We start from the raw sequence: 72,089 nt of genomic DNA on the forward strand, positions 1-72,089 counted from the left end.
CTTTATACTAATGATTGACAAACTTTATAAACTAAAACACGCATTTTTACAGTAAGTTCCCGGCGTTGGATAAAATCCGTCGCGATGCGCGCGAGGGTGTGTGAGGCCGACGCACGGGTGCAGGGTGAGTGTGTGGTCTCCGAATAACCAGAGAGGGGAAAGCTGACACCTCGGTTCACACATGTTGGCGGGTCGACAATTAGTTTTGAACACCGCCAGTTCTGATGTATCCTCGTTAGCAATTATATTCGCCTTGCTGTGCCGTCTCATTACCACCGTGGCAATCCAGGGAGTAGGGCTCATTGGGCGAAGCGACCCCGCTCAGATTGATATATTAGTAGTGCCCCATCCCTAGTTACCGTATATCAACTCAACGACTATGATAGGCACGCTATTGGCCAGTGATGAAAAACAGAAACTATGGCAAGGATGTAAACCGTGTATAACCTTCAGTCCAATGTGTTCCATGTGTAAAACAACACAGATTTCAACAACTTAGAACTCCCACACAAACTCATACCGGCGTGTACACACTGTAATCTGAACAGTTTCATCAAGTCTCCAAGTTTTCAAAGGTAAGTGACATTCCAAAAAAAAAGAATATTTAGAAGCAAAACTTTATTTATTTTTATCAGTTTTCGTATTTGTTTGTTGTGTGCCATCGTTCATTCCTTCGCTGGCCCCACTATCCCGTACCTATACTTCTGTGTGGGGCCTCTTACTTGATGGCATGTATCGTTCCCATGGGTATGAAAAGTACAGCGAAGTGTCCCTCTCCCCTCATTAGTTCAGGCCTCTTTGTAGTAAGTCTACTTTAGTGAAGCTCTACTCATTGCAACTGGAAACTCTCGGTTTATCCGTCGGCAATAAAGAACGCGTGGTTGTTTGCCCAAGTAATGTTATCACCGTCCTTATCTGGATCTTGATCAGCAGGGTGAAACTGACACCGTCGTAAATAACGCTTCGCTGTTGTGCCATATTAGCGCCTTATAAAATTTTCACACTTCTGTCTTAGCGGGGGACGACCAGCCAGGCACCGACCGGCCGACCGATCTTGCTGCTTGCCTGTTGTCCGCTTGCCTGATGTCAATCGAGTCGCTGAAGCGCGCCACCAAATGACGCACGCTCCTGTTTGAAATCTAGCTGGCATAGCCAGTGACTATGGCCATTCATCGTACAACAATCGCGCCAAGTATCTTTTCAGAAACATTACAATTATAGTTCCTTATATTTGCGCACAAAAACAAAATAATGTTAATGTAAACCCACTATATAGGTGTTTATGTGTGTTTTTCTTCGACCGCTAGTCACGTGGACGAGAAGTAACATATAAACATAAAGAGATTGTTGGTTTCAGCCAACTTGTCTATGTACACTTCATTTTTAATTATATTAAAAAATCACAGGAAGTAGAACAATTGTGGCATCCTTACACCAGACACGCTGGGGGGAAATTATCAAACGGGATCGGCAATAAACATAGCCTACATCTTTAACGCCGAATATAAGTCGATTTGTAGTTAATCTGTAAGCCATTGGAATCTCCACACCTATGCAAACATGGCTCTCGTAAAACTCAACCTTTGCTGTTGGCAACTTCAAAAGCGGCGGTAGGATATGTCAACATTATTACATGCTTTATTTACCGTGGTTGCAATTTGAGAAAATCTCGATGTGTTTGATATTTTTCGCCGATAAGATAGCAATTCTATTTTTGAACAGTATGTTGTATAAACATACAATCCCAGCTTCGTATCCGCTGTCGCATCTGTTAACAACGGTCGCACCTTTTTTATTCGTTCCATATTTTTTGTTATAACGAATTCTTCGACACTGCAAAGTTTGTGGTCTTGCATCCATATTCTGCGATTCCGCCAGTGCACACCAAAAGTGTAATTAATTAAATCACAGAAGAACGCACCATATAGTTGTCGACGGAAAGTTTGCACGTGTTTGCTTCGAGAACTGAGACGGGTATATGACTCAGCGTACATGTAGAGAGAGTGTTTGTCTATTGACAAGAGTTCTGATTTGGTAAAGCGTTTTTTTACTTAGTCATTACTCGCGTATTCCCCCGGGCTACCACGCGGCAAACGGTCCATGAAGTGGAATGTCATTTCCCAATTTGTCATAGGTTACAAACAATGCTTAATTAAACAAAATTATACACGTATTACCACCTACTTAACCCATTCAACGTCGCACGGTTATCGTGTCAACTGTAATTCCAAAAAAGAGAGAAATCAAATTTAAGTTATTTTTCTCTCTCCGCGATGCTTAGTTCGTTAGCGTAAGGCTAATATAAATTGGCACTCTCATCTACTCTTTAACAAGAGTGAGTTCGCTGTTCTCGAGTTTGGGAGAGACAACACGACTATGCGGTCATTAAGTGTGCACAGTAACTGTAAATTTAGTTTTGCTGACTGATTTCTACGCGATTATAATTGGTCATTAGCAGTGCAGTTGAAAATAAAATATTTTTTTTTAAATAACAACGTAGTTTAGGTAACTTAATTGTCCGCCCTCTCGAGAACTGTAAGATATTTTATTTACATGGCGAACCAAGACAATCTCCTACGCTATACAAAGAGCAGTATACATACTGCTCTATATGCGTATCTGTTACGTAACACGCAATTAACGGTTTAGTGTACCATGAAATGGAAACAATAATCTACAAATAAAAAAAAAACACTACAACACATGCCACGACGTCATGTCACTGTTAGACAAGCCGTGTAACACCATCTGACATTCCCGCGTGTTTTTGCTTTAAAGAATACCATTGCCATGGTAATTCGTATCTTCACTCGTCGTAATTCCATCGAAACGCTCGAACAAGATTATTGATTCATTCTCGCGTGTTTTGTGTCATTGATTCGATCGCTCAGAAAATTGAGGAGATTCACAGTATTTTGGGATAGATGTCTCAGGAAAGCAACCGCCAACTGAAATATCTAAATTTCATAATTGGTTACAACTAATTAATCAATTAGTAATGTAGTTTTAGTTTGCATGCAACAGAACGTGGGTGCGTATTTGTTTTTTTGGTGCCATTCGTCGCTTTCCGTGCGATAGCCTATTGAAATACAGTCCGTGCCATGATATACACAACCGTTTGTAACATCTGAAGATTTTGGTGAATTCCTTCTTGTCATAATACGTCCAAATAGTCTTTAAAGGCACTATAAATGTCCTTGTGTATCCTCGTACAGAAGGCGACAAAAGACGAGCTGAAGTACTGAGAATGGCCCTTCAGGATATGGCTTCTTTCACTCCATTCACGTACTAAGCGTGTAGTTAGAATCGCGCTCTTTTTAGTCACACTGTTTCAGCCTTTACAACGTCCGATACGAAGGTTAAATTATCATGCATTGCCGGCATCAGGCTCAATTCCAATCTGTCGGATCGCTAAGTGTGATTCCGTTCTCAACCAAAGCAATTCAAACTGTAACTGTTTATACCACCGAGTCAGAATTCCCACGACTGCCCAGGTCGATCCTCGATTTTTTTTACGCAGAATGCGTTTTAATTAACCACCCGACAACAATTGATATGATTATACGCTAATTATCGCACCATATAAAAAACATCACATTCGTATATTCCATATTTTAAGATCGAGACATGCTGTAAGTCTATGAACTAAGTTAATGTAGTGGGTGTGTAAACAACATGACCTTACTCCTCAAAAATTGTATTGATCCAAACATGAACAATGCTATATATACCAGTATCATTGTCAGAGGCCGCCCCTTGTTTCCATCCGCAACTCCGAGTGACACCACGATCGCTTCAACCATTCATGTCAGCGTTATTCATAGCTAGACATCTCCGAGAGTACGGAATCCAATCACTCTCTCCTACAATTGATATGTTTTTAATCATTATCTGCGAAAAAAAACCTAAGACTACTTCACTATTATGTACTTTTAATGTCTCCTTTAACCACCTCTTAACTAATTTGTTTCGACCGAATCTATCTTAGATTTTCGTTGGATGAATTTTGAGACGGTCTTATTTTGCGGCTTCGTGTACTATTCTGGCTTCTATGTTACGAACAAAATATGGCGGCGCATTGCCAGCAATGATCTAGGCAAGATAGAACGGGGAAATCAGAATACAAGGATGTCCGATGTTCATAAACTTGTGTAAAAGGCCAAACTTGATCTGTCGTTTGACCGTATTTAATAATAGTAATCTACAGTAGCGAATTGTAATCGGGGGAATCTCCCGGGGGACACAATTTCATAATATTTCCGAGTTCACGTAAGTTCTAGTTGACTGTTATAAGCTTGTACAGAACGGCACTGGTTTTAATGTTGGGTCGGCGAATTGGTCCGAATCTGCGATGGTGGCCGTAACAGTCAAAGTGTTAAAATGGCGGAGCACTCAATCACTGCATCATGTGTTTTCCAAACATCACAACCAAGCACGCCCGATAGTGGGTTCATCCAACGATTGGATCAATACGTACATCAACTGCAAGCTTCAACAGTATTTAAAGTCGTAATAGTTATAAAATATATTTTATTACCAATGCTATTTGTAATATAATGTTTTGGTATTCTGCCCACATTAGTTTATAAAAGTACTTCTCAGAATGTATGTGTATGTGTTGGTGAAGGGGGCATGTACTTCCTTGGCACTCCCGCATTGAGGTCTTCATATCGATGACCACCTTCTGTATTCATCTACATGCTATCACACTGAAATTAACTTTTGAGAGAAAAAAATGTTTGTATTATTGTTCTTTAATAATAACTGAAAGAAAGTTATTTTTCACGTGACTGGAATGCTTGATACGGTTTACCAAAAAATAATGATGAAAGTGACGCGTAAATTTTGACCCGGATGGTTCACGGTCACTATCGTCGTAATTTTGGTACAGATGGACATCTGTGAAGATGATGCACGGAGATAACGATGAGCTATTCTCTGTGACCGTAATAGGATGAACATCAACGTTGACAACCATTCACTCTGACATATTCCCCTCCTCCCTCTTGCATCGCCCACAACAGCACATAAGTGTATATGGCTATTCGGCAACGTCTGCTGATTGCAATTGTAATTTATTAAATGCAAAATAATTACTGACTTTTAAAAGAATCGACACTTAAAACACGCCATCCGTAGAATAGATTGTATTTGGGTTGTGGCGCCCAAGGTCAGTACTCTTGTGCACGTGTCGAAAATGTCATTTCTCTGAAAGCAAATTTAAAGCACGATCTCGCGAGGATTAAAACCGACAGATTTTGGACCAAAATATAAATGGTATTAGTTTTTAACTGTTTGCGGACTGAATTGTTGCGAAGCAGCCCCCGCGTTCTCTTCATCGCGGACGCGTGCAACGATGCCACGAAGCGGTATCGTAATTAAACTGTTATTATCATCATTATCGTTATCATCATCGATTTGCGCTCGTTTTACCTGGCTATTTGACTGAAACTATATCATTTTTATTTGTCGAGGCGCCTCGGCATAAAGACAGAAGTTTGCAAATTATTTTTCCGCTGGAGTTGTTCCAATTTAGTAACTCTTTTTTCACAGACCTCTTTGCCAGCAGATCAACTACACTGTCCACAATTTGCATTGGACATTATTATTTTTTTTTCGAAATCCAAATCCCAACATTTTCTTGAGTCATGCATCTCCCACAAGGACTCCATGTTTTTCTGAAAGCTAAACCGGGAATGACCTTTGACTGGACATCCCATAATAGTCAGTCACGACGAAGCAGATGGAAAACACAATACGCCCCTCTCCGTCCCATCTTTCCAACGCCCATTTGAGTTTAGTACTGTGCAATTTCATCCAATCAGACGGCGTTGCCATGTCTGATGCGTTTGCCAGAAGCGACGCTCCTCGCACTTATCTCACCGTACGCACGCTTTCCAAAGTGTGGACAAACATTTAAGCGACAATTTTCTGATTTCGGCAAAACGTGGGCTGTTTAATCCCTTCAGGTTATATCGTGCATCAATTTGTTACAACGAGTGCGTATGACGTCACTCAAGCTTCTCACGTTGTGCCCCTAATTGCCCCCTCGCCAATCGTTTGCTTATTTTTTAAGTGTTATGGTAATACTGTTTCGTTTAACGCGGATATGTGCATTGCGGCCAACGTTGGCACTTAGCACGTCGCATCGTACCGCGGCGCACATAACACAAATAACTTTTATCTCGTCCAGCAGTATTCATAATTCTGTGCCCCATTGTCCTAACTCAGTCGGGCTTCTGGTTTCAGTCAAGGAAGACTGTATAGTTGTATAACTGTACGATTGTTGCCGCTGATAAACATGTCATTTTTTTGGTGATGGATGTATCCATGAAAGATACTAAAAATAGACAAGTACGGCTAAATGTGAATAAAAACAATGAGAAAAAACGGGTATAATAATTATTGAATGCGGAGAGCGACCATTTTGTTTCAATATTACATAGGGTTGAACGAGTGTATTATAGCTCGTCACCGTCTTATCGTCCTCAGAGAACGGACACGTGCCGGAGAAATGATGTTTGAGATATATGGCAACAAAAAGACAAGTGTCTTTCGATTATGACGCACTTCGTCCACAATTTAGTTAATTTATTTACCTGAACACCGGCTGCCACGCCGTTTCTCTGTCTCCGCATTTAAATCCTCGCTTTCCCTGTGTCCCTACCTCTCAACGCTACGTCAAACTTTAAGTCCACCTCCCTTCACCACCACCCTACCCATGCACTTACCATGTGCAGTCGTCTGTGTTCCGACTACTTATCTCGAGTACACCAAGTTTCTCAGAAAAGTGAACTGGCGGAAATTGATCTGACACGGAGAGTAAAAAAAAAGGCATATAATAAGCGAAACGGTGAAGACTCACCCTATGTAGTTCCATGCGGGAGTTATTCCAAACGACATCGATAATCGTTTGGTATCTCGCCCCTTACCTGCATCGCTGCGGACATGAGAATACGCATTAAATTGTATTTTAAATTGCATCTCTCCTTTCATCGCCAATGACTTCATTTTAACGTAACGTCTGTTTTTATCACAGCATGCCGTTAATAAAAAAACTAGGGGCGGGGTGGGAGGAGATAAGAGGGGGCTCTAAATAGTCGGATGGATGTCTGTTGTCTTTATTTATGCAATCAATTTTACAACTAAGTATAGAGAATGAAGAGAGTTTAGTAAAAGTATGATTTTGTTGAAATACTTTACCGATAAGTATATAATTAAGAATCTCTTCATGACGTCATCGTTATTATAGTCATAATGTCTGTAATGATATGGTGTTTTGCTCCAACTACGAAAATTGGGGTATATTAGTGGTTTTCATAAACTGAGCCGGATAACGTGATGAAGCCGTATATTAGTCGATACCTAAGAATGGATACGTACATTGTGTGTATTAATCGCATTGGTGATATATACATCATAATTGTTTTACGTAACATATGGCCTCATCTTTTTGAACTTCCACACAATTCAATGTGGCTGTAAAAGAACACATTTTCTGTCCGTTACAGTGAAGCAATTAACGCCGTTTTGCATGCCGGGTATGCCGACTGTATATAGCATATGTCAAACAGTATACGTAAACTAAAGCGAATAAGACGAACGATCTCACCGACAGAATCTTTTATTATACGTGAACTAGCGAACACAACCGCGATCGCGTCGAAACTGCGATGAATGCAATGTGCAAAATGAAGATATTAATATTTATTAATCAATTGAGTGACTAATAGGTTAATTAATTCTGCAAACGATTACATTGGCAAAAATGATGTCACCAACGCTGTCGCGAACCTGACAGACGGTAAACTAGTGCATATCTGGCAAGTCGGATCCCACGCTCACCCAAACACAACGTCTGATTTTCTCACGTGTTGGGTTGTTTTTGTGTGTGTGACACTAACGTCCCAGTGGAACGAAGTATAGGTCCAATATTAGCCATATCAGGGGCTCTGCCTTAATAAGTCTTCTATAATGAACCCCATGGGATCTAGATAACATGGATTCTATATATTGTATAAGTAAAAATGTCGTTCTCTTATTATTATCATAACTTTATTATGTCCATGTCATTTTACAAAACGTTTTATACTTGCATTTCAAGAAAGAAAATGTTGTCATTAATTTAATCGAATAACTGGCAACGTTTTTTCTCGGGGATTGATGCATCGACAACAGAGTACTTGAAATAAAGAAATAGAAAAAGCTTTTCATTTTATTGTTTGCAAATAAATCGTTTTGTTATTTTAAATCGCTAGTTCGCGCTGTTGCTGAAATATAACATGCTAAATTCGGTTTATTGATTGGTGTTTTGTATCCACGTCACTATAACGACAGACATAGTACACGATCGACGATTCGAGTCGTTTCTTGCCAAAACATCTGCAAGTAGCTGACAAGATATTTTGTAAGTGATTCTTCTTCTTTGTGCCTGCAGAATAAAAATATTTCGATTCGGTAAAAAAAATATATTTTGGCCTGATCGATGCCCATTTCGAATGTCTTCGATCAACCGCGGACATCTGCACGGGTCGGCCCTGCGTTTATTATCGACTTGTTCGAAATAACGTAGATGAGGAGCCCACACGTCAATGAATTCGCCCAGTGATAGTTGTATTTCTTTATTGCTGCGTGGAAATCTTTGTTATTCTATGCTCGTTGTACTGCTGTCAAAGTAAAAGGGCATCGCCGTGAGCGTGGGCAGTATCGACTGGCGTTCAATACTAGCTGTACTTGTTTTACTGGATCTATATATAACGGCATGGCTAGCACCGGTGAACGAATATTTCATTCACTGAGAATTAGCGCCTTCTTGTCCGCCTTTTCCTTATTCTACAGCTTTCATTTACCCATGAAAACCTTCCCCAGGCTCCAATGTGTTTAATTTCTTTTCATACGGTGCTTGTTTTTTTCGCGAATCTTTGTACGTTTCAGTCGCCCCAAGCGTGTCTTTCTTGCTCCTCCCGCCTAATAATATTAACACGGAATAGAACTCGCAAAGCTGGTTTGCAAAGAGAAATTTGAGCATGGGGGATAAAGGGGATTTGGGAACCCTTTCTCTGTATCATACCTCAAATTAAATCGCTTGCGCTGACGTAAATCTGCGCCGGCGGCTCTATGTAGTTCCTACTTTGATGATGTGTACGCCCCATTTTGCGCGGAAACATTCCCTATAATGCGAAGCGTATTGTGACAGCAAAACCGCTTTGGGTACTTAGCGTTTAAAACATAAAAGAACAAGATTGGGGCATTTCGCTTTTTTTTCTCTGAACAGAAACAAACATCAAGCCGAAGCACTTTGAATTTATTCAAAATATCTGGAGAATCTTGTACTTTTGAGTGTTGTATTGTTGCTGTTACCCGATTCCACGCACTGTTTGGTTGGTTGGCTGGTGGGTAGCATTGACAGTAACGGCAGAAATGCCCAACACGAACCCTGCGGAAATCATTTTGTTTTGCTGGAATTAGTTCTCAACTCGAGAGAATTATACTGTCACTGTTTGTGTGTAGGTTTGTCTAGTTTTTATAATACGGAAATAACCAAGGATTCTTCCGAGGCACTCGCTGAAAAATTGACATATTTTCTAAGCCAATTTTAACAACTTCCGTAACCAACGTGCCATCACTAGGCAAAAGTTCAGTTATAATGCAAAGTGTCATAACTGTACAGACTCGTATAAAACTATTAAAAGCGGTCGTATTCCTAAAAACAATCACATCTACGAGTATTTCGTTAAAAAAACCCACTACTATAGTCCCCGATTGGAGATAAAAGACAATTTAACAATTTCCTAACATTGTAGACACACAGACACTCATGATACTACATGTAAATGAAACCGATCTCCAACCACGTGTATGGCTTCTTTTTGTATCATAAGAAAGCCTAGTAGACCCTCATCTCAGTCAGGCAACGGATAAACATTTCCGCAATCGGCTTTCGAGGATCTCCTAACCTTATTGTAAAACAAAAAAAACCCGCTAATAATATGGGTAATACACCCCCCTGGTTATAGTTCAGAGGAAACCGCGACATCCGAAGTAGGTTCCATTCAGTTTTGGAAAAAAATCAACGGATTCGTTTGAGAGAAGCCGGAATAATGTTGTATAACGTGCATTGAAGACCCGGATGGAGCGAACAGTGTTCGTATAAATGATACCATACAGTTTATTAATGTTCTCATTTTCCAAAAATTAATTCTGCGTTTAATAGCAGCTTTCCATATCCACCCACCCTACTCATCTTGTCGATTGCCAGTCTCGTTTATCCGTTACTGGTTGGTATTTAATTATGTTTCAATATTTCCTTGAGGTGCTATATTCACGGATACAAGAACAAAACCGTTGAAGTATAATGAAACCAGGCGTCGATAATGTTAATAGCTACGTGTGTGTGTATGTATAGGAGTGGGATATGTCATGTTTCCGCCCTGTGCCACCATGACCATAGCATTGGCGTTCTCTCCAACAATGTTTAGCAATGTAATGAGGGGGATGGCGGAGAATCATATTGTTCGTGATCTTCTTTTTTATTTTATATATAAACAAACAAGTAAATAATCAATAAATAGTTCGTCCCCGGCTGAATGTTCTCCTCACACAATGAGAAGAATTGGATACTTTAATTGCATAATTTAATTTTCTTTTGTTAAAATAATGGTTCCGATGTCCGGGGCTGCTCGTTGTGGGATAACTAAGGATGCAATTTTCTTCACAATGACTTGGTGACACACTTCCACGAGAGGGGCTATTAACTCATAGACCCGAAGTACATACGTACATATGATGTTTCCCGTAACTACTGGAAACACGCCCGGACCCCCGATTCAAATTTATAACTCAACACTTTGTTGTTGTGGGGGGATTGTCAAATTTCATCAACTATTTTTCACGAATTACACAGCACACGATAGCTAGATATTATAGATGCGAAAGTCAAATATTATGGAGCTCGGCAGAGAATCATTCTGATAATTGGCACCTGTGTCTTTTACATCCCAGTAGTTATTACTTTATTGTGTAGCCTGGTCGTTATAGTCGAGTCGTTATTGAGTGTTCGTTTATGACAATTATGTGTTTGAAAAAAAACTAAACTTTGTTTATGCCAATTGAAGAAGTTTACCCCAATTACGAATTGCGGTATTTTACGTTTCTCCGCAAAACACTTGGATGCGAGTCAGTTGCATTCTAGATCTACCACGTTTGTGGTCGTTGTTTCCATCGTTATGGTATTAACATTCGTAGCATTTCTGAACCCGCAGATATCTTTAAAAGTCGGATCGCTTTCCCCAAGCATCTCCCTGGGAATCTTAGTAAAAATACGTGGAATTTAACAACGTATCATCTAATTTGAGGCAAGTAAACAAAATTAATATAAATTGCAAGTTGACTTATGAAAAATACAGAGAATATCTTTCGAATTAATGAATGTTGTGCATGAGGTCGGGCAAAATATCATCCGCAATTTGGACCACAGCCGCAAGCAGCATGGATCACTTTGCAAATGTTTGAAGCAAGTTTATAAAAAAAAACCTAAGTAGGTTATTGAGTTGTTTGAATTTATTACCGGTACTCGGAGTCCCAATGAATTAAATATTTTAACATTGTGGACTATTGTAGCGAAAAAAAGGAGTAGCATGCCACACATAAAGACTCCGTTTGACTCCAAAGGTATTTATTTACTTTTTATTAATTGCAGATGTACAATTTAAAAATAAGAACCAACTTACAATGTTTCAGAATAAACAGAACTAGGTATACTGATTGGCGAACCGTCATATCAAAGTAGACGCACGTAGTCTTAATACTTGCGTATTCCTGATTTGAATGACACTTTTCTTCGTTATTCAACAATACTTTGCAACTTTTATTTCACTATGATAAATAATATATATATATATTAACATTATAACTTTTACTTGTGTTTATGTGTGTTGCACTTACTTATACGACGAAATGAAATAAAATGTTATTCCATTAATTGCTGTCGCATTTGTGGTTGTCTGAATGAATGTGTACACAATGTCAACCATACATTATGTAATGAAAAAATAGAATAATGTTTTGTAGCACGCGTGAAGCAGCGAATGTACACTAGCATACAATTTTGATTTTAATTATATTTATATTTTTGTATTATTTTATTACATTGTAAAATTGGTGTACGCCATTTTCCCATCCTGAATTGAAATATACTCGTCGCATCTGTTTCTCGTTTGAATGACTGCTAATATAAACATATATAATGAAAAAAAACACAAGTCACCGTTATGCCTCGCATATATTGAGATCGTCTATTTATTGTATTTCCAAGTTATGTTTTTTTTAATATCTTTTTAAAGGCCCGTGTAAGGATTTTAATGGATCATAACAATGGTACATTACAGTACGGAATCGTAAATTGTAAACAGCTCTCATCAACCTCTGGTCAAATCAACATCGCACCATATTGGATGTTGTGACTATGACAATTACATCAATGAGCTTGTGTCAGAATTATGATAATAAATTGTGTGGAGATTTCGTCCACGATAGTTCTAAATACGCAAACAGGCACTATCGACCATAGACCCCGGTCAGCTGACTTGGGCCGTTAATTCATCACTGGCTAATTGTATCATTAATTCGGACAACACGTAAACAAATGGGAAATCCGTTTTATCATATGTTTCATGATGTTATGTTTGTTTTGATTATACCTATTACGATCTATAACAGAAATATTTCCATTTTTTTTCATTGACCTGACTATGACACCGTGACGAGCCTCAAGTTGTGTCCGTGCGCTCAAGAATAATATCACAATTTGTTTACAAGTTTAATAATTAATTGCTAACCTTATTACTAATTGATAGGAACGAGAACAATATCATACATACCATGAATTTGACGAAATGATCAAGAGAGCTTATGATGATTATGAGACACTATTACTGAACAAACAAAAAACAGTTTTTATGACATTTATTTTTAGACGATAAATACTGTTAAAACCAGTTATATAGCTATTTTAAGTTAGTGACGTCAATTTTATTAATAAGCATATGTTGTCATTGTCAGTAAATAAACAACCATGATTTATAAGGAGCAACAAAAATAAATAAATAAACAAACAAACAAACAAACAAACAAATAAATAAATAAATAAATAAATAAATAAATAAATAAATAAATAAATAAATAAATAAATAAATAAATAAATAAATAAATAAATAAATAAATAAATAAATAAATAAATTGGTTATAGTCATTCTGAGGGTCTTATTTTTAAAGTTTAATTTAGCGTTGAGCCACGAAGTGACCTAAGTGTTCAGAAATGTATGGGAAACGACAAGACACAATCTAGATAGGCCGGCGAAGCAGATAGTCACTGAAGTTTTTTTTTTCTTCAATAAAAGTATAGGCTTTCAAAAATTAGTGAAGAGTTAATTTAGTGCAAATAGATAAAGGAGAATAGCGATGTCATTGGTCGATTGAGTCGTCGTATACACTGAGCTGATTTCAATACCAATCGCCATTCATAGAAAACAAAAAGTTTAGAAAAGATGGCATTATTCCTTAAAAGTATTCCGTTCACAGACTGCTGAAAAGCCGGGACGGATTAGCAAAACTGTAGCAGTGTCGTTTGCTAGCTTATTGATTAGTCAATGGCTGACATCGATAACCCTACTGCTATTAACAGTTGAAGTCCACTTAATTCCCACACAATCATATAGTTGGCGTCTTTCAACGGATTCCTATCGCCGCTAAATTCACTCCATGTAAACTGGTGGGTACTGCCTATTGGAAAGCTAGTTTACACTTTTAGTAAGTCCCGGATTGACGCCAAACGCACCAGTTCATCACTATCAACTTAAATTCGCCTGCAATATTTACGACCTTTTGCATCTGCGTTTGACGTATTCTTATCCATAGGTGTGATAAATGGTTAGAGGTCTGCATTTGATTGATTGAGGGGAGCTGCTTCAAATGGATATAACTGGAAACGAAGGTTTTTTGCTCTCAGTGCTTGGCGCAGGTGAACCTTTCCTCTGTCGCATCTATCTGGTGCGTTTAAAATAGAAATGTTATTTCATATGGCTCTTCCGAGTCAGTCACAGATTTGTTCTCAATTCATTCAACGATGGCGACAGATCTAGTATGCTTACTGTTAGTCGAATTAAAATGAAAACATCAACTATTTATAAATAAATAAATGTATGTACATGAATACATGTAGTGAGATTTTGTGCGTTTATTATCAACAGGCGAAATAAGCTTCCGAGATGTATGGAAATTATGAAAAAACAAAACAAATCGGTAGTGCGTGCATTAAACAAATAGATAGTATATCGATGTTGTTATTATTGATGTCGCGGTTGCTGGTGGCGGCGTTGTATTCAGCAACAACAATAGTTTTACACATTTAAACTAGTTTACTCGAGCGAAATATTTATTTACGAATACAAGTCATAAATAAAATGATTGAAAAAAATTGTCGTAGTGAACGTGCTGAGAATTCGTACCTATTAACATCAATAATTAATACATCTGGTGATACCCAGGGCACATCGTCGAAAAACCACACAATTCCAGTCCAGAAAAGAACATAATTCGAGTGACTCCTCCACAATGAAGTGAAAGCCCACATTTTCCCGAGGTGATGAAGACAAGTTGTTTTTAATCAAAGCAAGACATCTAGCGAAATGAGTGGATGTCGTCGAATCAGGGGGCTGCAAAATGAAGCGAAAATCGTCGAAAGAGATATTTAACTTTATATCGATGATTTTTTTTTCTGCGGGTAGAGGAGTAGACGTTGAAGGTTTTTTACTATGCCAGCATATTTATTTGTCCCCACTCGACTGGCTTTTGTGACACGCAGCAAACGTCTCGCCCTCCGGGGCGTTTTCAGTGTTGGCATACAGACGTGCAATTGCCGTACGAGATATCGAGAGCGAGAATTGAAACGACAGTTAGTTACATTTCTTAAGATAACCGTGAAATGAAACAGCAAATTTCCACAGGCTACCGGGGCAATGTTATCACCTCAAATGGCGAGCCGTTCAATGATTGCTATGACTGTAACCGACAAACTGGAAAGCTAACTTATTTATGTACGCAAATTGAACAACGTCGAGGACCGCTGCCTCGCTGTGTTGAAATATATCGATTGAAAATTCATGAAATTCAACTGTTTCGAAACAGGCTTTGTGATTATAATGGTTGATGTCCTAACCTCTTCTGTGGCTTTTTCTATACAGCCTACGTTGTCGAAATATCCGGTAAAGGAAGACTCTCTCTGTCTATTGTATAAATAAAAACACCTTCAGTCAATGGCTATCCGATATCAATGTAAATTAGCTCTGAGAAAACTGTTTTCCGTTCACAATTCAGTTTGCGAAAATAACGTTTTTCGTTTTCTTTATTGAAAAAGCACACACGTTTTCGCAGAGTTTAATGGGTTCTTTTTAAAGGAGAAATACGGCGATATTATATGCTAGGCTAAGTATGGAATTTGAGTCCATTAAACCCTCAGGTACTCACAGATGCAACATTTGTATTGTAATACACTACCCACCTGGACATGTTGATAGGAACGCACTGTGCTGAGAACAATACGAACAGTTGACCTAGGTCACTCTACTAGAAGGCCATTTCGTATTAACTGCTCTTACATATTAAAAGCACGCTAGAAAAACATTTACTCAGATTAAGCGTTATATGTCGGTGTCAAAAAGACACAGCGATTTATTATACCCCTACCTGGTCCATTTTGTCGCCTGACACTGTATATTTAGTGGCGGTCAATATTGTTTCGCAGTAAAACTACAATTTGCTTAATCCAGGTCGTAAAACCTAGTTGTCGTCATTTAGATAAAAACGTCTTGTAAAGTAGGACGGTAACTATAATAAAAAACCTTGCATTAAACATTTTAATAGTCGGAATTATTAGTTGCTGTAGTTTATGGGGTGGTTTGGGCTTGTTTTCGTTTGTTCAAGGCGCTGCTTGTTGGCAAACTTTATGCATTTTTCATTTCGAGGGCTGGTAATGTTTGCGGAGCGTTGTAAAAGTTGTCGTTGGTTTTGATTGGCAGTTTCATTGCCTACTCTCAAGTCGCTCACTTGACATTTGTCAACGCTCTCTACGGTTCTACCCGAAACCCCATCAAACCGTGTTTCTCAACTCTTTAAAAACTGTTGTGTTTTTTCCCTTCTATTAATTACCAAGGGAGAAAGAGTGGACTGTCTCAGTTCACCACGCAATCGCCATACTCTTAGCTCAAGCGACGTCGTTGTGCGGCGAAGTATCAAAGCCGGATTGAATTGGGCGAATGTGGCTTATGTAAAATGGAGAGTTTTAACTGTGTCGGAACTCTTTGTCACCCTCGCTGCTCTTCCACGAGGTGGATTCGTTGTTAAGTGCCATTGTTAGAATATCGGAATAGAATCTCTTACTTGAAACTATAGCATGTTTGATGTACAGGCGGCAACTCGTTTGAATTATATCAAAAGGTCGCACCACTTTTTTTGACAAATATACACGACTAGAAAAAAAACACCGACACCGAGAGCCATTTTCATTACACGGATCGACTGTGACTAATTTTAACACTACATATCGGTGATGCGAACATCCGCTTGTCAATCTATGTATGTTTTAAGATAACAAACTCGGCCAGTGAAATTCCAATCATCTATTCCACTGACCATGTTGATATTCTTAGCTTTTTTTTAGGAACATCGCATAACCCGGAATAAATCAGCCAACATTTTTTTTTTGAAGAGCGAGCCAGTGGGTCAGTTTGTGGAGCGCGCATCCTGGCACTAAACGCGAGCTGGCAAGTTCGTTATTCAAACCACCAATGTCACGTGACCAGGGCCACGTTTCGGCCTTTCCATTGACTGAAAACCAAAATCAAACTTTCTCACTGTAATATCATCTTCTATATCTCTCTGGGAAGTATAAATTGAAAATTCCTAAAAAATTGATGTACTGTTTATTAGAGTATGAGTATGTGAAATATATGTGTACTGTTACAGTGGACAGTCTTTCTAGAACACCGACCTGTCCTGCAACTTGAAACACTTCGAATCATACACTTGTTTTCAGGCAGGCATCAGCTTACGTGTATAAATTAATTAAAATACGAAAATACATCAATGATGTATGGACTTGACCTCTGACACCGTGACCTCGTGGGACAAGGATCTATCACAAATTAAGGAGCAATAAATCAATTATTCAACTCTTATACCGTCCAGTTACGTGCGTATCAGACAATCTACCTCGACGCCGGTACTAAAGTACGATGCTCCGTCGAAAACAACACCATAACTAACTACACCCTCTTCTAAAACTGTAAGCTCAAATGATCGACTTACCAATCCCTGCATCAAATCTATCCTCGTCCCAGGCTTGGTCATGTGCTCGTATCCCGGGACGAGGGCATACTACGTTATTAAAAAATACTAATTTGTTTGGTTACTCCAATTGTACACACGTGGTATACATATAATGACGTGATGTACTGACGTCATAGATAAAGACAGTTTTGATAATGAATACAAGCGTAACTGATTATCGCGTTGTTTCAGGTGAGAACTCCTGTAACGAGGTCGGGGGTTAAATAAAAGATAAACTCGGAGATTAAATCAATAGACACATTATTTTATATGGTTGTAACCTTTGGTACAATCGTTGTTTTTATCCAGTCACTATTTTAAAATGAGCTAATAAGCACTTTATCGCGATCTGCCAGTGTGATGCCGGGAATGTACAAAACATGTGTTTCGTTCTCAGTCCGTGTGGTTGAGAAGTGGACTCTACGTGAACGCATTTAGAGTCGTTTTCCACCGAGGTGTTTATACTGGAGTGCAGGCGTCCAAAAGTCGGGCCATTTTCAATAAATTCTGAAGAGGGGCTATGGGACGTTTTGAAGAAAAGAAATAGACTATATGTGACATATTCCGACCCAGCCAGAACGGAATATCAGTATAGTATTTACAAAATAATAAAAACAACTAAAACATATTTCCGAATTGCCGTCAAATTATCTATGAATTAAGGCAACACTGCCGCTATCTAGAATGTCAAATGAATACTTACCGAGGCCTGCTTTTAAAGAAATGGGCAAAATAAATTGTACTTTAGGTAATTTGGTTAGATTTGAGAAGGCGTCAAAATACAATTGATGTAACAGTAAAGTTTGTTGGCTTAGCGCCGAGTAGGGGGGTGGGTGAAATGAAGATCTATTGAAAATCTGTTCGTTCATATAATTTGTACAAATGTCAGGAGAATTACAAATGCATAAAAAAAGTTAATTTCTATATTGAACAAAAATCATACCAATTTAGCCCAAAATTGTCAACAAAATTATATAGAAAAAACGCACACACATAAAAATAGGCAAAACGTTTCACCAACAATTTGGAGGAAAAATAAGGACGCTTCAGAGGGTTTACTTTTCGGTTTTATTCCTTCGTCTATATTTCTAAATTTGACCACAGTGCCACGCGGAGGGACTGTGATTCGGCGAGGGGTTTGTGTACGGTGGTGGCGCTGTCATGGGTGGGGTCCTTCGAAGTCTCCGCCCAAACAATTGAAGCCGTTTCATCACACAATATTCCCGTGTGTGAACGAAGATGAATACATTATACATTTGGAAACAAACAAACAAACTAATGAAATTTGATTGAATTTGGTCCACAAATCACCAAAAATATTATCCTCTTTAAGTTAGTGTTGGCCATTTTCGGTCGATTTAAGACAAACAACGTCTTTGAAATATGGCTATATAATAAAATTTCCCTCTATTTGGAGAGAATATAGTACAGCGCCTAAAAAATATTACAAAAAATATAAGTCAAAACCACGTGACCATTCTACTAAATCATTACAACAAACACTTGACGAGGTCTGTCGAATTTTGATATTTCATGTATATATTCTAAAACGTTGTTTCAAACGTGTTTTTGTTTTCTATCCACATGGAGAAAACTCGAGTAGGTTTAACGCTATATTTGGACGGATATCAAAGTGCAGCAGTGGTTCACGCCATTGTCTGAATACAAAAACAGCATGTTACGTCACGATATTCACACAGTTCAACGTCAAACTTTGAAAGTGATATCGGAAGTAGGCTGTGAATGGACAAATCTAATTGATATCTCCAGTACAAGGTAGTGTCATTTCCCGTGACATCGCGTTCAACAATGAACGCCGCGGCGAATACGGGGTTTTTCGGAAATGGCTGTGTAACGGTTCATTTCCTTGACTTGTATACGACATCTTCGTCGCGTTCTCACCGCCGAGCTGTCTTATATAACTATATATCAAACAAATCGAACGGAGATTGGGTTATTACGCACGCATCGACGACTTTTTTGTTTATATGTGCGAACTTATACAATATGGACTTTTCCTCGTTGCATGTGATGATTGTGAGAGGGGAAAATACAGAAGATGTCATTCCGGATGTACGTGAAAAGAGTCTAAATGAACACACGTAGATACAAATTGGCCATTTTCTATTTCGATTTAATTTTAATTTGCGATTTTAAATGTGTTACTTACCACGAGAAACCCTTAGTTGAGTCATAGTCCCTCTATCCCGGGACTGTGGTTAAATGTCACATATATATAATCACTGACATACAAGTAACTGAATTATTGTCAAAAAGGCAATTCACCACTGCTGCCGCCAATATTTTTCTCAGATCTTTTTTTCTATCTCACCGACACCATCCCTTTACTTATAGATTAAACATGGACAGCAACATCACAGCCGTTACGGTTTGTGGCCAGGCGTCGAAATTAAATTATTCATTATGAAAATGAGTTATCGACGACAACCCAAAAACTACACGTTGCCAGGCAAACAAACTAGAAAATCAACGGAGCCGACAAAAGTCTTCGTGAAATGAGAATTTTTATTTGAAAATATTGTTTCCCCTCATCATTTAGCTATAGGCCGTATGATCGTTACATACTAACTTTGAGAAACACGCACGATTAATAGTACGACGAAATTACGATCAACACTGGATTGAAATAAACACAAATACAGCGCAGCTTTTATTAATAATTTTGTTGATGATCGTCAGATTAGAATTTTTTTTACATAAGTTTGTAACACTAATGTTTCAAAACGCAAACCGTGTTTGCTAAGCATTTATTTACAGTACAGTATTCTGTGTGTGAAGCTTACCGCGGGCCTTTCTTTGCGTATACTCTTTTTTTTTTTAATTCAGATTCAACACGAGATGTCACTGATGCGGACTGGAGGAACACGTACTTTTTCCTATCTTCATTTCGAATTTACATTTTGATTTCAACTCCGAGTGGGAATTCCCTCCTCTTCTGGGATGGGGATCGTGGCGCCAGAGGAAAAATCATCTAAGATACTGTTAGTCAAAAAATGAGTGCGGAAACAACGGCAATTGGGAGTTTAAACCGGGTACCGCGGGGCATGTTACAAGTCTCGTCTTTATGATTGCAACTATTCCCCTTTGTGGGACTTCCATGGGAGCAGATTGTATGCTTGCATGGAGCTGAGTAGATACGATTCAGTCTCCATCCTCGTTGACAAGGTGGTGACTTTGATATACTGTTAGATACCCAGCGAGTACGCATCACTGAACTTCTCTATTCGCCCTGTCTTACGAAGACGACGATGGTGATGACAGTGCTGTATGAAAGATGATAGGTATCTATTTTAGATGATGTAACCGATAACGCAAATATATGTAAATATCTTGTATTCATCTACCCATGTAATCCACGAATTCAGGCAACCCGCACAGATTCATTGTTATTAGTCTTTCTACAGTCACTTCTACCAGAATTTTGAACAGAATTTTACCGCGAGTGATAAGAATAACCACTTTTGCGTTCAATATTTCTGAAACGTCCGAATTCGTAGTGATGGTGCTCATTTCAAATGTTATTACATTCGGCTGTGCTATCCGGAGACCAATGTCATTCCAACGTTATTGACTTGTGCACGTATTTGTCAGTTTCGGGCCAAATGGGCATACTTTCCCATTAAATAAAGATCGTTATCGAAATCTTTGTGAAAAATATGGAAAATATTATGCAAATTTATTGTGTGAAAGGTGAAAAAATTACACTTTTGGCGTTCAAAGTGTGAAATCTATGAAGGTGAAAAGTTCGTTTCCAATTTGAACGCCATTTATGTTGTCTTCTCCCTGTACCAATTTGAACCGTCACGGTGGCTCCGCGATGACCACCTCACGTCTTTCTGTCTCTGAAGTTTAGCTGTTTTTGTAGCCAGCTTTTAAAACAGTGTGAGATGTATAAAAACTCAGTCATAACATTGTATTGTAATATAGAGAAATCTCAGTTATTTGTATGCCCCCCCCCCCCATGAAATCAGGGCGATCATGTGGAGGCCATCTTGAAACATCACATATGCTAATTCAATCAGCAGCCTCCGTGACGTCACTCGGATACCTGTAACCTGAACTTTTGGTGCCACGCTGTCTGTCTTAATGGAAGTCCCAGATCCTCGTCCGCAATGTGTTCTCACACACTATACTCGTATCAACTTTCAAGACACACGATCATAACAAAAACGACGTTTGGTTCTTCGTTTTAGCCTCAGAGACAGCACGTTTTATGAGCAGTTATAACCAGGCGATACCTCGCCAGTGAAATTTTCGTTTCTGTTGATTAAGTTTCTTTTTTTTTTCAACAACAAGTGACGACTGTTTTATTTTAAATAAAATCACCGTAGGGAAAAATCGTGAACTTTCCCATTTTCTGACTGTTTAGCAGTGTGGCCGCTCTGACGGGTTGGTTTTACTGTTGACAATGCAATATAATACGTATGATGAAGCAACAGCCGGCGTTTTCAAAGATAGGGGTTTTAGATTTCCCATCAATACACTGAAGAGGACAATCTCTATTTTCATTCAGCCAGCGGGGTCTAGGTTTCTGCTCTCGAAAAAAAAATCTGTCGAGCGACTGAACAAACCTTTTCGGACTTCTGCTATGATATTGGGGAAGAAAGGGGGGTTGCTTCAGAGAACATGGATGCCTCGGTTATGTGGCTGCATCGGGTAAATTAAATACTGTTTAGCTACACGGTTTCGTATTTACACAATTAGGTAGAAACTTTGTAAGATGATCGCACGAAGTAATTGCTATAAACTTAAAGATGTGTTGCTCGCAGGTATCTGAAGCGCATGAAATAGTAAAACAATGATACGTACACCAATGTCTACACAATGTAATATTTATACGGACACAAGTGGATGATGCACTTTAAGTGTGTATTTGGTCTCAGACTGCACGCATGTGTGTAGTTGCAAGCCACACCGAAGCCAGTCCTGAATTATTGATATCCTGACACGCTAGAGCGAAGTGGTTGAGATCATCACCGCTACTCAGCAACCTCGATACACGAGAGCAATCAGAGGCCACACGCTCATCGCCGAAGTGCACTTGCAAGGATTGATGTTTAGTTTTTAGAAGTTTTGGCGTTGGCGATTATCCCTTCGCTGATTTATCCGTCATCGTGAGAAGCCGAGGATCATGTCGTATAAGATTTGGTCCGCCCCGTATTTCACCGCCAGCTATTTTAGTGTTGGTTCCAACAAGAATGATAGTAAGGTTGATTGAATTTCTGTTATCATTCGTCTGGAAACTGAACCTCGGCACAAGTAAATAGGAGAAGGACTGGCACCTAGAGACCTTACCTTATGATCTGTCGGTGTTAGTTGCAAACCGCACTGGGAGCGCAGCGCAGAAAATAAGTGAACGAAATTCTGAATTTGAAACGACTCAACACTGCGCTATTTTTAGCTAACATAACTATGAGGGAAGTCGGACAAAAAATACGTTGAAGACTCGGAACTGAACTGAACAGAGTCTGTCCAGCAGTTGTCTTCATTAATACTGCTGTAATTGAAAAAAAAAAGTTTTTTAGCATTTGGGAATTCTACTTACTGATGACGTCACCTAACAGCAATTTAACATCGTACGTATAACGGGAATAATTAAAAATCTCATCAAAGAACAGAAAATGAGGCAGTTTCTGAACAATCCTGGCGCGTTCAGCACAAGAGTTATTATTATGAATATTTAAAAGAGTTGTCTTATAATTTGTGGCTGGAAGCTGTCTATTCACTACTCTAAAATGGTCCACATCTTGTATTTTCTCATCTCATCTCACGAGACCGCATCTCTGACAAAACATTGTAGATAGCCCATTTATATAAAGCAGTGTTATAACGCATAGGGGCAACATTTATGATTTCAACGAGAATGATGACGATGCCTCCTCAATTTAAGACAAACACATTATAAGGGGAGGGCAATCAGAATGCGATTTCACATAGTAGCCGGCCAATCAGTGATCGGCAATTTTTCATAAATATATAATGATAGAGTTGTATCGAATATGAGCGCGTATGAAACGGTATATCGCATTTAAAGATTGGATATCTCCTTTGTTACGTGGGCCAAACGTATGTAACAGGCAAGGATAATATTTGTGAAGACATTTACATAGCGCATTCGTATGTTTGTCCACGTCCCCCTATTTTTTCGAATTCCCGACGTCATTCCTAAATCTGTTAGCGTATTTTGTTTCTTTTCCTCCAGGGCAGGTTATTTGTTTTGTTTGTTATCTTTTTTTCTAAAATATGTAAATGTTAACTCGGGGAAACAAGCTTCGATGAAACCCGATCCGAATAGAACGTTTTATATTTTCATCACATGGCCAGCCTTTTAAATATGGATTTCTATAGCTGGCGGGACTTCTCTTGTAAATTGCACTTATGATGAGATACTCTTTCGTTTAATTTTGTGAATTTAAATGAATCAATGACACCGTGACCAAAATGAACCCAAATAACTGGCAACTCTTGTTTGACCTGGCAGTATTGACGATCAATCGAATAAATCGTACCGGCCGCTGAGTTTAGCCGGGGAATGGAACTGGAAGCAAAATGCTTGCCTTGATTCTCCGCTTCCAATTTGTGAAATTAATATAGTGAATGGGAAGCCTTCTAGTGGTCTCTCCACAATTCAAGGAACATAATTGCGTAGTATTGTAATAGATAGGGACTCGTCATTATGCCCGTTTTCACAGTGCACATATTGGCTTGCTCAGTGGCAATTTTTAAAGGAGACATCTAAACAGTGTCATTGATGTGATTGATCAGTAATATCTGTTATGAATTGGATTAACTAAAACTCCACGGTAGAAATGGGATTTTGAACCATTACAAATCCGTCGTAGAATCTATTGTGATTTAATGATTAAATGTATACGTGCTTGTTACTCTTGGTGATGTGGAAACTTTCAGTGACGTGCCGAAAACAAGTTATCATCCTCATCACTAAGTCGTTATCCCGCTAAAACCCTGTACCATTTTCTCCTTAAGAAAAGGGCAATATTTCATTGCAATTGGAAGATCTACTTACATCGCAAGTGCTGAGCTGAACCGTCACGCCTGAGTTATCATCGGGGGATGGAAATAATTTTATTTACTGAATTGTTACTTTCTCCATATTAAATGATATTCATCCTTTTTTGCTGACTATCTTGCGTGATGAACGATTATGAACTGAACCATGCAACCAAGGTCGCGAGTCGTTCATTGTAAAATGCATACGTTATGTACCAATCTATTCGTTTCAGAAAGTGAAGGGAGAGCACGTTTCATCTTGGCGTATTGCGTTTATCGTTTATCGAGTCAGCGTTCATCCAAGACAGAAATAAAGTCTCTAGTAACATGGACAAATTAATCCATTTCCAAGTCTATATAACCGTCCAACTTTCCATTACAACGCGCCGCCTCCTTCAGTGCGCGCATTTAATTCTATTCAAATTTGTTATCTTGCTCATTTGCATATATCAAATTATGCCGTTAGCTCGTTTGCTCCCCCTCCCCATTTGTTCTATTGTTGTATTACGCGGTCCCTGTTAAAGCATAATCACAAATTACCGGTCAATTCTCACAAATAGAGTCATGCATTGTCTAGCTGTAGATGTTGCGGTGTGGTCGCCCTTATCTCGTTGCAAAAGCTAGAAGCGACAGATCGTATTTTATATGATAGTCGGTTAACCCCTCCCCCTATTCAGGTACTCTAGCCCACCAATATTTATTAGTGCTTAATGGTATCTACTAACGAAGACTTCCTAATAGAGGGAAAATTGATTTCGAAAAGTCAAGGGAATTTGTTTTATTGAAAGGTGGCCGGCGTATGTCTAGTGTTCTATGCCAACGTGCGTATCCTCTGTGTGTGTAGACTATTGTTCACGTAAAATAAAGATATTAAAAAAAAGGAAAAAAAAAACCTTTCATATTCAGTCTTCGAATGACGCGAGTGATTGCCGATGGACACATTTAATCATATGTTGCCCAGCCAAATTCGTCTATATATTACGGAAGACAACTATAATCTACACCACGAACAAACTGTGCTGCTCGTCAGAAAGAAACAGACACGATGAGCACTTCACTTGTCGCCTGATTGTCGTCGTGGACGGGTTTAGTGAGTATTACGTCTTCAAATGGAACGCGTCACCCGGACTCTATAATGATCGTAAGAAAATAAAATATAGGGTTTGACATATTGTAAGAATGACAACAAAAAATACGGCCCGCACTCATCCAGCGAAAAGCAAGTAGCATCACAATGGAATTAAAACGTTTAATTTCCGCTTCTGGAGCGATTTGGTTGTAGCATTTAGGAAAAAGCTGCTCTCATCTCGCCGATAAATATTTTGAAAGAAATATATCATCGTCTGTCATAGAGCGGATGTTGGTGACAATTTAATAAGTGCCCAGGCTGGTATCAGAAGGGTCGCGTGTGAGGAATCTACTGCAGCCGTTTTATAGGAAACATGTTTCTTTTTACCGGGGATAATACAGAGCAAATCAGCGTGCTGATGCCCAGATGTACCCCTTGAAAAGGCGTTCTTTACATGGTTTTCAAAACATTGCTTGCAGCAAATAGAAAATATACTCAGCAATTAGTGACCACGTCTGCTGTCACGATCTACATGGTCTGGATGTAATGATAAGGAGAGCGTCAGAGGACCAGATAGCACATATAATCAAGCCTTGATTTGCGACTGAGGATGCTCGCTTTCTGAAAACAAAAAATGGCACCATGTGCGTTATTAGTCTTGTAATATCTTGCGCGTCTAGTAGAAAAGGTAAACACGCGCACAGGAAACGTCGTCATTGTGTGACTGTTTGACAAATCGAGTCAACACTGACAGTGAGGGACATGTGCGACACTTGCTTCTGACGCAGCATTCAATGGGTCATCGGATAAGCGGTGAAAAACGGCTGCTAGGGGAATACGACTACGAATCAACGTATTTAATTAATTGCTTATTTCCATCCTGAGCGTCGAATATATCCGCCTAATCCGCATATTTGGCGGCTCAGAATGTCCAACTCTTTTGACAAATTATGGGATAGGATGTCTGTGTGTGTGTGTGGCGTACCGACCCCCCTCCCCCTGTTTCAGCCGAAAAGGATTGCCCTGATGTGCACGCATGTATCGCCTGTCATATCAGTGCACGTCTCAATCTGAATCCCCCATGATAAAACGAAACGCTGCACTGCACATACCTATCCTCTATGCAAAGCTGTAATTAAACGCCAATTTCACGCACACGGGTTTTGCAAACAGTACCGACCACTTCGCATGATGTGTTTACGTGCAGCCTATGATCGATATTGAATAGCTCTTCACGGTTTTTCCTGGCACACTCACTTCTCAAATTATTTCAACTTATAAGTACTTTCAGACACGCGTACCAAAAGCGATTTGCAGCCCTGTTCAACCGTGTTTGCAACCAACCAGCCATAACCCACGGTATTGTTTCAGTTTTCTCGGAGTGATACCCCCCCCCATTTCTATAAATGTCCATGAACAACAAAAATAACGGTAAGCAGACTGCAATCATTATCATGATGGCGGTCAGTCAGGAGGTTTGACAGGTTGAAATGTTTTATTTCAGTTACATACAATGTACTACTATCACGTATGTTATATATCAGTGCCTGCAAACGGGTTTGAGAATTATTTTGATATTATTATCCTATAACGTTTTCTCCTTATTTTTCCCCCCTAATTTAGATGATGTCCAACTGTCCTGTTTTCGCTACGCCTCGAACGCACGGGTAGTGATATACACCAAATAAAGATGAAACTGTTTTCACCAATCAACCGAGTGTTGAATCTCAATTGACTTCGCCGAAACATCAAAGAGAAGAGATGGCGGGAAATGAGCATTTTTCTGCAATAAAGTTTCATTATCGGGGTATATTTCACGTTACCCATCCATGTACATTTCCCTATTATTAAATCCTATCTGATCACGGCAATAAAACCATGATCGCAAACTCATTTCACTTTAATTGGCCGGCGGCCATGGAAACCAAGCTTTTTTTTGTTCAATACTTCGATCAAGAAGTCTGTGTATGGTCTTTTATAGGTAGGGGCGTGGCCGTCACAGGTCACGTGGTGCGATGTCAGTTGCCCGGTATAGAATATCTCTGCTAACAGTGAATGATGTTTATTCTTGTCTTGAATAATGTTTATATCATCCACAATGATAGGCACTGATTCCATCGATCCACCGGGAAGTACTTCTATTATAAGCACACGTAGTAGACAATTTAAAAATTTGATGGGCTCAGTACCTACTCGACTTTACAGTGTTCAACTCGTGGGTCTTTCTAAACAACAGCCGCTTTGCGAAAAACGAGTATTTACGTCTAACGCATGTTAATTTAAATATTGTAAAATATCATGTTTGGCATATATAACGTCGTGAAATAATATTTTTTCGTATCATCCATGGATTTTTTCATACGTTTGACCTCGTTACTGACTCTGCTGGCAATAACAAAACGGAATAAAATGAACTTAAAATTCAGTAGCAGCCAAAGAGATATAATTGACTGCCGGACTTATTCTTTGTCGCTTTCTCAGATGGCATAGAAACGTGCTACTACGTTGTTTTTATTATATAAAATGTACAGAAATATTGTTGTTGTTTTGAATTTTGTTATCAGTGAAACTTGGAATGGAAGTAGACTTTGTGCATTTTATGTGTATATTCATTTATTTATAATTTTCTTGTTTTGTCATGATCTTACTTTAAATCCATATGACCGGCGAATATCGCACCCTTTAAAAAAACTGTGTGTAACTGTTAAATGCTGGTGTACATCGTTTATGGCATTTGATCATCTTTAAAAATGTCTAATTCATTCGAAATAAAGCTATATTTGTGATCTTTATGTTTCTAGGTACGTGACTAATTTTTGGTAATTACATGCTAATTAGACCTTCCTAATTTTTCGAATTATTACTTAGTTGTTTCTCAATCGACCGGATGTTCACAACTTGATGAAGAATTTATCACCGAGATTTGATTTTAAAAAAGGCGATTACTTGAGTAATGAGAAGGTATGTCACGTGACTGAGCTAACGCGTGGCAATGACGTCAGTTATTACCGGCGGTTCAGGAAAAAAAGGACCCAAATTAGGCTCTATATTTGTAACAGCTTAACAAACACTATGAAACATTATTAATATTTCGATGTTTGAGAACTTCCGCGATTCATCATTCATCTTGGTGTTCCCGGTGAATGTGTAAAAGGAACCCCCGCCCACCCGAGGACTTGTGTATTGTCGAATTGACGTCGTAGTCTTAGTCCATGTTTCCACCTTTCAAAATAGATATTAGGAGCGATGCCGTCCGAAATTTAATCAGATGATAGCAACACATCACCAGAATTTCGTTAAACCACATGAATGAGTTTTGGCTGTACATTATTTGTGTTTGACTAAAACTCCAACACATGCAGATCCAAGGTTTCCTTTTGTTTCAAAATAACCATTTAAATACGGCGCCTATTTTAGAACGAGGATGGTAGATTGCCACCTAGCTTACCTGAGTTTTCATACAAACCGTATTATACTGTGGAACATATCTACTCCACCGGGAACACCAATCAACTCATCTAGAAACCAATCAACAACTAACTGAGCATACTGATGTATTCAGACATTTAATTGGATTCTCTCCAATAGATGTTTCCGAAAGTACAATTTAAAATAATAATTGGGACAATAGTATCATGTCAACTTCTTTGCGACAGACAACATATACGTTTAGTCTGTTCATTGGATCAAAGGAGGGAGGGAGGGGGTTAACTACGATATGCATTATTGAACTTTTATACTAGTCTGCCATATGTCACCCTTTTTGCTGTTCAACGTATCGTTAGAGTTGACTCATGAGATTGGTTTGACAAGACGTATTATATGACAGACGTAACTGTCACATGACAGACGTCACCTTGCATACGTCACATGACAGAGGTACCGGTCACATGTTATCATTTCACCAGTCACCACAGCGTTTACATAGACTATAAAAATCATTTTTTTCCTGTTTCGTATTGGAATATGATTTGTCATAAAAGTTGTTTGAGCCGAACACAACGCAGTATTCGGTTTATGAAGTAATTGATTAAATGCGCATGCGCTTAGAATATCAAGTACGTTCTAATATTTGAAAGTACATGCACAGTTGCACAGTTCATTGTCCGATGGAACAAACACGTTTGTTTTGATCTATAATAATAAAACAATGAAACGTTTGGCAGTTTAAGACGAATTCAAAATACAATGCGTGTATATATTATCTGAAATCTCGAAAACAATATTTAAATTTGTTTATAAATTTTTAAATGTATATTTATCCGACGTGCCCCTTCATAGTGAATATAGAAGATGTACAAACAACAGAAGAAACTCAGTAGCAGGCAGCTTAAACAATGCATGTATACATACATACATATATATTATTTTGGAAGAAACACTTGACTATTCCCACTGTTGATGATGTTCCGTGCTTCTCCCACTTTCATGGATACGTTCATAGCACATAATTCTGACTCCCATACATCACAACAGGTATTGTTTGTACCAGACATAGGGGGCCATGTGTTCACTGCAGAACGTGTTGAACACTTTCCGTGCAAGCTTTACAACATTACATCATAAGTAATGAACGCTCCCCAACGAATATGCAATAGGCATTATGTTACTTTGCTGCAATTATAGTGATACATTAATCCCCATCGCAATTATAGAATAGAATAGAATAGAATAGAATAGAATAGAATAGAATAGAATAGAATAGAATAGAATAGAATAGAATAGAATAGAATAGAATAGAATAGAATAGAATAGAATAGATAGAATAGACACAGTTTCCGTGTCTAAGCATGTGTTTAAGTGTAGAGGTATATGAAATATATTTCCAGATTGTGTTGATTTGTACCTGCCACCAATTCACAGTTGTAAATTGGAAGCACGGACAGTGAAATCGTCGACAGTTTGGAATAAAAAATAAAATCTGATGGGAAAAATACAAAATGCACTCCTGACTTTTCTAGAACAATGCATGGTGTTGAGTTTGATGAATGCATGTACCCGTATGCGTTTTATATGCCCCCCCTCCCCGATGTGATGGTACTGATAAACGCCCTCATGTGCGAATCTCTGCGCTACACTGTCCAATTATCTTCGGACTTATCTGAAGATTTATTAATTGATCACGTGCCGTGACGTAAAATCTGGCCCATAAGTGCTTACTGCTGTTTGCGACTAGAACGCATTTATTAATTTAATTGTAATTCTATGATAATTTAACTATTCTTTGATTCTTATTTATCGGTAAAATGATTGATCACATGTACACAGAATCCGACCTACCGGCGAAGCTACCTACACGATGCCTGATTGGCTAACCAACTCTAACAATCAAACCAATCAGAAAGCAGTTTGTTTCGATGTATCAAACCGTGCCGAGTATATATTCTTTGACTCAAATGTCGCACATGTATTGACCGCGTGTAACCATGTGCTGGCCCATACTGCACCTACATCGGTGTCAGACTGGTACCACCTACATACGATTCTATTACGGATGATTTTGTCACGCTGACTGTCGATCTAATCAAATTACGTTATTCGGGGATCATAGCAGCCTACGTAATACATACTAAAAAACTAAATTGACTGCCATGCTTTTCGTCAATAACTTACATCGGGAAAGAGACTATATATTCGTTTGAAGTTGACAATACATTAATACTACTTTGGCATCACAGGCACGGCCATGGTGCACCCACATTACTAACATTACTGATCACGTGATTGTACTACAGTGGCTGTACCATGTATGACGCTACAACGCTACATAACATGATAGAACACAACACCAATGCTACTTTATTTACCCAACCCATACCACTATAAAACCAATATAAGACTTACTTCGTACCATTATAAGTGTACGGTCTATTCCATGCCATTATAAGGCCAGTGTGGGGCCCATTACGTATCATTATAAAATCAGTGTAGGGCCCATTCCATGCAACTATAAGACCAGTATAGGGTCCATTACGTATCATTATAAGACCAGTGTAGGGCCCATGCCATGCAACTATAAGACCAGTATAGGGCCCATTATGTACCATTATAAATGTACGGCCTATTCCATGCAACTATAAGACCAGTATAGGGTCCATTACGTATCATTATAAGACCAGTGTAGGGCCCATGCCATGCAACTATAAGACCAGTATAGGGCCCATTGCGTGCCATTATAAGTGTACGGTATATTCCATGCAACTATAAGACCAGTATAGGGTCCATTACGTACCATTATAAGTGTACGGTCTATTACATGCCATTATAAGACCAGTGTAGAGCCCATTACGTATCATAATCAAACCAGTGTAGGGCCTGTTCCATGCAACTATAGGACCAATATAGGGCCCATTACGTACCATTACAAGTGTACGGCCTATTCCATGCCACTATAAGACCAGTATAGGGCCTATTATGTATCATTATAAGACCAGTGTCGGGCCCATGTCATGCCATGCCACTATAGGACCAGTGTAGGGGCCATTACGTACCACTATAAGACCAGTATAGGCCCATTACGTATCATTATAAGACCAGTGTAGGGCCCATGTCATGCCACTATAGGACCAGTGTAGGAGTCATTACATACACCTATAGGACCAGTGTAGGGGCCATTTCTTGCCACTATAAGACAAGTATAGGGCCCATTTTGTACCATTATAAGTGTACGACCCATTCCATGCCACTATAGGACCAGTGTAGGGGCCTCCGTACCACTATAAGACGAGTATAGGTGCCATTACGCGCCATCATATGACCAGTGTAGGGCCCATGCCATGCCACTATAGAATCAGTGTAGGGGCCATTCCATGCCTGGCCACTATAAGACCAGTATAGGGCCCATTTTGTACCATTATAAGTGTACGGCCCATTCCATGCCACTATAGGACCAGTATAGGTGCCATTACGCGCCATCATATTACCAGTGTAGGGCCCATGCCATGCCACTATAAAATCAGTGTAGGGGCCATTCCATGCCTGGCCACTATAAGACCAGTATAGGGCCCATTACGTATCATTATAGAATCAGTGTAGGGTCCATTTCATGCAACTATAAGACCAGTATAGGGCCCATTACGTACCATTATAAGTGTACGGTCTATTCCATGCAACTATAAGACCAGTATAGGGTCCATTACGTATCATTATAAGACCAGTGTCGGGCCCATACCATGCAACTATAAGACCAATATAGGGCCCATTACGTACCATTATAAGTGTACGGCCTATTCCATGCAACTATAAGACCAGTATAGGGTCCATTACGTACCACTACAGGACCAGTATAGAGCCCATTTCGTACCATTATAAGTGTAATATTACGCATTATTATAAGACCAGTGAAGGGCCCATGCCTTGCCACTATAGGACCAGTGTAGGGGCCATTCCGTATCACCATGAAATCAGTATAGGGGCCATTTCGTATCATTATAACTGTACGGCCTATTCCATGCCACTATAAGACCAATATAGACCCATTACACATCATTATAAGACCAGTGTAGGGGCCATTCCATGCTACTATAAGACCAGTATAGGGGTCATTCCATGCCACTATAAGACCAGTGTAGGGCCCATTCCATGCATCTATAAGACCAGTGTAGGGCCAATTCCTTACCACTATAAGACCAGTATAGGCCCATTACGTATCATTATAAGACCAGTGTAGGGCCCATGTCATGCCACTATAGGACCAGTGTAGGAGTCATTACATACACCTATAGGACCAGTGTAGGGGCCATTTCTTGCCACTATAAGACAAGTATAGGGCCCATTTGTACCATTATAAGTGTACGACCCATTCCATGCCACTATAGGACCAGTGTAGGGGCCTCCGTACCACTATAAGACGAGTATAGGTGCCATTACGCGCCATCATATGACCAGTGTAGGGCCCATGCCATGCCACTATAGGATCAGTGTAGGGGCCATTCCACGCCTGGCCACTATAAGACCAGTATAGGGCCCATTTTGTACCATTATAAGTGTACGGCCCATTCCATGCCACTATAGGACCAGTATAGGTGCCATTACGCGCCATCATATTACCAGTGTAGGGCCCATGCCATGCCACTATAAAATCAGTGTAGGGGCCATTCCATGCCTGGCCACTATAAGACCAGTATAGGGCCCATTACGTATCATTATAGAATCAGTGTAGGGTCCATTTCATGCAACTATAAGACCAGTATAGGGCCCATTACGTACCATTATAAGTGTACGGTCTATTCCATGCAACTATAAGACCAGTATAGGGTCCATTACGTATCATTATAAGACCAGTGTCGGGCCCATACCATGCAACTATAAGACCAATATAGGGCCCATTACGTACCATTATAAGTGTACGGCCTATTCCATGCAACTATAAGACCAGTATAGGGTCCATTACGTACCACTACAGGACCAGTATAGAGCCCATTTCGTACCATTATAAGTGTAATATTACGCATTATTATAAGACCAGTGAAGGGCCCATGCCTTGCCACTATAGGACCAGTGTAGGGGCCATTCCGTATCACCATGAAATCAGTATAGGGGCCATTTCGTATCATTATAACTGTACGGCCTATTCCATGCCACTATAAGACCAATATAGACCCATTACACATCATTATAAGACCAGTGTAGGGGCCATTCCATGCTACTATAAGACCAGTATAGGGGTCATTCCATGCCACTATAAATCCAGTGGAGAGGCCATTCCATACCCCTATAAGACCAGTGTAGGGCAAATTCCTTACCACTATAAGACCACTATAGGGCCCATTACATATCATTATAAGACCAGTGTAGGGTCTATTCCATACCACTATAAGACCAGTGTAGGGCCAATTACGTATCATTATAAGACCAGTGTAGGGGTCATTTCTTACCACTATAAGACCAGTGTATGGCCAATTACGTATCATTATAAGACCAGTGTAGGTGTCATTCCTTACCACAATAAGACAAGTGTAGGGCCCATTCCATGCCTCTATAAGACCAGTATAGGGCCCATTACGTATCATTATAAGACCAGTGTAGGGCCATTCCATGCCACTATAAGACAAGTATAGGGCCTATTACTTATCATTAAAAGACCAGTGTAGGGCCTATTCCATCCCACTATAAGACAAGTATAGGGCCTATTACTTATCATTATAAGACCAGTGTAGGGATCATTCCTTACCACTATAAGACCAGTGTATGGCCAATTACGTATCATTATAAGACCAGTGTAGGTGTCATTCCTTACCACAATAAGACAAGTGTAGGGCCCATTCCATGCCTCTATAAGACCAGTATAGGGCCCATTACGTATCATTATAAGGCCAGTGTAGGGCCATTCCATGCCTCTATAATACCAGTGTAGGGCCCATTACGTATCATTATAAGACCAGTGTAGGGCCCATTACGTATCATTATAAGACCAGTGTAGGGGCCATTCCATGCCACTATAAGACCAGTGTAGGGGCCATTCCGTACCACTATGAGACCAGTGTATGGCCAATTACGTATCATTATAAGACCAGTGTAGGTGTCATTCCTTACCACAATAAGACCAGTGTAGGGCCCATTCCATGCCTCTATAAGACCAGTATAGGGCCCATTACGTATCATTATAAGGCCAGTGTAGGGCCATTCCATGCCTCTATAATACCAGTGTAGGGCCCATTACGTATCATTATAAGACCAGTGTAGGGCCCATTACGTATCATTATAAGACCAGTGTAGGGGCCATTCCATGCCACTATAAGACCAGTGTAGGGGCCATTCCGTACCACTATGAGACCAGTGTATGGCCAATTACGTATCATTATAAGACCAGTGTAGGTGTCATTCCTTACCACAATAAGACCAGTGTAGGGCCCATTCCATGCCTCTATAAGACCAGTGTAGGGCCCATTACGTATCATTAAAAGAATAGTGTAGGGCCATTCCATGCCACTAAAGGACCAGTATAGGGCCCATTACGTATCATTATAAGACCAGTGTAGGGACCATTCCATCCCACTATAAGACCAGTGTAGGGGCCATTCCATGCCACTATAAGACCAGTGTAGGTGTCATTCCTTACCACAATAAGACCAGTGTAGGGCCCATTCCATGCCTCTATAAGACCAGTGTAGGGCCCATTACGTATCATTAAAAGAATAGTGTAGGGCCATTCCATGCCACTAAAGGACCAGTATAGGGCCCATTACGTATCATTATAAGACCAGTGTAGGGCCATTCCATGCCACTATAAGACAAGTATAGGGCCTATTACTTATCATTAAAAAAACAGTGTAGGGCCTATTCCATCCCACTATAAGACAAGTATAGGGCCTAATACTTATCATTAAAAGACCAGTGTAGGAGCCATTCCATGCTACTATAAGACCAGTGTAGGGGCCATTCCGTACCACTATGAGACCAGTGTAGGGCCCATTACGTATCATTATAAGACCAGTGTAGGGCCATTCCATGCCACTATAAGACAAGTATAGGGCCTATTACTTATCATTAAAAGACCAGTGTAGGGCCTATTCCATCCCACTATAAGACCAGTGTTGGGTACATTTCGTACAACTGTAAGACCAGTGTTGGGGTCATAACATACAACTATGGGACCAGTGTAGGGGTCATTCCTTACCACTATAAGACCAGTGTAGGGCCCATTTGGTACAACTGTAAGACCAGTGTAGGGGCCATTCCATGCCACTATAGGACCAGTGTAGGAGCCATTCCATGCTACTATAAGACCAGTGTAGGGGCCATTCCGTACCACTATAAGACCAGTGTAGGGCCCATTTGGTACAACTGTAAGACCAGTGTAGGGGCCATTCCATGCCACTATAGGACCAGTGTAGGAGCCATTCCATGCTACTATAAGACCAGTGTAGGGGCCATTCCGTACCACTATAAGACCAGTGTAGGGCCCATTTGGTACAACTGTAAGACCAGTGTAGGGGCCACTCCATGCCACTATATGACCAGTGCAGGGGACATTACATACAACTATACGACCAGTGTAGGGGCCATTCCATGCCACTATAGGACCAGTGTAGGAGCCATTCCATGCTACTATAAGACCAGTGTAGGGGCCATTCCGTACCACTATGAGACCAGTGTAGGGCCCATTACTTATCATTAAAAGACCAATGTAGGGCCTATTCCATCCCACTATAAGACCAGTGTTGGGTACATTTCGTACAACTGTAAGACCAGTGTTGGGGTCATAACATACAACTATGGGACCAGTGTAAGGGTCATTCCTTACCACTATAAGACCAGTGTAGGGCCCATTTGGTACAACTGTAAGACCAGTGTAGGGGCCATTCCATGCCACTATAGGACCAGTGTAGGAGCCATTCCATGCTACTATAAGACCAGTGTAGGGGCCATTCCGTACCACTATAAGACCAGTGTAGGGCCCATTTGGTACAACTGTAAGACCAGTGTAGGGGCCATTCCATGCCACTATAGGACCAGTGCAGGGGACATTACATACAACTATAGGACCAGTGTAGGGGCCATGTCATGCCACTATAGGACCAATGTAGTGGCCATTACGTACCACTATAAGACCAGTATAGGCCCATTACGTATCATTATAAGACTAGTGCAGGTGCCATTCCGTGCCACTATATGACCAGTGTAGGGCCCATTCCATGCCACTATAACCCCAGTGAAGGCGCCATTCCGTACTACTATAAGAGCAGTGTAGAGCCAATTCCTTACCACTATAAGACCAGTGTAGGGCCCATTCCATCCCACTATAAGACCAGTAGAGAGGCCATTCCGTACCACTATAAGACCAGTAAAGGGCCAATTCCTTACCACTATAGGACCAGTATAGGGCCCATTCCATCCCACTATAAGACCAGTAGAGAGGCCATTCCGTACCACTATAAGACCAGTAAAGGGCCAATTCCTTACCACTATAAGACCAGTGTAAAGCCCATTCCATCACACTATAAGACCAGTAGAGAGGCCATTCCGTACCACTATAAGACCAGTAAAGGGCTAATTCCTTACCACTATAAGACCAGTGTAGGGCCCATTCCATCCCACTATAAGACCAGTAGAGAGGCCATTCCGTACCACTATAAGACCAGTAAAGGGCCAATTCCTTACCACTATAGGACCAGTATAGGGCCCATTACGTATCATTATAAGACTAGTGTAGGGCCCATTACGTATCATTATAAGACCAGTGTAGGGCCCATTCCATCCCACTATAAGACCAGTGGAGAGGCCATTCCGTACCACTATAAGACCAGTGTAGGGCCAATTCCTTACCACTATAACCCCAGTATAGGGCCCATTACGTATCATTATAAGACCAGTGTAGGGCCCATTACGTATCATTATAAGACCAGTGTAGGGCCCATTCCATCCCACTATAAGACCAGTGGAGAGGCCATTCCGTGCCACTATAGAACCAGTGTAGGGGTCATTACATACACCTATAGGACCAGTGTAGGGGCCATTTCTTGCCACTATAAGACAAGTATAGGGCCCATTACTTATCATTATAAGACCAGTGTAGGGCCCATTACTTATCATTACAGGACCAGTTTAGGGCCCATTCCATACCACTATAAGACCAGTGTAGGGCTCATTCCATGCCACTGTAAGACCAGTATAGGGTCCATTCCGTACCACTATAGGGCCAATTCCGTACCACTATAAGACCAGTATAGGGCCTATTACGTATCATTATAAGACCAGTGTCGGGCCCACTACATACCACTATAAGACCAGTGTAGGGCCATTTCGTATCCTTATAAGACCAGTGTAGGGCCCATGCCATGCAACTATAAGACTAGTAATAGGGCCCATTACGTACCATTATAAGTGTACGGCCTATTCCATGCCTTTATATGGCCAGTGTATCATTATCAAACCAGTAGGGCCTATTCCATGCAACTATAAGACCAATATAGGGCCCATTACGTACCATTACAAGTGCACGGCCTATTCCATGCCATTATAAGACCAGTATAGAGCCCATTACGTATCATTATAAGACCAGTGTAGGGCCCATGCCATGCCACTGTAGGACCAGTGAAGGGACCATTACATACAACTATAGGAACAGTGTAGTCCCATTCCATGCAACTATAAGACCAGTGTAGGGCCCATTACGTATCATTATCAAACCAGTGTAGGGCCCATTCCATGCAACTATAAGACCAATATAGGGCCCATTATGTACCATTATAAGTGTACGGCCTATTCTATGCCATTATAAGACCAGTATAGGGCCCATTACGTATCATTATAAGACCAGTGTAGGGCCCATGCCATGCCACTATAGGACCAGTGTAGGGGTCATTCCATGCCTGGCCACTAAAGACCAGTATAGGGCCCATTATGTATCATTATAAGACTAGTCTAAGGCCCATGCCATGCCACTACAGGACTAATGTAGGGGCCATCCCGTACCACTATAAGACCAGTATAGGGCCCATTTTGTACCATTATAAGTGTACAGTCCATTCCATGCCACTATAGGACCAGTTTAGGGGCCATTCCATACCACTAGAAGACTATAGGGCCCATTACGTATCATTATAAAACCAGTGTAGGGCCCATGCTATGCCACTATAGGACCAGTGTAGGGGCCATTACGTACCATTAAAAGACCGGTATAGGCCCATTACGTATCATTATAAGACCAGTGTAGGGCCCATGCCATGCCACCATAGGACCAGTGTAGGGGCCATTCCTTACCACCATAAGACCAGTATAGGACCCATTACATATCATTATAAGTGTACAGCCCATTCCATGCCACTATAGGACCAGTGCAGGGCCATTCCATGCCACGATTGTACCAGTGCAGAGGCCATTACATACAACTATAGGACCAGTGTAGATGGAATTTCTTACCACTATAAGCCCAGTGTAGGTGCCATTACGTATCATTATAAGACTAGTGTAGGGCCCATTCCTTGGCACTATAAACCAGTGTAGGGCCCATTTCGTACAACTGTAAGACCAGTGTAGGGCCAATTACGTATCATTATAAGGCCAGTTTAGGAGTCATTCCTTACCACTATACGACCAGTGTAGGGCCCATTACGTATCATTATAAGGGTACGGCCTATTCCATGCAACTATAAGACCAGTATAGGGCCCATTACGTACCATTATAAGGGTACGGCCTATTCCATGCCACTATAAGACCAGTATAGGGCCCATTACGTATCATTATAAGACCAGTGTAGGTCCCATTCCATGCAACTATAAGACCAGTATAGGGCCCATTACGTACCATTATAAGGGTAGGCCTATTCCATGCAACTATAAGACCAGTATAGGGCCCATTACGTATCATTATAAGACCAGTGTAGGGCCCATTACGTATCATTATAAGACCAGTGTAGGGCCCATGCCATGCAACTATAAGACCAGTATAGGGCCCATTTCGTACCATTATAAGTGTACGGCCTATTCCATGCGACTATAAGACCAGTGTAGGGTCCATTACGCATTATTATAAGACCAGTGAAGGGCCCATGCCTTGCCACTATAGGATAACGTACCATTATATGACGTACCATTGTATGACCAGTATAGGGCCCAATACTTACGATTATAATACCAGTGTAGGGGCCATTCCTTACCTCTATAAGACTAGTGTAGGGGCCATTCCGTATCAATATAAGACTAGTGTAGGACCATTCTATGCCACTATATGGCCAGTGTATGGAATGGCCCCTGCACTGGTCTTATAGTTGTATGTGATGGTCCCTACACTGGTCTTATAGTGGACACTGGTCTATAATGATACGTAATGGGCCCTATACTGGTCTTATAGTAGCATGGAATGTCTTCTGAGGGGTCATTGCGTACCATTACTATACTAGTGTAAGGCCATTCCGTAACTCTATAAGACCGATGTAGGGCCAATTTTGTACCGCCTTAAGACTGGTATAAGGCCTGTTATGTACCACTTTGCGACCAGTGTAAACTCCATCTTGTATCGATATAAGACCCGTGCAGGAGCTATTACGTTCCGCTATAAAACCAGTGTGTGTGGCGGAATTTTCAATAACACTTATAAATTCAGAAACGGGCACAGATTATAGGATAGCATTGTCATACCATGTACGTTTATAGGGTACTTTTTCTCGCACCAATTTTGAACATTAATAAACCCTTCTTCAAACCTCCCAAAAACGTATCATGTCTCGTTGACCCTCTCCGCTTGATAACATTCACGAGCTATCCAACACCCCCTTCTATCAATATTGCTGTGTTCTGTGGAAAATGAACTCTGTAATGAGTTATTGACAGCACAAGTGCTTGTCACGAGGCTTTCATTGACCGTGACCGTTCAAACTACACAGCGTAAATCTGGTCCCGTGCTATTGGCTGTACTAGGTGGACATGCACTGTTCGTCACGTGCACTGGTACTTCTTGTTTGTTGCAATGATTCTGCATTGGTCCGACTTATTTATATATTTGCTTCATAAATGATTATTTAATGTGACAAAAACGTTCTATTTATTATGTAAAAGCGTTTCAATCGTACTTTACACGCGCTGTATACGCCGGGTGTAACCCGTATTGTTCACAACGCGGTACGGCGGCTATGGCGCTTTAAGATGTTGTTTTGTTAATGATAATATTTTACACAAACTTATTATTTAATGGATGGACGCGACCAAAACAATTGTTACAAATATATTGCTTGTGACTTTGCAAAGTTATTACCTGTAACAGAATGGTAGAAATCTGAACAAATGTTGAATCGCGTAGCTTAGTTTTGAAATCTCAAAGTTATTGTTTCTATGGAAACACACTCATTTTATATGCGTCTTGTTGAAACAAGATTTTACTGTTATTACAGTTGCATACTTATAATCGCTGCACTAGTGCTGGAATGTATAGCGTGGATGCAGGATCTTTGGTTAGGGTACTTTTAAAACGACGTCATTAACGCGCTGCATTATTATGGGATGTGTGCGCGCGCCCTGTTCGTCCCTCTAAATCCGCATACGGTAGCATATGCAACAGTGTAGGGGACATAAAATACACGTATATTTCAAAACCATCCCTAACTATATTAGATCTTATTTCCACTGAAATTGTCTTTCATGCAGTTACAGTGACAGTAGCGTCCTAGTTACTATGAAGGAGTTTACTCGTCACGCTTTCCTTCAACATTTCAGAGTCAAAATATTGTCAAAATTAATGCGACATTCTCGTCCAAATATCATGGGTAATATTCATCTTCTTTAATGTTGCGTAAAATAGTACGAGTCACAAAATGCACAAACTTGAATTAAATTTGTTTATATCACCACAATCAGTACACGGCCAAGTTATATACACGTTAGATGCGGGAAGTTTAATATTCTCCGAGATAGGGGGGTTGTCGGAATCAATCGGCTTGGGTCGCAAACAAGGCATAGTATACTTTAATAGGAAACACATTTGCGCACTCTGGAACGCACAGTCACTCATGCCGAACCGGAGACAACGAGTGGGAGAGAGAGAGAGGGGTGGGAGCGAGAGACGGTATTTTACAGAAACACTGCCCACAATTTTAATATAAACATAAATGATCTACAACTATAATTTAACCCAAAAATGTTACACATTCTCGTTAGTTTGATCGCGTATTCGAGTTGTTACCGACGTCTTAACAATTTCCTCACAGTCCACAAAACGCGCATCCCACCAACGCGTGCTTGACAACGCCTTTCCGTAACGGACAAATATGGCACGTGACAAAACTGTGAAACGCTGGGGGAAAAAAAATACTCTAAACGCCATTAACTTATTATGACGTATGCCTTCTTCAATGAAGTCGGGGCTGGATAAAATATATGTAACTTCGTCATCGAGATCACGCATCCATCTAACTTCAAACTGAGTATATATATATATATAGAACTCTATATGATATGTTTGTACAACTCAGGAGCTTTTGTCAACAACAACAAAAATAGAATGTCTAGCGTAACTTGGCTCGGCCACACGCAGGACGCAACAGGAGAAAGTACATTGAAACCACGAGAGCACATTGGATGCCAATATGTTGTTACGATCAAATAAAGCTAAGAAAGAAAGAATAAATGAAGAATGAGACATATCTGTTAAGTTTTAAATACGTCGGATATTTAAATACAATTCATACTATTACGGTCTATTTTCCCATCTTTTTTCTGACTTTGTTTGGCAAGACCAATACTAACACATCTATTATATTTCAAAATCGTGCGTTGTATCTATTTTACGACGTGAACTTTTCAACTTTAAGTTTTTAATTGAAATATGTTGATGGGGATACATCATAAAATATCAGCCATGTGGTGACAGGAGAGGTGATTTATTGGTGTTATTGACCGACTCTGATCTGACATACTGAATATATTAAAATAGACCAGACAATACTAGAATAGAACTGATATGGAGAATATATAATATATAATACTTCACTTAGTGACTGGTGATATTAATATAACAGATTAGACTAGGCAAGACTATAATATACTGAACAAAACTTGAGTAGCCATGAATATTATAGAACAAATAGATTGTAATAGAAGATTACATTAGAATATAATAGAATACTAATACTAGACTAGACTAGACTAGACTAGACTAGACTAGACTAGACTAGACTAGACTAGACTAGACTAGACTAGACTAGACTAGACTAGAATAGAATAGAATAGAATAGAATACAATACAATACAATACAATAGAAACACAACACTACAAATCTTTAAAAAACACTGATAAAACAAACGGGAAATAATAATAATGTATTATGATCATGTAAAGAATATAAAGAAAAATCCGAGGAAGAATCTGAAGATGACATGAGATTTGGTCTTTTTGAAGCAATTATTCAACTTTCACTTCAAATCTACGTACTACCTCATTCAATGGCCCGAAAAACAACATGGTGGTCCATTTTTTTTTCGAGATTATTGTTAACTTTTATTTTTAGTTTCATTAAACTACGTACATCTTTCATTGCTAAAAAAAATGGGTAAGGATTCGTTCATCTTCTTGTACGGTGATGCGAGGACCATGTGGTATTTATACTATCTGTTAATTAAAAGTGAAAGCCGTGTGATGTGTTCGATGGTGTTAGCTTCCCGTCAAATGCATGAAAAATGTCTGCTTTGTTTGGTTTACTCTGAACCCCCTGCTTGCTCTGGCACCAAGCACGACTTTGATCCAAGCCGCTCCTCGGTTCATATGACCTCGTATCAAAGCTCGTAAAAACCACATAGAAAGTCTGAAAAACACATCAGCCCATCGGCGACTTCGACGCAAATACCTCCGATTCGCCATATTTCGATAACTGCGATGATAATTGCGAAATATTGTGTTGTGTGACAGAAATTGTGAGGTATTTGATCTGATGGAGATATTTGTTTAAGGGAGTTGGATCGAGCAGAGGGCAAGATGCTAATAACACCAGCAATGAGAAATATGCAAGAAGCAATGCCCCATATGGCGTTGTGTGCTTATGTATCCAAGGTGTTTACCATTAACTGATATAAACAAGTATGTCTTGTTTCAGCCGCCAACACGTGGAGAAGCCAGACACTTAGGCGCCTGAAATAGTTCACGCTCCTAGGGGCTTACGAGGGGGAATTACACAAACAAACTATGGTGAACGGATGATGAGAACCGTTTGTTGGCATGCCATTCACTGCAACAGATTCACAAATCATGTTCTCTGTATATGCAATAGCAGTCAACATGAAGCAATTAAACAGGTTGAGGTCTTGCGTTTTCGGAGAGTGACAACTTCAGGATTGGGAATCTATGGAATGTTATTTATCCATGTGCACACCTATGGGAATGGAAGAAACATCTGGAACTGTCAATTCCGTGGTTATTGACAAGGATAGATGCATTAATTAGTCAAGCACCATGGACAGGAATTGAGTTTTTCATTTCTTCGCTCCTCGGCCTCTCTCTTAAAAACAATTATATGAGTGATGGCGTTAACTTGATTTAACCCGGTGCGTATATACTCGGGAAAGTTATTTTGAACAAAAAATTAAGAAATGTTCAACAATTTAAGTTAAAGTAAAAGGGACACTGATTTTTGCATCCGTTGAATGAACTGGGACATTAGATTCCAGTATTTCAAGGCAACAACATCGATTCATAAACTTGTTTTTGTGGCTCAATATGCGCTCATTTATTTATTGAAAATTTGTCAAAATCTTTATAAATAAAAAATAAATAGCAATTCTTTATTGGTGTTTCAGAAGAGTCAAATGATGGGAAAGCGAAAAATTAAGTAATGTTCAACAATTTAAGTTAAAGTGAAAGGGACACTGATTTTTGCATCCGTTGAATGAACTGGGACATTAGATTCCAGTATTTCAAGGCAACAACATCGATTCATAAACTTGTTTTTGTGGCTCAATATGGACCGCGCATTCATGATCAGTGTCATGTTTATTTCTAACGGAATTACTAAGTTAAAAACGTTAGTTGTCTGCGGAAAGCAAATCATATAGACTTTAAACTGTAAACTCTTTGAGTAGATTTCCCCCTTGCGATCCACTCTCACACATATGTGTTTATACAAACCCGTTTCCCTTGACTGCCTTCAGATGACTTGCTTTTACTTGGCTTGCAATTTTTGTTGAATTATTGCCATCAAATATACCTCGGGAAACACACATGTCGGATATTCAATACTCTGTCTTATTTTCATGTTGTCCTGCCCTCTTGCCTTCAAATAAATTTCACTTTAGTCGAAGATGTGTTGAAAGTATGAGACCCAAAATGCCCTGGGCCAATGTGAGTCAAATCAATGTTGGTCAACTTGGTTTGAATAACGTTTCAAACGACAAATTGCGGAAATGGCCTAGTTGTTTTCCCGCCAAAATACAACCAATTTTACAAGATTGTTAAGACCTTTTTTCGGGTAATACCAATTTGTTGATATGTTTTTGTGTTAATGACGCTCAATATAGCGCACTCGTACTGTGTCTTTGAATATTATTTATTTCCAAAATAACTGTTCGCATTTTTTTAACCCAGAATTTTATTCGAACTATTTCAAATCGGTTTAATTACCGACACTGGTGTTTAAATAAAAATAAAGTTCTCAAATCTTGGACTATGGACGCATACCGATCGTGGAAACTAAAGCATTGGCATTGACCCTTGCATTTTCCCATACTGCACTACGTGAATCATAAGAACGCAGACTCTGAACCCACGAGTACGAATCTAACAATATGATATAATTGGTGTTATGATGTGATGGGGAGTTGAGGTCTTGTCCGTCTAACGAAATCACCACCTCCGTTGCTCGGTATGTCACTCGTTCCGACAATCTGAACAATCTTACTTTTGGTTACTTAGTTGTAATTTAAAATATCACCGATTTATAATATAGTAAACCTATATTCCGGAAGCGCGGTTTGACGTCACAGACGTCACCTATTTCAGAGACCAATGGCGTTACTGCACAGTATCTAAAAACACCAGCAATCTGGTAGCGTACTTGAACTTGCAAGGTGGTCAGTATTTCTAACTGGAGAGGGCGGAGTTACTTACAAATCAAGTTTAAAATTAGGCTCAGTTATTTTGAACTTAAACTCACAAGTTATTAATCACACGTTTGAGCATGCGTGTGATATCAATTCAGTAACATTGTATTTAATTAGCAAAACTGTCCATCATCCAAACGTTGCAAGAATCGATAGCGTGATTTCATTTCTGGCTCCCGCAAGAAGTTGTTGCAGTTGTACTCGGCTATCGGCCTCGGCCGTCGTTATTTGGATTTTTAAACAAATGCTGCATGTTTTATAAAATTCACTACATTGAATACTAGAAACCATAAAATCATGAGACCATGCGGAATTCCGATGTACTAGTACTCTTTCTCGCACCCTTCCTCCACTCAGCGACCAACACACAAACTGCCTTACTATACAATACAGTGTACTAGCGCGCGCTTCCTATAACCAGCACTTAGGGGGTCTGAGTCGAACATTTCAACACATAAAGTGGAGTGGTATTGAACATTACTCCTTGAGTGATACAGCCAACATCGCCCCCTCAGTGTATTCCCAATACAGCTCGCAAAACTAGAAGCCAACTATCGTAACGATTTACCCCGGTAATCTGATAGGTATCTACTAACACTCTCACACAGTGGGGCACACACAACAATTCATTAGCTCAATCAGCTCATGTCAATCATTTTTACAGCTTGTAGGTAAACTTTACAGGCAGCGCATCCCCCGTTTATTTTAATATCCTCGAAAGCCAATCCTAGAAAAACAGTAGAAAGACAACACGAACCGGTGTTATTTCGTCTAAATGACCACATCTGTGAAACATATTGTTCATGCTCTGGAAATAGCGATGGTATTGCCGGGCAAGTCGGTATGTTCAGCTCGCATAGGCTGCCCTCTAGTCCGAGCTCGACCTTCTGTGTAAGAAGGTTGTGTCAACTTTGCGTTTCCTGCAAAGAGAAGAGACATTCAAACCACTGCTACCACTCAGAGGGTATCAAGTGGGCGTACCACTACCGGTGCCCACGGACTTCTGTCCTACTGGCGTTGGCATGTCGGTCGAAATACAGTTGCGTTGTCACGTGACAAAATAGTAGACACGAGAAAGGCAAAGTGTATGCATGTGAACCACGGTACAAAGTAGTATTATTTTTTAAAGATTGGGAGGCGTATTTAAGATGAACTAAATTTGTTTTAAATTCCATAATCCCTGGCACATAGCACATTATCCGCGAGTTGGTTCTGGTGAATTTCATTGCAATGGATCCGTGTCCCTTTCTCATTCCATTATGTCCCTTTAAACGCCACTTTATTTTTTCTCCTTGTTTTCTTGCACATCGGTGAAAAGCTCACAAATTTTACGCCTGCTTGAGGACCATTAGTCTGTCGCGGCGCTCTGATTTCAAACGCGTCGTGGCTGCGCCCGAATATTTCAAATTTAAAGCGGAAAACAAACTGACATGGAAGGCGGGTGTTTGAGTCATGCCGGGGAATAAAGAAGTACGTATGTTTGTTAATGTCGGACAGATAAACGAAACACCGCGCCCAGTAACACCATCATCGTGCTAATAACGGGGATGGATCAACGGCGTGCGGCACTTTTATCAGTTTCACAGTGAATATGCTGAGATCGATATGATTCGATAAGAATCATATTAGAAACGATCGAGAGACTAGTAACGATTCTTTAAAATCCCGCTAAAGACTTCATATTCAACCAGACGACTCGCATCAATCGACGAAAAACATATTATTTCCCAGAATGCATTACACGCCACCCAAGTTCTTTCTGTCTCCACTCGGTGTTTGTCTCCTGTTCGCGTTTGATGGCGACCGCCTCGTGTTCTCTCACAAATATTTATTGGATTAATTTCTACGCTGAAACATTTATAGACTTCAACGGGGTCGTAGGCCACTCTCATTTTCGGAGAATCGGTTAAAATAATTAGAGCCAACCAGAGAGGAATTCCGGATATGGCTATCACCCGTGCGTGCCGAATCCGATGTTTTCGCAGGCAGACAACAATTTGGAAGTAATATATCGACGATGTTTGCTTATATCATCTTCAAAAAGCACAATATTTGGACATTTCCGCCATTCTTTTGATACAAGTCCACTGTTGATGGCATCTCCAGCTGTCCCACTTTGAACCGCGGATTAATATATAGTAGTGAGAAGTGTCATCATTCTTGGCCGCGCTTACTCCTTGTCCTGCAAGGGGTCTCGGCAATTCATCATTATTCCAACCCCAACTGACGGCATTTTGCCATTAATCGTGAAAGCCAGACATTGGGACAAACGATAACTTTCTGCCCGCAGACCTAAGGTATTAAATGTCACTTAGAACTTGGGTTCAATCTCCAGGTGACTCGCGTGACTCTACCCTGCTTCTGAATAGAATAGAATAGAATAGAATAGAATAGAATAGAATAGAATAGAATATAATAGAATAGAATAGAATAGAATAGAATAGAATAGAATAGAATAGAATAGAAAATACACTAACTGAAATGTAATCTCAGAATATAATTAAAAATATACTAAAATTCATTTTGTTATAATAGAATTGGAAATAAAATAACTGACATAAAATAAATGAATATGAGAGTAATAGAATGACATGAACCTATTGAATTGATTGAGGTCTTGATAACTAATTCAGTTGTTTGATTGCCACGTAAAAACGTGTTTAATTTGTCAATGTTTTGCCTGTCAGACGCTTTAGACTAGATCGGGGGTAGATCACAGAGCTCGGCAGCGCGGATTTAATTGATAGTGGAACCTTACGCCTTGGTCTCATCACCCCTGCTCTGCTGATCGTGGCCCACTTTCACCCGACATGGTAACCCCTCACAAATGTTATAACCCCCATCGCTACGATAATAATCCATTTGGCCTTAGGTACAAGACGATGAGCTAAACCGTCTTTTTTTTGGAATGGTTGAAGTTGACGGTAAATCTTACGGCAAATACCCAAGGCCGTGAACATATGTTGACGCTTTTCCTCCCACACACATGCGACGAAGATAACCACAGTCTCAAACGGAAGAGACATAATTGATTCCACGTTAAAACAGATTTATTTTGAAAGCATACGATATTACTGTAAACTTGAGGTAGTACACCGTTACCGATAATAGTACTTTGTTTGAAAAAGGAGGAATGTGGAATCGTTTGTCCCAATGGCTGTGTTTAAACCCGAGGGGGGGGGGGTAGATTTCACCTTCCTTATATGTGAAGTATTTATAATTTGAATTATTTTTTCAATCTCCTGTAATTATAAGATGTAATTAAAGACAATAACATGGTGATAAACTCAATCATATATCCGATGAAAAGGGGTGAAATTGGGAGTTGTTTTTGGTTTGTTTAAGTTTGTCGTCATGACTGCTTTCTTGTAATATGTAAAAGCAAACACACACACGGTGTTGACAATATTAGTGTGCTGGTAAGATGAGTAGTTCCAGGGAATTTTCCTGACAAGGGCACTTGATATATACAAGTTGGTGACAATATTTCTGCATTTATCTTACCCGTGAATAAACCTGACTTGATTAATATTTCGAAATAACAACACTTAAAATTTACTGTTAAAAGTATGCTTCTAAAACCCTAGACTCAAAAGTGGGCTTTCCACTGGAACGTGTCCCTTTAAATGGTCATTTGGAAATTTTATCCCATGTATCGGTGTTAGGACGGCGTCATTTGGATGTAGATAGGGTGCGATCACATCGCCAAGCCAGTGGATGTATACCTTCATCCTGCAGTGATTATCATCAAATACTATCATTTTGTCGAAAAACTATATATTCTTTTATTTGAACATTTTAAGGTAAAAAAATAATATTTCATGAAATCCAAGTTTTCAAATGATGTGCAATGTGATTGAGCATCCCCTCATTACAAATATCGTAATTTGCGCTATTTTAACTATCGCAGAATTTTGTCGACTTTGTGTGTGTGTTTTGTTGAGTTTAAGTTATTTCTAGTCGCAGAGACTTCTACTGCTGTCACAGCCCACTGTCGACAAGAACTGACGGTGAGTCACGTGACAACAAGGTTAACGTAAATGAGCGTGAATGTACACACATATCTCATGTGTGCCTCAACCATAGGACAAACACAAACAGATAAGTATCGATCATTCTTAAATGCAACACTACAGAATCAGTCAAATTGGATTCTAAATTCCCAGAAGTCATAATTTCTCTTTCAACGATATTAAGTATTTTCAGGCACGTATTACTACTTTTTAAATGGACACATTTAAAAAAAAAATTATCCTAATATTCCTCCAGTCACGAGAAGACCACCGACCTGCCCGTGACCTATATATTTTTATCCAAAGAACGGAGCTGACATTGCGCGAATATTTATGCTTCGTATTGTCTTACCGTAGACTGCCATACACCTTGCCGCAACATTCCGACGAATGGCGAAAAGTTGCAAGGACAAGTGAACGCCGAAACCAATACACCATTTCGAACCAGAATCGGAAGGCGTTGAATTCAATGCATTTATCGCGCAATTTAAGCCCTGTTTACCCACTTTGTTTTCATTGTTGTTTTCTGCGGATTTTCGCAAGCCAATTACCGTTAAATGTTGTTCTGCTGTTTGAGACGCAGTGTAGCGTTCGCATATCAACAGTAATGTCCGGAAAATCGCATGTTAGTAAAAAAAATCCCATTTTTAACATTCACCATGCCACAAGAGGGCGTTATATTTAGATGACGTTGCGTCTGGAAACCTGCTTATAGATTTCTTGGTAAAACCATGTTTTTTAAGACGCAGCATGCCGTAAAATAATGATATTTTTTCACATTGTTATTAGTACGCCGTTTCTTCTGATATCAATATGTATCAACACGTTCAAAATTCAAAATGGTGACTAGATGAATCAGCCTACATTAAAAAATACATTTGCGTAATTTAGAATTTGCCAAAGAATGGACAAACACCGTTTTACACCCATGCTTCAACTATTGGATTGCTCGCCATTTTCGTTGACGACCCGAGGTTTCGACATCACGGCATCTGTGCTCCGCGGAAGACAAGTTCCAACCGCTCCAGGAAAACGTATCCGACTCGGCGATAACTCGAGGGAAAATTCACAAGACGTGGGCACATGTCTACAGCAAGCGGAGCATCTGCCGACAGCAAATACCACTAATCCGAGCAGCATAGCATGATTTATCATCAAGTCCCGTCGAGTACATGTAGGTAGCACTGCAAGAAAGGGCAGGGTATCGGATAATGAACACCTATCAACTGACCTATTTCTCACTTGCATGAATATCTTATATTTCGTCCCTGAATAAACTCACACGAGGGAGGAATAGTATAGTTTCTATTTTGGTGAATTAATGAGGATTTGTTTTTCTCAAAGAGTTGTCATTACTGCACACCACTCGTAAAATCACATAGAGCAGATACAATAATCACATGGAAATTACGTGACGATATGTTCGCGTTAAATCGTTAGTTTGTTAGTATTATTCTTGCATATTTATTCTCATCTTCCGATTGTGTAAATGGCTTCAAAAAGACCCAGCAAATACTTCACGCTTTTTTTTTTATTAGAGTTTCGTGTCAGTGCCTCCATTCTGCGAGACGTGATACAATCGAATGTAAAAATATTACTTTTTCTGTAATCAAATAAAATACGAAATTACCATTCTGGTTGTCGAGAAAAACATGTTGTTTTCACGTTTTCTAGTAATTCAGTAGTTTGCTAATCACAGTGGTTGTACGCATGCGTCACAATTAGTAGGTAGAAGCGGAACAATTAAACGAAATGAACACAATATTTCAAATCTGTTTTGTATTTCGGTCTTATTTATTCTCAATTCCGATTTTAGTATGCTTTTTATTACGATCATTTTTTCTTAACTACAAACAAAATCGTTTAGTTTAGTTATCATGATATTCGACGTGCATGCATAAGTGTGGGTCTGTTTTTGTTAAACAACAAATATTTTTTTAATATTTAAAAAAAAAGCATTTTGTTCTGACATGACAAAAATCCGCAAAACTGAATGACAACGTATGGCGTACGTAGTACAGTGTCCGGAAGACTTCCATCAACCCCACGTCACCTCAATTTGTTCCCGCAATTCATCGCCAAGATTATAATTCCTTTGCGACATGTCTTGGCTTCTTTGCCCCTTATAGCGCTAACTTAACATTAATGCAATTGCGCGTGCATGGGTGATTGGGGCATTTTCTCAGCGACTTTCCAGATTGAAAAAAAAGCAATAAATAAATGATTCATCGCCGGGCAAAATATTTACGCAGTATCTTGAGATCTACTTTAGCAATGTTTTCGCAATAGAGACATTGTTTTACTGTTAACGATTAACTGGGCGATGGGGCGTTGATTCTAATCTAGTGTTCCACAGTCTGAGTAGCAGTTAATCATCGCCAACTTCAGTCACAGACTGCGACAAAAAAGTAACAATTTTCACAGCATAGCTGATCTAGAGTTATGGCAAAGCTATTGATGAAATGGTCTGCTCTATCTGCCAGGGCAAATATTTATGGGACCTCGCTAGTGCCCGGGTTAGCTTACGAAAACTCGTTATACCGTAAACGTCACGAACCTCCCGCATATTATCCTCAACATGGACTATACAATAACACAACGACGGGGTTTGTATGTTTTTCGAACGTGCCCAAGCCGGCTCATCAGTTGTGGTCGTCATGACGACCGTATCAGTTTACGCAGATGGGGCTAACTTACGACCCACCAAGAGGCTGTCATTTCTAATCACGCTCCTTGTCAGGTTTCAGTAAACGCAGCAATGTTGTAGTCGACATCTGGATCAAATCTTTCTCTAGTAATTCTAGAAGCTGGTTTCACTCCTCATGCAAACACGTTGACTAAACTCGTTATTTGATATAAAAGTTCGCACCCTGGTCACAACTGAAACGCTAGCTATATATGCACCAAACAAGGTGTATTCCCTTATTTCTCCTCCTTTACTGACGGAGCTTGGTAACAGTTGTTTTAAATAACTCAACGCTGAAAAAAGCGAGTGGAATGCGCTAGAAGTTTAAATAGGTTTATCTGATGTTTCACGAGCCCATCAAAATCCGAAAACAACAACAATGGAAGCGATACTCTGCGGAAGCCCGCCAAAGTTGACATGAATTACATATACACAATCACAATGAAGAGGGAAATGTTTTGTTTAAATCTCCCTTGGTTGTATTTTTAGCAGTCCTCTGGTTTGTGTTAAATCGTAAACCAGCGATCGTATCGGGCAATGTTTTGACAAATCCGCACCACTTATACATCGCCTTAAGTGTGAAGTCGTTTAGCGTACAGCCCTGATGGAAATAGACATGGCGTATCAGGCGGATATTAACTTTCCCCGCTGACAGATCTAACAGCTCTGTTAACTGCAAGCCGACACCGTTTTCAATTTGACCCCGTAGGCCATATTTTATTCCAAAGCCAGAGAGCTGATCATAATGCGAAACACACGCGCTCCAATATTTTTTTCAGTTGATGTCGCTTCTTGTAATTTCGATAAGTGTGCGCACATTTTAAATTACAGTAACATCACTAGCATCATTCGAGTGACGTCATAAAAAAACTTAGGTCAATAAACAAACTTTCCAAATAATCATGCGTAGATTTTTTAAAATAAAACTAACACTGATTTACTTACCTCGTAATAATAAAAAAAAACATGGTCGCATTGAAATGGTATTACACGTTCTGTTGTTTCGTAGTGTTGATAGTCAGTGTAATTATTACTCAGTACACCTGTTATTTGCACTACAAAGGTTAGACTAATAAAAACATTTATTTCCGATTTGCCGTAGGACGATTTTATCACTTCCTTTAAACGAACTGTCTGTAATAAATCAACCCCAGTGTACCACACACACACACACGTGTGACACCTGTAAAACTGGGGGGGGGGGGGAGTTACCCGTCAGACCCATGGTCTTTTCCAGACAACCAACATGCGAGAAAGGATTTCACTTAATTGTACTTGAATGCTTTACAGACTAGATTACTTTTTTGGTCTTTGGTAACCCACCAAAAATATTAATTTTTATTACTTAATGGGGTATTTTGAGCAGGAAGAGGTGCCCAAATATGGAAGACTCATTTTAAGACTGAATTCTAAAAAGAGAGAACTAGACCCAATATTTCAGACAAAAAAAAGTTGGTCACTTTATTTGATATAATTAAGAAAATCCAAGCGTGCATTATTTCCTCCCATGATACACTGCCTCCTACTTTTCCATGGGCAACGACATGTTTGGCGGCGCCCTCCGATGGTGTGACGTTGACACGTGATACTTATATTCAATAATCTATTACAACCAGGGTACTACAAATAATTCATCTGATACATGTTTACATCATCAATAACTTCCTTAGCAACGATTGCTACTATGTTACAATGATATAAATAACAGACATGCAACTCGGATGCTGATCATGTGGGCACATAGTTTACATACATGGGGCGTAGAGTGGAGCACACATTTGGACACACAGCGAGCATCAGGGTGAATATCCGACGCTTATCTGGGCATCATAAAACGGACACAAAAGGTGGACTCACTTTGAGCACACATCGGAGAATACATCGGGCACATACTAGTATCTCTCATAGAATGGACAGATCACGGGCACTTATATTGACAGCCACGGCCAAACATCGAGGCACTTAGCTAGCATAGATTGGAACATTTATGATGCACGTACCAGGGCACACATCGTGCACATAACTGGGCACACACGTGCACGTGTGGCTCACATCGGACATACCGTCACATTATTTTGTTAGCGCCCTCTGCGGACAGATAAGACACTGATTTTAGATTCTTGGCCTCCGTTATGGTACATCACTCCAGCGTCAGTTGGGGTATAAATTCACCTGAGTTACGATTCATAACAATAACGCATATGTCCTCACAAAATCCGACACTGTTTAAATCGCGATGCATGGCTCGACTAGCACTCCTCCGAAAGAAAACATATGTCGCTCTCATGCAAATGAGCTAATTGTGTGAATAAAAACGAAACTTTCACTAAAACTGAAACGGTCACAGTTGTTATATATTATTTTATCGGTAAATTGTACTCTATGTTATATAGCGGCACAGTTATATCATTTACAGTGACACGTCTCCGGGCTAAGATGGAAGAGCTGCAATGGATTTGGGGCTTACTCTATTTATTATTAATTACTCGATATTCAAAATCTGTCTGGCCAAGAAGTAGCTAGCGCTCGCCCATTATCTCGAATACCTGGTGCAATAAATACAATACTATATCAGATTTTCTGGGAATTTTCACAGTGTTTTCCTGTTTCCGACGAGCAGCATTTATTTTTTTAGACGATTCAGCGAGAGATATCTCTTCATATTTTTGTCACGTTTGCCAAACAGAGGCTATTGGATCGGGTATTTCAAATAGTAACAGTGTTAGCTGCAGAGGGTCACGTGACACCACTCCAACAACATGCCGCCGAACCGATCAACAAATCTAAACACAACTCTATAAGATCTCGACAGGAAGATACCGTTTATCTGGGAGAAGTCTGCATCGGACGTGATGGGGTAAAATGCCAATGAAAGTGACACATGATCGCAATTTACACGTGTTATTGGTGGCGGGTGATCGATGATAGGTGACATCCCAAAATGAATGTACAGACGAAAATCGAATCATATACCCAGAGTTATGCCATCATGTTTTTATACAAAAAAACTTCCTACGCCTAATATACCATGAAATTGTTTGATTTCGGTAAAAATAAAAATTGCTTCGATTACAAGATAACTTTGTCTGTTTTGAAGACAATTTACTACATAATTGCAGCGATCAGCATGTTAATTTCCTCTGAGCCATTGATAATATTAGTTTAGATGTCCGTGTTCGCGACAGGCGATATTTACCCTGATACAAACTGGCACATGACAACCCGGATAACAATTCTCCAGGAATAATGTAGTTTTCTGTCTGCGATGTCCGAAACTAAAGCTCCTAGTCACGGTGTTATTTTGGAAATACCCTTTTTATACAAGATTCGCATCTCCTTATTGTATCCAATTCCACATTGAGTTTTCTCCGTACGGTGTACAACAAGCTAGATATTTAAAACACTTAACGGAAAATTATAGCGCCGAATTGTGTTCGGCATGGGTCCGTTTTAGGGCAACGACTCGTGTAAAAAATAGTGTTTATTTGCATGAGATTCGAATGCCCTCCGCGACACGGTGGCGACCACCGCCCTTAATCCAGCAATCATGATCATTACAGTGCATGAGACTGTCAATACATGAGAACGGCCAATTTGCAAGTACCGCTGATCCGAGTAGACTATTTCCACAACAAAAGCAAAAAAAATATGAAATACGATTCATATAAACTACAATGTATTTATTATTAGTTCGAATGACAACTCTTATCATAGTATAGCACAATACTCTTGACACTGGCATAAACCATGGCTGACCTTTGACCTTACTGGAAAGTTTCTTTATGTCCATGTAGGTACAGTTTCAAAGCAGAAAGTACTACGTATACTTTGCAAAAAAAGAGACTGTATAGTTAGTTTCGCATAATCCAGCATATGATGGGCCCTGGGGGACAAAGGTACAACATACAAACTCATCAAATATTCATTTTTCACGATATTGTCTCCGGTAATATTTTGCTAACTTGTTTTTCTGCGTTTCTTTCATCCTGTGGCCACTTTATTTAGACCCAAAGATGCTGAGACTGACCCGAGCCTTTATGCGCCAAGCTGCCGATTAGCGGGATCGAGAGGAAAGGTGACAGTAGTTTTCAGCAATGCTGGGAAAATCATTTAAGGATGAAATCCACAATTAGGAAGTGATTATCCGAATGTAAGTGACGTATTGTTCGTCAATTGAGAACATTTGTACCGTTCTTTGTTGATTGGTGAAACTATTAGGGTAGGGGCAGGGCGCTCCCTTGGTGCATGTCTCCAGGGCCCTTCGCACATCAATGGACGCTACAAATTGGATTATCTTATGAAGAGACAATCTTTATACACGTTCACATATTACGCATTTTATCCCAAACCACAAAACGTATAGATGAGACTGATGTTTGGGAGTCCGCGTCTGTCCCTTCTCGCCACTGCCATCCCCATCTCTCACCCTGTCTCTACGCCTCCCCCACATCTCCGTCTCTTCCACTGTCTCCATCCACCTTCAAGTTATCTGAACGAAACTAAGGACGATACAATTATCGCGTGTTGGTGCTGGTGCAAGCAACTCACACGTTTACATGACAACACCGACAGTCTCTTTACGTCAGTCGTAATGCGCCTAAAATGATGGAATGAATTTTTAATCGAAGCTTAGAATATGATTTTTTGTTTCTCAGGAAATGAAACAGCAGGCAGTGTTCAGTTTATTACTACAAATTCAATATAAAAGTTAAATACATCATGAAAGATAAAATCTGTCACAATTCTTCTGGGACTCACTTTTTTCCATGAAGGCATTGTGGGTAGTAATATGTAACAACAAAAGAACTCTCACGCTGCCTCTGTAAGTTTCACACATATACTCGACGGGTAAGTTCGGTACTTTAGTTGAAAACAAAAAATGAAGTGAAATATATTTTTTTTGTTATTATGCCTCTGTATTATCATTTGATATTTATATTAATACGAATCAACATCTCTGTGCAAGATTGGGATTTTATTCTATGCTCTTCACTGCACAGCGCCGTACGTACTCATAGGAGGCTTTATTTGCGATCACAACGAATATTTATACCTCACTGCATGTTACGACCGGAGAGTGGAAATGCATAATGAAAACTAGTTGCGGGAGATTTAAGGGATGAAATGAATTGAACTAAAATGTAGAATCCGTTTCAAGAAAAAAAAAATGTGCAACCTATACGGGAGATAAATGGGGATTGCTTCTACCTTGTATCGTATGAGTGATTTCACTGATATAGGTAATTCGGATATCCAATGATCTGTACGATGACAGTCGTAATCAGATTAGTCTAACTGGCTTGGAATTCTCACCGATGTACTTAACTCTTAACAATCATCGAATACTTGGGGATGAAATTTCTATTACCGGCGACGGACCCAGTGGACCCGACTTTGATTGAGTAGTAGAGATTATCGCAGCCAACCCCCTTCCTTATACACTGGTCGATGTCAGCCACGTACGATTTAAGTGAATGAGCTGACGAGCAATTATTAAATTTGGAGATTGAGACATTCATCATTATAGAGCTTTATTCTCACGTGGTCGTTTTGCAGCCGTTAGTGCTGATTGAATTAAGTCTCGATCACTGTACAAACTGTTTGTCACTGTTTGTCGGTTACCTCTGCCTTAACAAGGTAATTTCCCTTCATCTAAAGCCAATTCACATCAATAGCTCGTACACGCATTGCTCAAATATTTGCCATTAGCTTCATAATATTGCTCCACGCACCTAACCATTATTGAGTTGGCTCCCCTAGTAACAACAACTGTTTTCTTTCTTTCCAATAATTAGGGTACTAATTCCTTTTGATTCCTGTCACTAAATAGATTTCTAGTACTCGATTAAAATTTTTCTAATAACTTGGACTTCGCCATGTTATATATGTAATAGCTTCCCAAGTCAATTACTCGCATATTTGCTGCATCATTGTCAGTGCGCCGTCGTCGGCACAAAGTGAATGATCATCGACTGTAGCCGGGGAGCTTAGGATGGAATTCTACCTATACTGTATTAACCATTGCAAGTATGTGACATATAACACCTAATAACCAGACATTGCTTTTTAACAAAAGACTTCGAATGATAAATCTTTTTTTTTCATCAGAAACAGTACATATAATAGATTCTGCTCACTATAATGTCTTCATCACCTGTCTAACGTTGTGTAAAAATGCGGAAACATATTTAGAAAGTTTCTACATATGTAGGTAGCACTAATGTAATGTTTAGTTTATTTTGTAAAAGCAAAGTTTTTTGTTCATACGTCTATTGCACAATTATCATACCACAAATATTATAATAAAACGAAAATACGTAAAATTCTACGATTCCAATATGAATTCTACGATTCCCAATATGAACTCTACGATTCCCAATATGAATTCTACGGTTCCCAATATGAATTCTACGGTTCCCAATATGAATTCTACGATTCCCAATATGAATTCTACGATTCCCAATATGAATTCTACGGTTCCCAATATGAATTCTACGATTCCCAATATGAATTCTACGATTCCCAATATGAATTCTACGATTCCCAATATGAATTCTACGGTTCCCAATATGAATTCTACGATTCCCAATATGAATTCTACGATTCCCAATATGAATTCTACGGTTCCCAATATGAATTCTACGATTCCCAATATGAACTATACGGTTCCCAATATGAATTCTACGGTTCCCAATATGAATTCTACGGTTCCCAATATGAATTCTACGGTTCCCAATATGAATTCTACGATTCCCAATATGAATTCTACGGTTCCCAATATGAATTCTACGGTTCCCAATATGAATTCTACGGTTCCCAATATGAATTCTACGATTCCCAATATGAATTCTACGATTCCCAATATGAATTCTACGATTCCCAATATGAATTCTACGGTTCCCAATATGAATTCTACGGTTCCCAATATGAATTCTACGATTCCCAATATGAATTCTACGATTCCCAATATGAATTCTACGGTTCCCAATATGAATTCTACGATTCCCAATATGCATTCTACGGTTCCCAATATGAATTCTACGGTTCCCAATATGAATTCTACGGTTCCCAATATGAATTCTACGGTTCCCAATATGAATTCTACGATTCCCAATATGAATTCTACGGTTTACAATATGAATTCTACGGTTCCCAATATGAATTCTACGATTCCCAATATGAATTCTACGGTTCCCAATATGAATTCTACGATTCCCAATATGAATTCTACGGTTTACAATATGAACTCTACGGTTCCCAATATAAATTCTACGATTCCCAATATGAATTCTACGATTCCCAATATGAATTCTACGGTTCCCAATATGAATTCTACGATTCCCAATATGAATTCTACGATTCCCAATATGAATTCTACGGTTTACAATATGAATTCTATGATTTCTAATATGAATTCTACGATTCCCAATATGAATTCTACGATTCCCAATATGAATTCTACGATTCCCAATATGAATTCCACGATTCCCAATATGAATTCTACGATTCCCAATATGAATTCTACGATTCCCAATATGAATTCCACGATTCCCAATATGAATTATACGATTCCCAATATGAATTCTACGATTCCCAATATGAATTCTACGATTCCCAATATGAATTCTACGATTCCCAATATGAATTCCACGATTCCCAATATGAATTATACGATTCCCAATATGAATTCTACGATTCCCAATATGAATTCTACGATTCCCAATATGAATTCTGCGATTCCCAATATGAATTCTACGATTCCCAATATGAATTCTACGGTTCCCAATATGAATTCTACGGTTCCCAATATGAATTCTACGGTTCCCAATATGAATTCTACGATTCCCAATATGAATTCTACGATTCCCAATATGAATTCTACGGTTCCCAATATGAATTCTACGGTTCCCAATATGAATTCTACGGTTCCCAATATGAATTCTACGATTCCCAATATGAATTCTACGGTTCCCAATATGAATTCTACGGTTCCCAATATGAATTCTACGGTTCCCAATATGAATTCTACGATTCCCAATATGAATTCTACGATTCCCAATATGAATTCTACGATTCCCAATATGAATTCTACGATTCCCAATATGAATTCTACGATTCCCAATATGAATTCTACGGTTCCCAATATGAATTCTACGATTCCCAATATGAATTCTACGGTTCCCAATATGAATTCTACGGTTCCCAATATGAATTCTACGGTTCCCAATATGAATTCTACGGTTCCCAATATGAATTCTACGATTCCCAATATAAATTCTACGATTCCCAATATGAACTATACGGTTCCCAATATGAATTCTACGATTCCCAATATGAATTATACGATTCCCAATATGAATTATACGATTCCTAATATGAATTCTACGATTCCCAATATGAATTCTACGGTTTACAATATGAATTCTACGATTCCCAATATGAATTCTACGATTCCTAATATGAATTCTACGATTCCCAATATGAATTCTACGGTTTCCAATATGAATTCCACGATTTCCAATATGAATTCTACGATTCCTAATATGAATTCTACGATTCCCAATATGAATTCTACGATTCCCAATATGAATTCTACGATTCCAAATATGAATTCTACGATTCCCAATACGAATTCTACGATTCCTAATATGAATTCTACGATTCCCAATATGAATTCTACGATTCCCAATATGAATTCAACGGTTTCCAATATGAATTCTACGATTCCCAATATGAATTCTACGATTTCTAATATGAATTCTACGATTCCCAATATGAATTCTACGATTCCTAATATGAATTCTACGATTCCCAATATGAATTCTACGGTTTCCAATATGAATTCCACGATTTCCAATATGAATTCTAAGATTCCTAATATGAATTCTACGATTCCCAATATGAATTCTACGGTTCCCAATATGAATTCTACGATTCCCAATATGAATTCTACGATTCCCAATATGAATTCTACGATTCCCAATATGAATTCTACGGTTCCCAATATGAATTCTACGGTTCCCAATATGAATTCTACGATTCCCAATATAAATTCTACGATTCCCAATATGAACTATACGGTTCCCAATATGAATTCTACGATTCCCAATATGAATTCTACGATTCCCAATATGAATTATACGATTCCTAATATGAATTCTACGATTCCCAATATGAATTCTACGGTTTACAATATGAATTCTACGATTCCCAATATGAATTCTACGATTCCTAATATGAATTCTACGATTCCCAATATGAATTCTACGGTTTCCAATATGAATTCCACGATTTCCAATATGAATTCTACGATTCCTAATATGAATTCTACGATTCCCAATATGAATTCTACGATTCCAAATATGAATTCTGCGATTCCCAATACGAATTCTACGATTCCTAATATGAATTCTACGATTCCCAATATGAATTCTACGATTCCCAATATGAATTCAACGGTTTCCAATATGAATTCTACGATTCCCAATATGAATTCTACGATTTCTAATATGAATTCTACGATTCCCAATATGAATTCTACGATTCCTAATATGAATTCTACGATTCCCAATATGAATTCTACGATTCCTAATATGAATTCTACGATTCCCAATATGAATTCTACGGTTCCCAATATGAATTCTACGATTCCCAATATGAATTCTACGGTTTCCAATATGAATTCCACGATTTCCAATATGAATTCTAAGATTCCTAATATGAATTCTACGATTCCCAATATGAATTCTACGATTCCTAATATGAATTCTACGGTTTCCAATATGAATTCCACGATTTCCAATATGAATTCTAAGATTCCTAATATGAATTCTACGATTCCCAATATGAATTCTACGATTCCTAATATGAATTCTACGATTCCCAATATGAATTCTACGGTTCCCAATATGAATTCTACGATTCCCAATATGAATTCTACGATTCCCAATATGAATTCAACGGTTCCCAATATGAATTCTACGATTCCCAATATGAATTCTACGATTTCTAATATGAATTCTACAATTCCCAATATGAGTTCTACGATTCCCAATATGAATTCTACGATTCCCAATATGAATTCTACGATTCCCAATATGAATTCTACGACTCCCAATATGAATTCTGAGGTTTCCAATATGACTTCTACGATTCCCAATATGAATTCTGCGATTCCCAATATGAATTCTACGGTTCCCAATATGAATTCTACGGTTCCCAATATGAATTCTACGGTTCCAAATATGAATTCTACGGTTCCCAATATGAATTCTACGATTCCCAATATGAATTCTACGGTTTCCAATATGAATTTCACGATTTCCAATATGAATTCTACGATTCCTAATATGAATTCTACGGTTTCCAATATGAATTCCACGATTTCCAATATGAATTCTACGATTCCCAATATGAATTCTACGATTCCTAATATGAATTCTACGATTCCCAATATGAGTTCCACGATTCCCAATATGAATTCTAAGATTCCTAATATGAATTCTACGATTCCCAATATGAATTCTACGATTCCCAATATGAATTCTACGGTTCCCAATATGAATTCTAAGATTCCTAATATGAATTCTACGATTCCCAATATGAATTCTACGATTCCTAATATGAATTCTACGATTCCCAATATGAATTCTACGATTCCCAATATGAATTCTACGGTTCCCAATATGAATTCTACGATTCCCAATATGAATTCTACGATTCCCAATATGACTTCTACGATTCCCAATATGAATTCTACGATTCCCAATATGAATTCTACGATTTCTAATATGAATTCTACAATTCCCAATATGAGTTCTACGATTCCCAATATGAATTCTACGATTCCCAATATGAATTCTACGATTCCCAATATGAATTCTACGACTCCCAATATGAATTCTGAGGTTTCCAATATGACTTCTACGATTCCCAATATGAATTCTGCGATTCCCAATATGAATTCTACGGTTCCCAATATGAATTCTACGGTTCCCAATATGAATTCTACGGTTCCAAATATGAATTCTACGGTTCCCAATATGAATTCTACGATTCCCAATATGAATTCTACGATTTCCAATATGAATTTCACGATTTCCAATATGAATTCTACGATTCCTAATATGAATTCTACGGTTTCCAATATGAATTCCACGATTTCCAATATGAATTCTACGATTCCCAATATGAATTCTACGATTCCCAATATGAACTCTACGATTCCCAATATGAATTCTACGATTCCCAATATGAATTCTACGATTCCCAATATGAATTCTACGATTCCCAATATGAACTCTACGATTCCCAATATGAATTCTACGATTCCTAATATGAATTCTACGATTCCCAATATGAATTCTACGATTCCAATATGAATTCTACGATTCCCAATATGAATTCTACGATTCCTAATATGAATTCTACGATTCCCAATATGAATTCTACGATTCCCAATATGAATTCTACGACTCCCAATATGAATTCTACGACTCCCAATATGAATTCTGAGGTTTCCAATATGACTTCTACGATTCCAAATATGAATTCTACGATTCCCAATATGAATTCTAAGGTTTCCAATATGAATTATACGATTCCCAATATGAATTCTACGATTCCAAATATGAATTCTACGGTTCCCAATATGAATTCTACGGTTCCAAATATGAATTCTACGGTTTCCAATATGAATTCTACGATTCCCAATATGAATTCTACGGTTTCAAATATGAATTCTACGATTCTCAATATGAATTATACGATTCCCAATATGAATTCTACGATTCCCAATATGAATTCTACGGTTTCAAATATGAATTCTACGATTCCCAATATGAATTCTACGATTCCCAATATGAATTCTACGGTTCCCAATATGAATTCTACTGTCTCCAATATGAATTCTAAGGTTCCCAATATGAATTCTACTGTCTGCAATATGAATTCTACGATTTCAAACATGAATTCTACTGTCTTCAATATGAATTCCACGGTTTCCAAATGAATTCTGCGATTCCCAATATAAATTCTACTGTCCCCGATATGGATTCTATGTCTCAAATATGGATTCTATGTCCCCAATATGAATTCTAAGGTTTCCAATAGGAATTCTACTGTCTCCAATATGAATTCTACGATTCCAAACATGAATTCTACTGTCTTCAATATGAATTCTACGATTTCGAATATGAATTGTACGATTCCCAATATGAACTCTAAGGTTCCCAATATTAATTCTACGTCCTAAAAATGGAATATACAGTTTCTACTATGGATTCTTCGGTCCAATAAGGATTATCTCCCAAATATGGAATCTGCAATTCCTAATATGGATTCTTCGGTCCCAATATAAATTATAGTGTCCCAAACTTGAATATGGAATCCACAGTTCCTCATATGAATTCTTTGGATGGATTCTTCGGTCCCAATATGGAATCTACAGTCTTCAATATATATGTTACGATTTCCCGTATAGACGATACGATTATACAATATGTATTATACGGTCAAATGGAATCTACACTCTGTAATATAGATCCTACATACAGTGTAATTATTACGCGTGTTTATTTAAAAGTGCTAATTTAACCCAATGGTGTGTCTCCTTTCACAGAACTAGGATATCGTCTATATGTATGTTCTACCTCTCTATTCATATAAGAAATAACGGAAAGCGGTGACCGGTGAATATAATATATAGAAAATGGTAGTACTAGTAACACATTTTATTTAAATAATAGATGGTTTCTATGTAAATTCATAGGTCTGCATGTAAAATATACGGTTATATAGTTCCGGTGAACTCTGTATTTTGCTGTCCTCGTACATGTTCTACGGCTCCTGTCTTTATTCGTCGGTCCATGTACATGTATTGACCTGTTATGGTCTATATTTAGTCCACGGAAAAGTGCATGAAGAGGATACTTCCCCTGAATGATTCACGCTCGGTTCCGCCCAACCATATCTGACCGTTTTTCATTCTTTCCGATTAAAACATAGATATTGATATGTATTCCCAATTGTTAACCGTTGCTAGGCACCCACAATAGATTGCTTTCATCGTGTCAATACGACTTAAAACACCAACTGAAACAAATGTGTTGCGTCATCGGATCAAGTGAGTATTGTATTTCATGGATGAATTTATCCATGGAATCGATTAATGACGTATTAAAATTCAAAGATGAATAAACAAACAAACAAATAAACGCATACACGTATAAATAAATAAATAAATAAATAAATAAATAAATAAATAAATAAATAAATAAATAAATAAATAAATAAATAAATAAATAAATAAATAAATAAATAAATAAATAAATAAATAAATAAATAGCTGGTAATAAAAAAAGTTAATTAAGTCAAATAAATAAATAAATAAATCGAGTTCTGTCATACTGGGACTCGTCGACTTTGTTGAAACACACGTTGTTCGACTCGGAGGTTTGGATGTAAACTTAGGATTGGATCTTGACATAGCATCGAGTATGCTCAACACGTTAAGTTCAAGATTGGTCAGAACATGACTGGCGTTGTCAGCCAGACATATATGGCCCGGTGATCGTGTTAGTACCATCCCAAGTACCACAGTGCTGAAGTTGATGCATACAAGGACTGGGCGGAAATATTCACCCTTATCATTTTAGCCGCTAGCGGGCGTAGTAATGTATTTTTTTAAAAGATGGGAAAAATAGGGGGTATCGGTCTTATCGATAATCTGTCATGAACGTGTACCTTACATCCAATCCCACCGGAATATCGATTGCGCCATTGAATGGTTGAAAAACAATCATATTTGACGCGCTGAACTCTGTAATGCAAAGTGTGAATACAAGACACCGCCGCCTCGAGGCTGAAACTTCTTGAAAACTATCACTGCCGTTGGCGGCGTAGTACCAATTTAAATATACGAAACGAAACTTATTCTAACTCTAAAGTTTTGGGAAATGAAATAATAATTGCAGCAGAAAACACTCTCGCGGGCATTCACGAGATATTTATATATTGATATGTGTGACATGCAAAGGATTAATTTAAAAAAAAAAGATTTTTTTACTAGAATGTATTTATCCATATAATTCCACCGAACTGTGAAAACACTCGTCAATTCTAGATACTAATGCATCTAATTAGAAAATACAACTGACAAAAATCCAGAACACGAACGGTATGACGTCAGCTAGAAACGGCATTGCCAACTTTTTGCTAACCTGATACACATCCCAGTCAACACACGAATATAGATGGCGCTATTAACCTAAGTTAATTTTTTGTTTTCAAATTGTGATGGATACTGTACTGGAGACTGGTAACACGCTGTGTATAACGGAAACGTAAGACAAATAACAGCCTAGTAATCATTGCATCTGTAGATAACGAACTTTACTTTCATTTGGTATTTTCTTTATATAATGAGCTCAGAAAAAAAAATACATTTTATTAAAATATGTGCAAATTTTCCAGTTAGCAATTTTTTTGTTTCTGGTTACCGTTTTCAAGAAATGAAATGACAAGTAAGTTTGTTTTTCTTTGCCTGAGTACTCTGTTACAATGCCTATTCATAGTCACGTGATTAAAATGTAATTATAATGTATATAGCACCAGACGCAACCAACAATACAATAAATACCACGGTAAAGACCTTCTGTTTTCGACTTTTTTTGCGGGAGGGGGGGGGGCTAAAACAGCTGATTTGACATGAACATTCATATATATAATAACAATAACTTCTAACGTAAAGTATTACATCTGCCATAGACTCTCCAGTAGATATGCACACCAATGATAATCTTCATAATTAACGATTACACGAGAATATCAACAACAAAAAAGATAATTATTTATATTATCTATATTTTTGCATTTTATTTGTCTTATTATGGCTGAAAGGAGCTGAATGAAACACAAACTATGCAGTGTCTTCAATAACTCATGTATGCACAATAACTTTAAGAGATATGATTTCATTTGGTAAAAATACTGTAATTTTTCTGCAAAAAACGAAAGAAATTCACAATGGAAAATCTTTTTTTTTTTTTTTTCTTTTTTATTTGTTTAACTGTCTTTTATTCCATACAATAGAAATTCTTTACAGCACAATGTCAACATACAACAAATGTCACAGCTAGTATAACCCATACAAAATAGACACTGAATACCCATTAACAATTGAAGTCTCCCCACTTGTCCAGGAAAATGGACATTGTATGTCTTCTATTTGAAATTTCTAACTCTATCTTCTGCGTGTAACGTATGTCAGATTTTATGAGATTAATGGTAGTTCCTTTTTTAATTTACACGTATAGATATTTCTTTTAACAATTATAATTTTATGGTTTAGTAGAGGGGAGAAGTCCTTGTCTCCTAATATAATCTGTTTTGCTGACAATTTTCTTGGGCATCCTAGTTTTGTTCCCCATAGATTAAAAATTGATGTCCAGAGGACTTTAATAGACTCGCATTCAACAAAAAGATGCACTAGGTTCTCGGTGGTACCATGACAAAATGAGCATAAATCTGACGATACTAATGGTGAATTCATATGGAATAACATTTCGTTTGTGTACAGGATATTGTGGTTTAATTTCCACTGAAACTCCCGTAGTTTGCTGCAGCAATGGAAAATCTTTATCGTATTGTTAATAACGGACTGGTAACAAAATGACAGCAGCTTGTACGCCGGAGCCATAAGATGGGTACCAACCTGGTGACACTCATTTGTGATATTATGACGAATAAGGAACTGGTAACAAACTAATGGATCCACATCAACCGGGCGCTAGGACAGGTAACAACACGGTGAACCTATTTGTTGTAGTAGGTTGAACAACGGGCTGGTAGAAAAATGTTTTTTTTTTTTGTACGCCAGGAACCTAGGGTGAGTAAGAACCTGATGGACACATTTGTTCTTGTAGAAAGTCGAACAGCAGACTGGTAACAAAGAGTTCAAGTTTATTTCAGGTACACCAGGACTCTAGGATGGTAATACCATATGAATCCATTTGTTGTGGTAGGTCGAATAACGGACTGATAACATTAAGCTGTTCTCATGTACGCCGGAACCATAGAATGGATAACAATTTGGCAACACTCATTTCGTGTATTAAGAAGAATAACAGACTGGTAACACAGTGAGGGGTTCTTGTATACCGGCATCATAGTATGGGTAACAACCTAGTTACACCCATGGTTTGTAGTATGACGAATAATGGTCTGGGTTTAGGATTTCATGTATGCCAAGACCATAGGATGGTAATAACCTGGTGACATCTATTTATTGTATTAGAACAAACAACGGGCTGGTGACAAAATCATGGTTTCATGTACACCGGGATCATAAAATGGGTTACATCCTAGTAACTTTAAATTGTTGTATTGGACGAATAACTGGCAGGTAACAATACGCTGCTTTCATGTATGCCGAGACCATAGGATGGGTAACGTCCCAGTGACACTCACTTCGTGTATTAAGACGAATAACAGACTGGTAACAATACGCTGCTTTCATGTACTCCGGGGCCATAGGATGGATAACAACCTAGTGACACCCGTTCCTCTATATTAATACAAATACGGGACTGGTAACAACGTGTTGGTTTTATATACACAGGGATAATAGAATGGGTTCCAACCTGGTAAATTTGTTGTATGGACTGGGAACACAGTGTTGGTTCCATGTATGCCGGGACAGTAGTGATAACAACCTAGTGACACCCGTTCCTCTATATTAATACCAATACGGGACTGGTAACAACGTGTTGGTTTTATATACACAGGGATAATAGAATGGGTTCCAACCTGGTAACACCTATTTGTTGTATGGACTGGGAACACAGTGTTGGTTCCATGTATGCCGGGACAGTAGTGATAACAACCTAGTGACACCCGTTCCTCTATATTAATACCAATACGGGACTGGTAACAACGTGTTAGTTTTATATACACAGGGATAATAGAATGGGTTCCAACCTGGTAACACCTATTTGTTGTATGGACTGGGAACACAGTGTTGGTTCCATGTATGCCGGGACAGTAGTGATAACAACCTAGTGACACCCGTTCCTCTATATTAATACCAATACGGGACTGGTAACAACGTGTTGGTTTTATATACACACAGGGATAATAGAATGGGTTCCAACCTGGTAACACATATTTGTTGTATGGACTGGGAACACAGTGTTGGTTCCATGTATGCTGGGACAGTAGTGATAACAACCTGATAACACCTATTTGTTGTATGGACTGGGAACACAGTGTTGGTTCCATGTATGCCGGGACAGTAGTGATAACAACCTGGTAACACCTATTTGTTGTATGGACTGGGAACACAGTGTTGGTTCCATGTATGCCGGGACAGTAGTGATAACAACCTGGTAACACCTATTTGTTGTATGGACTGGGAACACAGTGTTGGTTCCATGTATGCCGGGACAGTAGTGATAACAACTTAACCTGGCGACCTTCAATTGTTGTGTTGAAAGGAATAACGGACAGGTGTCAAAGAGTAGGTTTCATGAACGCCGATGCCTTAAAGGGCGATGGTCGTCGCGCAGCGCATGTGCGACATTTGTGTTGAAAAACATTGATTTTCCCACAATCAAATCCGCTCTTCTAATTAAAATCACGAGTGCGAGTTTTGACCTGGGTGCAATGCGCACTAATTGTCGTTGATGACTCTTTCGATACCTTCCAATCACCTACAAATTACCTAGTTAAAGCTTGGTAACGTCTCAGTTTGTACTCGTTGGTCTGCGCCATCTTTGTTCATATGAGTTCCATATCTCGCGCATGCGTGGCGCGACGACCACCGCTCTTTAAGAGATATAACAGTCTTTTTGGTTTATTGTGACGAATAACGGACTGGTGATAAAGTATTTGTTTCAAACCCAAGAATGCTTTGGGTTGGGTAGAAACCTGGCTGCACCAATGATGACGAAAACGGACTGGTAGCGGAGTGTTGGTTTTATGTGTACCAAGGCCCTTGGATGGAAAGCAGCTTTGTGAAATTCATTCGTGGGATTTCGGGCGAATAACGGACTGGTACCAAAGTGTTAGTTTCATGTACACCAGGAATACATGATGGGTAACATTCTGGTGGCAGTCAATTGTTTTACTAGGCCGAATAACGAACTGGTAACAAAGTGTTGGTTTCATGTACACCAGGAATACATGATGGGTAACATTCTGGTGACAATCATTTTTTGTATTAGGCCGAATAACGAACTGGTAACAAAGTGTTGGTTTCATGTACACCAGGAATACATGATGGGTAACATTCTGGTTGCAATCATTTTTTTATCAGGCCGAATAACGAACTGGTAACAAAGTGTTGGTTTCATGTACACCAGGAATACATGATGGGTAACATTCTGGTGACAATCATTTTTTGTATTAGGCCGAATAACGAACTGGTAACAAAGTGTTGGTTTCATGTACACCAGGAATACATGATGGGTAACATTCTGGTTGCAATCATTTTTTTATCAGGCCGAATAACGAACTGGTAACAAAGTGTTGGTTTCATGTACACCAGGAATACATGATGGGTAACATTCTGGTGACAAGTATTTTTTTATCAGGCCGAATAACGAACTGGTAACAAAGTGTTGGTTTCATGTACACCAGGAATACATGACGGGTAACATTCTGGTGACAATCATTTTTTTATCAGGCCGAATAACGAACTGGTAACAAAGTGTTGGTTTCATGTACACCAGGAATACATGATGGGTAACATTCTGGTTGCAATCATTTTTTTATCAGGCCGAATAACGAACTGGTAACAAAGTGTTGGTTTCATGTACACCAGGATTACATGATGGGTAACATTGTGGTTGCAATCATTTTTTAATCAGGCCGAATAACGAACTGGTAACAAAGTGTTGGTTTCATGTACACCAGGAATACATGATGGGTAACATTCTGGTGACAAGTATTTTTTTATCAGGCCGAATAACGAACTGGTAACAAAGTGTTGGTTTCATGTACACCAGGAATACATGACGGGTAACATTCTGGTGACAATCATTTTTTTATCAGGCCGAATAACGAACTGGTAACAAAGTGTTGGTTTCATGTACACCAGGAATACATGATGGGTAACATTCTGGTTGCAATCATTTTTTTATCAGGCCGAATAACGAACTGGTAACAAAGTGTTGGTTTCATGTACACCAGGATTACATGATGGGTAACATTGTGGTTGCAATCATTTTTTAATCAGGCCGAATAACGAACTGGTAACAAAGTGTTGGTTTCATGTACACCAGGAATACATGATGGGTAACATTCTGGTGACAAGTATTTTTTTATCAGGCCGAATAACGAACTGGTAACAAAGTGTTGGTTTCATGTACACCAGGAATACATGATG

General features: G+C 39.0%; 1 long non-coding RNA gene across 1 annotated transcript; it reads left to right on the plus strand.

Annotated features, from left to right (window-relative positions):
- Positions 1-253: 253 nt before the first annotated feature.
- On the plus strand, positions 254-27,229 carry LOC144344956 (uncharacterized). Its single transcript, XR_013419297.1, has 2 exons — positions 254-575; positions 27,107-27,229. It is a non-coding gene; the product is annotated as an uncharacterized LOC144344956 (long non-coding RNA).
- The last annotated feature ends 44,860 nt before the right edge of the window (positions 27,230-72,089 follow it).

The sequence above is a fragment of the Saccoglossus kowalevskii genome, chromosome 9 (assembly GCF_978046115.1).
Source record: "Saccoglossus kowalevskii chromosome 9, keSacKowa6.1, whole genome shotgun sequence".
NCBI lineage: Eukaryota > Metazoa > Hemichordata > Enteropneusta > Harrimaniidae > Saccoglossus > Saccoglossus kowalevskii.